Source organism: Musa acuminata, chromosome BXJ2-5, assembly GCF_036884655.1.
Source record: "Musa acuminata AAA Group cultivar baxijiao chromosome BXJ2-5, Cavendish_Baxijiao_AAA, whole genome shotgun sequence".
NCBI lineage: Eukaryota > Viridiplantae > Streptophyta > Magnoliopsida > Zingiberales > Musaceae > Musa > Musa acuminata.
In genome coordinates, this window is record NC_088342.1 from 43,852,131 (window position 1) to 43,908,985 (window position 56,855).

A 56,855-nucleotide genomic window follows, 5' to 3' on the forward strand; every position below is an offset into this window, starting at 1 on the left:
AACCCAAATGACTAATCAAAATATTTAAACTAAAGTTGATAATAATATACTTATTAGATCTTTATAGATGAATATTAATCTTACTTACTTTCAATATAAGATTAATTTGAATATTACATTAAAATATTTTAAAATTTATATATTTATTTTAATGATTTAACTCAAACAAACTAATAAGGGGAATTTAACCATATTTATTTTAAAATAAGGGTTTTCTATATGAATATTAACACAATGAGGGAAATTTAATACATATAAGAATATATATATATATATATATATATATATATATACATAATTTACAATGATAAAATATATTATTTTAAACTCTGCAAGTTATATGTTTGTCAAGAATCCCTTTTATTCATGATGCATTCAATATAGATGAATCAGAATAACAAAGTCTGATTGCCTCTATTTGTCACAAATAAGTGTAGATGTGATAATCTTTAGGTGAAGTGGATCTCACTTAGTGCTTATCCTGTGCTACTGTTCTCTATTAATCTGAACTTGGATGAGGAAAATTATACATATACATCCACATGTATGTACATATGAAGTCCAAAATGCCTTGCAACACCATATGCACAATTTAATGGCCTTTGCCAGATTGGATCTCATGATGTGTTTGATTAGGACTAAATAGACACATTTTCACAAAGGGAGATCCCAAAAGAGGCAAACAAAGCTGCAGGGAGTCATTCTCCTCTGCAAATACAGCTATGATCTTTACATCAGGCACTGAAACTTCCAAGTCTACCAGCAGTCCTACACACATCTAATTAACATTGGATTCTCTGCTCCTTGAAGATTTTGTATGTTGCCTTCCCAATACTTCCACTGACAGGGGCTCTTCTCTTGTGCCATGGGAGGATGAGCAAATTCCAGAGTCAAAGCAGACAACCAATCGACCAAATAGTAGGATGGCAGGCATTAGAAATACAACAAAACTTTTTGAGCAAATCCACTTCTATGTTTTTCTCAATTTCTGTTCTTTTTTTTTTGTTTTTGTTTTTTTTGAATGCTAAAATTCTGATCCTGAAAGAAGTTTATTTCCTGATTTCTTCACTTTGAGAAGAATAACCAATGCCTAGCAGCACCTTCCTCCTAAATAGATTCACCATCTCCTTCCATTTCTCTTTAATTTTTCTTAATCTAAAAGATGGTGGATGACACTTTGCTCACTTGCTTGTATCTGTTCCTTTTTTTCTTAATTTTTTTTTTGGGTGGAAGAACTCCTCAGTACACCAAAATTCTCCCTGAATAAACCAAAATATTTGTTTGAAAGTAGCAAAGCCTGCCAAGAGAGCAAGGAGTACACACATTCACAGCTACTTGGTGACATTGATCATCTGCTTACTTTCCTCCTCTTGCTAGCTGGAGAAGTATGGAGACATGTTGCATGTGACACAACAGTTGCATCATCACTGTGATAGGTCAAGCAAGCAGCATCCAACACCCCTACTGGGCTTTGCGGCACAGAGGACACTGATGAGCTACTACCATCTTTAAGTGACTGCTTCCACATGAACACCTTGTCTTGAATCACTTCAAAGCATGCCGACACCCTCTCCTGCAACAACCAAAGTAATGATGATTGAAATTTGAAGCCCATCAAACATCTCCTCGGAGATGAGACTCAAAAGCATTAAACATCTGGTGATAATCTTCAAATTGCAAAACTAGTAGCACCCATGCAAGAAGATTTTGGTCCAAGAAAGATATCAATAGTAATAATGATAGAATCGTTTTTACCTTTGCTACATGAGTGCAAAAGGACAGACTCTTCTCAGCATCCACAACCTGGGTATCTCTCAGAACCAGCAGCGCAATGGCCGCAGCAATCACTGAAGGTCTGAATGCTAGGCAATCTATCCCTGCATCCAATTACACTTGATTCTTAGGCATTCGATTCGATTACCAATGCTAATGATAAATCAGATTCTAAAGTTTATCGCTTTCATAAAGAAATCTACCTTTAACTGTGCCCAAGATGAGTTCTGTAGATCGAGAAACCAACAACTTGGTGGGTGCATTGCCACCACTGAACTTGTGAAGGAAGAAATCTATGTACGAGAAAGGTGTCACAGCTTGCATCCTCCATTTGAGGGTGTTCAGCACCAGAAGCTCCATTCTCTGAATAGTCCTATCTTCAAACACATATTTTGTTTCACCAACCTAGCCAACAAGATACAGATAGGGTAGCAACAGAGATATTTTGCAAAGATTATATCGAGATAATTGTGTTCTTGGTGTCATCTCACCTGTAAATCCAGGGACAGAAGGACTTCAGTTTCCTCCATCTTGGCAGCCAAAGTTAGGCAGGCCACAACCAACAGCTGTGTCATCCAAGTCTTGCCTTGCTACAATTACAAACAACAAAAAGATGGGAGTTAGTTGGTGAATTATTGGATTGACAGAAAGGCATATGAGCAATGTGTGCATGAAATATCAGATTATAGACGATGAGAGTGCTCTTACTGGAAACTCATAGGCAGAGAGGAACCGATCCAAGTAATTGACAGATAAATAAGCACTTAATGGTCCAAAATTGTAATGGGCATGAACCTGTTAGACAAACCACAAATGCCATCAGTCTACAACTGAGAAGAAAAAATCTGGAAGCAAGGAGGAGGAAAAGAAGAAATCATTTTCATTGTTTAGATATAAGACATGAAAGACAAATAATTTAGAACAATGTGATCTTCGGAATCACATTTCAGCCAGTTCTCACACAAAATTCTAGTTTTTTTCTTATCTTACCGATCCAATAATTCATACAAACCTATGGACAAAAAATAAAGGTAAATCGGAATGTCTAATTAGGAATACCAATATAACAGAGGTATAATTGAACATAAAATGGAAAAAAAAGCACCAAAAAAAAGGAAAAAAAAGGAAGAAGAAGAAGAAGAAGAAGAAGAGGGCACATCAAGTAGCAAGAAATGTAGTTAGCAATGGCAGCAGTCTTATAATTATCCACATTACTCTTTTTTGCTTTGTTTTGAGCAAATCAACTTAAATCGAAAGACTATTCAATGAGTTCAACTAAAGCGACAAGGAACAACAAAGAAGAAGAGAGGAGAAGAGAAGAGAGAACCCTCCTTCCACATCCAATCGATGGCATCTCCCCTGAGGGAAAGGTCCAAAGCCCCGGAACGCAGCCTCTGGCCGTAGTCCTCCCTCGGCAGATGCCCCTGTTCCCTCTCGACCAACCAACCCAAGCGCTCATCCGACTGCAGGGTAGAATCCACCGGGAGATCCCCGTAAAAATCGAACCTTTTCGGTTCAGAACCCCAACTAGGCCTGTGCCCACGCTGCTCCTCCACATCATCAAAGCCCAGGACGCTGTCACCATCCTCAGCACAAAGGAGGATGGAGGAAGCAGAGTCATAGCTTGGACTCATTGCTCACCAAGAGAGAGAGAGAGAGGAGATGTAGAAAAGGCAAACGTGAAACCTTCAGTTACCAGAAAGGGTCCTTTTTCTCCCCCCTCCCCTCCCTCCCTCCCTCTTCTTCCCTCAAAGGTGACTCCTTGTCACATTGAAACTGAGTTCCATGGAAGCAGAGGATAAGAGGAGGCCTCACTGTTGTATAGAGAGAAAAGTGATAGTTTTGTAGGGGAGGAAGAGAAGAGAATAGCAAAGGAAAATAAAGGAGGAAATAATTAAAATATGTACTCTTTTTTCTTTAGAGATGATGATGAGAGTGCCTAAAAAAATGATGATGTGATAATTTATTGGTGGGAACAGTTTGAGAGGATTAGATTGTGTGTGATATTTCTGTATCATAATCCCTACAAAATATGAATTAAGGGAAGGTTTCTTGGGACTTCAAAAGCTTGGATATGTTTTCTTAATTAACATATAATAATTGCCCAATGATAATGACATTATCTACATAAGTATACTTCATTAGAATTATTGTTCATAAGATTGATTGCAAAGATGAAATATGTGAGGAGTGCTAATTACTGACATTGTTATATTATTAGAAGAATTGTTAAAGTAGGAACAAAAGATAAATTTTCAGTTGTCAATTATTATCAAATTATTAGTAGAAAGACAATTGCCATTGTTGTTTGATATTCCTTCATTCCTTTTTGTGGTCTTCATGTTCTGTATAAAGAAAATAATGATACCTTCTGTTCTATATGGTGTGAAATGAGATGGCATGATTCCAAAAGGTGAATGCATTGCCAAATTAGATTCACAAGAAATGGGTGATATGTTCTCTACTCCTTTAATTTTGGCCTTAGATTTTGACGTTAGGAATCTGATATGTTGCATTAAAGAATGTAAAACCATAATATATGGACTTTTATGTATGTTAGGGCTTGGAAGGCAAACAGCTCAATATGTGTCTGCTCTACATGTCTTCTTTCTTTCCTTTATTTCCAATATATATATATATATATACATATATAATTCAACATATGAATTGGATCGGTATTTACTTATTCGATTAAGTATTGATAAAAAAATTAATAAAAAATCATAAGATTAAGGTTATAGTTCAATTATCATTTGTTATCTTTTAATATCTCCAAATGATATAAAACAATAAATCTTTTTATTGTGGTTTCATACCACTCTTTGAATTTTTTTTACTAAATAAAACTAAAAAAAATTTTATGGAGAAAACATTTTGTTCGACCTTAATAGTTATGATATAAATAATTATTATTTTTTTCTCACTTGACATAATTACTAGTCGAATCAAATATATCTTATATTATGATACAAGGTTCATTTTATCGATCGATACCAATACACTAATCGATTGATAGTACGATATGTATCATCCCATATAGATGTATCATGTGTGGGATGGACTGACGACATGAAAAATCGATCGAAAATAACTTTAATTTTTTAAAAATAGAATAAAAAATAGATTAGGGTTCTTTAATTAAAAAATATAAATTTAGTATAATTTAGTAAAAAATTAATTAGGAAATAATAGTGGTACAAATCTTTTTTTTTTACTTTAAAAAGTAGTTTTGTGATACATTTTGGACCATCTTTCTATTGATATTAAATTATCTATAAAAAATTGAGTTGAATTGTTAGATTATTTATTAAATAATTTAAACTTTAAGATTTAAATGAACCAAGTAATTAATCGATAGATATATCTAGTTCTATCATAAAACAGAATAATGGAACTCTACGAGCGATGGATTGGGATCATCAATCCTATGTTTTTGTATATTAATTTGATATATTTATTAGACTCCATCTTGAAATTAATCTCATGATAAAGTATATCAATACATCATATATCATTAGTGTACCAACGTAGCTCATGAGGTAAGTACAATTATGGAGTGGAGGTTAAGGAATATCGAAACTTCTATTTTCACCACTAATTCGTTGTTTTGTATTATAAGATCGATTACTATACCATTACTTAGAGAAGAATGACCAGCTATCACTATATTACCGTTGGTTATAAGATTCTTCATAATATGATGATTATGAATACGATGAGTTCTACTTTATGTCTATGCCGTGTAGGTTCTATTGCATCTGCTCAAAATCATTTATTGTATTTTCTTTCTCCTTTTATGTATAAACTTAATCAATACCTCGTCGAGCTCTAAGATTTGAATATTGGGTGACATATATAAAATATTGCTCTTTGATCAATGCACTACTCTCAAACTATGTAGACAAGACCATTAACTCCCTAGTGTTGCCACCATCATTAGTCAAGGCATTGTTGTCTACATTACTGTCATGTCTCCGGCCCGAGCGAGTTGCTGAATGCAATTGAGAATGTGTCTTATTATCCGATTCAATTCTTTTCAATGGTGCGACTGATGCTACTACATTCCCTTTTACCTTTAGCTTTGTATGTAGAGTAGACGACTATAATTATTGAGTGTCTCTAGTTCCTCGAGTAATCTTATTCGATGTTGTCCGGCTCCTTCCTCCATGTTTTGATATAGGGCGATCTTCCTCGTACTGAAGATGTGCTTCCTCTTCTTCTATTGTCTTGGTGATAAAATATTAAGGACATGGAGGATCTCTAACCTCATCAATTACATAGAACATCTTGGTTATTCGCTACTTTGACTTACTCTAACATTGATTATGAATTTTCATTATAGTTTGAAGGTTAATAAAATCATTCTCTGGTTCCTTATCTGGTTTGGCACACCACAACTTTAGCCGGTGGACAAATATCAATTTCTCTAATTATCTATATAATAGTTTGTTGAAGCCTTTATATGAATCAATATAAACATTGATTAGTTATGTTCATAACTTTTCAGTGTCGTTATTTACGAAAGTATATGAACAACAACCTATCTTAAATTTGGTATGTCCCCTCTAAATTATAGTTAGAGTCACCACTCGACTGTAAAAAATAATAATAATAATATCGTTAGTATAACTAATAGTTAATGTCAAATATAATTTATAATAAATGTGTGTAACTATTTGTATCAAGATCCATATTGTAATAATATGATACAACTATGCTATTGGAGAATGAACGGATTATTTTTCAAAATAATCGATCCTCCATAATAGTATTGGCGGCTGCATTAGTAGTATATGGTAAGAATCAATATATAATATTTCTTAGTGTCAATAATAAATCTGATTTCATTCTAAGACTATACCGAAATCAAATGATCGAATTTTAATAATATGCTACAAGATAAATAATTTTATTACTAATTTTTTAAAATATTAAAAATTATGAATTAAATTATATTGAATATAAATTTACTTGTATTATAGATGGCTTGGTCTATATGAACTTTGGTCCTGCGATCAATGACATATAAATATTGCTCGATCTTAAAATCACTTGTGGATGCTTTCTTAATCTTCTATTTATTGTAATCAACATATGTCTAACATAAGATATTTGGGAATGCTTCTCTATATCAATCTTACAAAGGACAACGTAGAGTAGTTCTACTCCTATTATAATTTCATTCCTGGTATCCCAAAATCTAGAAAAAATAATTTTTTTTCTCTTTTTTTTCATTGCTCGATCTTGAATACTTGGAATCAGACTATTCTTGTAAGGTGACCATTGCCTTGAGACCTTATCTCTTTTGCTATATTGACTTTAAGGTAATGAAATTTATAGTAAATCAAGTGATTGCGGATCGGAGTATCTCACCATTTGTATACTTTTACATTAAAAAATAAACCAAATGATGATTATATATAAACTTTATTATCGATTATACCTGAGCTATACATTTGCTAATTAATAGTAGCTTACAAATATTTTTTAGCATTAGATTCGAGCTATGTATAGAGCCCAAAGTAATACTTTTTTTTCTCTATCAATTATAAATCGACCTTCTTAAAATTGGCTCGATTGTGAATGATTATTTAGTCAATATACCATGATTTGATCTCCTCTATTATGATATCCATTAGGTTTTCAATATAGCTTGTATCTTGAATCTTGTTGAAAGAATTAACTAACTTATGAAAAAATATCCATCTATTGTAATATACTATAAAATTGATGAGACTCAATCTTGTTGGCCTTATCCAACTATCACATATTAGTGTCACTCTAAATTCATCTCATTACTTTTTGAAGGATTTGATCTAATAATTTAGTTCTTCTACCTCTTCATCTAGATATACACGGTAGATCTCCTTTGGTATTAGAAATTGGATCCATATGATAACCTTTTAAATAGATAAGATCATGCTCTAATAATATATACTTTAGGTTATATTTGTTGAAATCGTATAGAAGTCGAACTATTTAGTTATTGCCTTCTCAATATTTCATGTTTTTTCTTTTGTATGTACATCATCAATCTATATTTACTTTGTTCTTTGTGAACGATAGGCTTATGGATTAATATCAATAATATATGATACTAACATCATACTAAGTTCTCTAATAAAATCATAAATTCTATCTTGCCTTATGCTACCAATCTGGCTCAACTTAAGAGGAGGGGCAGTTGGCTATCTCATACTAGTTGACATCTAGAATTTCTATAGCACAAATTCACTATCGCCACCATGCTCCCATCATGAGTTAGGTTGTAGTGTCTCATTGCTTCCTGGTACATGCACTGATGCTTATTAATGCATGAATATCAACTATAAGATTTGTCGACATTATTATTGTGACCCTTATATTTATCATAAATCAATTCATTCGTAGCCCTATAATATTCTTCTTCGGCTCTTTCCTTCTTTTTAATTATTTCATATTAAATACATAAAATTGATCTAGGTTAAATTATGATAAATCATTATTAAATGTAATAGTTTTACCATTAATATAATTAATTACTTCTTAATTATTCCTTATTCACCATTATAAACATGTCAACACTTTAAAAAGAATTAAAGATATTTAATTGACCTAATATGATTTAAATTTTGATTAAGTAAATATTAAATATATTAATCATAGTATTAACATAGTTAATTAATCTATAATTAGTCCTCTTTTACTACTATAAATATGTCAATTACCCTAATATGTATTAAAGATATTAAATTGATCTAATATGGATCAATTTTTAATTAAACCATCATTAAAACTACTAATCATAATATTAAAATTTTAATTAAAACTTAATTAAACATATTATATCATCACAAATATGTAAATCACCATGTATGAAATACAAAGATTTAACCCATTAAGTATCTAATTTCAAAAAAATAACATTAAATATACTAATCATAACATTAAAGGTATTAATTATTCCTTAATTAATAATATTCTATCACCATAAAGACCTCAAATAACATATTAGATATTGAGAATATAGAATATGATTAATCATTTTATAGATCTAAAAAATTAAGAAAAAATATACCTTTAATTATATAGTTCTTCCTCTAACTTAGGTGCTAAGCCTCCGTAATCAACCTTACAAGTTTGATCCAATCAATAAATAATAACTTTATAAAGTTTAAGAGAATACAAATATGAGAATGAAAAAAATATATAAGTGGAAAAGTGTTTGAAAGAGTAATAAGTTAGAGTAATAAATTGATTGGTTCAAACAGTCAAATAGATCGTTTGAATCAAATCAATCTATTATTTTGATTGGTACAAACTCTGATTTGATAATATAGGATCATATAGCATAAATTATCCGGTATTGAAAGGTTCATATCGCCCATATTGAATAGTATACTGCAATACGATATATTTTGCTATGATATGTGAAAATGGTTTTATTTTTCTCTATCACTTTAATTATTTCACATTACTTAATTTGGGTCCTTTGCTCTAAGTTCGACCTAATCATTGTTGTGTTGATGTTGATGCAACATAACAATCAAATAGATCTTAATGACCTTCACAAAGGTTGACATATGTGATGGCTTCACATAAGCAAAAGAATTGATGTCTCATTTATGCCAACACACATTGTGTGGCCTATCTTTTATGTGAACCATTTGTAAACCTAATGTCATATATGATGGATTGTTGATTCAATGTTTTGCCAAATAGTTCCAAACAATATGGTAGTTGAAATAATTATTGATCTTTCTCAGATCGGCCATAGTGAATTGCTTGATTAAGTTATAAGGCAAAGGAGACAATATCTTACATCAATAATGCATGGCCTTAATGATCTGAGCTATCAAATTGCAGCAAATATTGGTGGTGTCCACATCATCTAATGGTGAACTTTGTATAGGAATCTCTCAGCCATTTCTGGCTCCCACAGAACCAGAAGCCAGAATCCTAAAAGGATTTGATATTTAATTCTCTCTCTCTCTCTCTCTCTCTCTCTCTCTCTATGTCAGTGCTCCCATATGAAGAAGCCCACAGAATTCTCATTGCTCTTTTTGCTCACCCTTCATTAAATTGAAACTTACTTCCAAGAAGAAAGGATATGATATCAGAAGTTTACTTGCATCATAAGGGAACAGAAAGCAAAGGAACACAGAAAGGAACAATATGCTTGTTCTAAGATTGAGATAATTAGGCCAAAATAACTTGAATTAATTTCATAAACTATTTTAGCTATTTTAGCTATTGCTGTCCCAATTCATCTCTTAGAGAGCTGAACACAACCATACTATGGTAGCTTTTGCAGAAAGATCAACTTGCAGGTTTGACTTGGTGGATTAACTTGACTCCACAGAACTATTTTGAGACAATGTAGGCAACTGAGAAACTTAATCACCAAAAGTCTTAGCAAAAGTTGGGACAGTATATCACCTGTTCTTCTCTTTCATATCTTGTAGACATTGCTGTTCTGATATCATGCAGAAATGACATGGAAGGTACTCAAAGCTCTGTTAGGATCCTTGCAGGCATCTGCTTTTTAGAATTCTTCCAAAGAGATGAGCCTCACCTGTCTGCACCCTTAAAAATGCTTCTTTCTTGCAAAACAATTTTCACAGATGAGGAGGCTTTAACCATATACTATTGTCAAATGCCCTATAAATGAACCATCCTTTCTTTCAGTGTTCCTGCTGAATGATAAATGATTCCATCATATAAGCAGTAGACAATCATATAAATAATTAGGCATCTACTTGTGCCATAATTCATGCTCGATTGCATCAATAAGAGGGCTTGCACTCAGATATATAGTTCAAAGTTCTGAAATTATAAGAGGATTCTGAAGGGAGGTAAAACCAGTTCAACTTTCAGAATTAAAATGTTGAAACTCACATTTCCAATGCACCATGCATGCTAAAGATGATCACTGCTCTCTCTTTAAGATTTTGCCACAACCAATCAAAACATAGCCAAGTTCAGTACAACTACTGACAACAAGACAGCATTCGAGCAATTTATTTTCCTCAGATAACCCACCCAAGCAAGGAAGTTGGCAAGAGTGTGTGGCAATCAGCAGATGCAAACTAATGGAAGCCATTACTTATTTCCCAAACAAATTAAACAGCTCATGCATTTTTCTTCCATCATCAAGAAAGTTAGCCAGATTGAGATTTCCTCCTAAGTAAGCTATTGTTATTCTTCATGCAGTCAAGAGGAAATGTTCCTTCTTAAGCCACAAATGCATAATAAGAAAAAGAGTAATCTGCTAATTCTAAAATGGGGCATAAATGATTGAATGTTTGGCTGCTGAAGGAAATACATGGTGCTAATTATCAGTTTGGAGCTGAAAGCAAACATTACTTGATCAAATACATGGTGCTAGGATTTGGCAACCCACCGGCGGAGGCCGACGGAGGGCGGGAGCTATACGCGGAGGCCGACGAGGGCATTGGCGACGCCATCTCCGGCTGGGCGGAGTTTGTCGTAATTAGGTGGCCCGTGTTGAGATCCGTGCAAACACTTGATTAATGTGCTTAACACTAAATATGGCGCGTGAACAACGACGTTCAAGACGCATCGAGATCCGTGCAGACACTTGATTGAAGTGTTTGTTTAAGATAAGGCGGCTGAAACCGTTATGAGTGGTTAAGTGATGAGTTAAACTAAATATGAAGCCTGATCAACGTTCATCCCTTCTTGAGATTCGTGCAGGCACTTGAAATAGGGCGGCTAAAACTGTTAATAACCGTTAGGTAATGAGGTGAAATGAAATAGGGCGTTTAGCCAACGTTCATTCTGCTTTGAGATCCGCGCTGCAACTTGATTAATAGTGTTTACTGTTCAAGATAAGGTGGCTTAAACTAAATATGGCGCTTGATCACACCTTGAGATCCGTGCAGATATTTGATTGGCGCCTTTGAGATTTGCATCGAATTTGGGGATTTCATTTTTGTTTCGTGGACGTTATTTATCCAATTAATAATTTGGATATGATCCAAAAATTTTTTTAATCATTTTAGTACTATATGCATTCTTAAATTTTTCAAAAAAATAATTAGTCAATTCATTGGATATTGTGACTTGATTATATTAGACAAATATTCAAAGATTAGTCTCGTGAATCCGAATTATATTCAAAGATTAGTGAATTATTTTTTTTAAATCTCTCACTTGATTTTAAAATTTTTATTTTTTATAAATTAATAGTTGCTCGAATTGCTTAGATTGTCTTTTAACCAAATTTGTTAATATATTAATTATTATATCTTATTAATCTTCAAGGTGATTGTCTGTCGTTACAATCTCATAAAAATTTGATTAATATCCTTTCTTTCTTATAAGATAAGATTATATAATCTAAATTATTCTAGATGATTAATATATTAATTATCATATCTCATTAATTTTGAATGATCATATCTTCCTCTTAAATGACTCGTATGATAATCTCATAAAAATCTAATTAATACTCATTTCTTTCGTAGACGTCTTTCACGTTCTCGAAAGATTATATAATCTTCCATCATCTAAGAGTAAAAAATCATAACCATACGATAAATTATAGTTAACGAATGTCGACTTCATCCATACTTCAATTTATATTTTATCATAAAAATAAAAATATATATTAATATGTCATTTTCTCTACAAAGACTAGTAAGAAAGAATCATCCGATTACAAGCTTTTATCTTAAAAAAAAAACCGCAAGTTGGGGAAAGTATATTTAGGTGATCACATCAGCCTTGAAACACATGACACATGACACAACATGTCCAATAAGTTCTCAATCTAAAATTGGCTCATAGTCATATACAAATGACAAAACATGATACAAGTTGTCATCAAAGGCCAAGTTTGAAGCAACCCAACAAGCATCCAAAGGAGACTTTCCAACCCTTGTTATCCTAATTTCTTTGGCATGGTTGGTGGTTTCAAAATGCTACCCAAGTCGGGACCCACCTTGGTGAATTCCCCCAAGTGGGGCTCTTGAAGTTTTGTTGATCTATCCAAATCAATTTCGATAGCAAAGTTGTCCTTTACCCTTTCATGGTGGGTAGGATGGATTTCTTTGATCTACTTGACTCAAAAGCTCTTCATGTCATCGTTGACTATGATCTATCCATCTCTCTTTAAGATGCTAATATGATAATGATGTATTAGGTTAATTTATCGAAACTTTGGGCCATTAACAATGTGCTATTGCTTGTTTTGGTATTTGTATAACATCATCTCATTGTGTCCTCTTATCACATCCTCCTCTCTTTCTTTAATTTTAGGTCATTTTCATGAATCACATTAAATATGTAAAGCCATGCAAGATCACATTAATTAATTATGCATCACATTATCTACAAAGCTAAGTGGAATTGGGACATGAATGAAAGTGTATGTTAACTTATTTGATAAAAGTCTTAATATTTTATCATTAGATCTCTATAATGAGATTATATTTTTCTTGAAAAGAAACCCTCTAATATTATAGGATAAAATAATGGATGAATTTTTCCAAAAAAAAAATCTATCCAAAATTTGCCCCTATTAGTCATGATTCCTAAAATACTCAATAATAAACATCAGTAGCAAATATATGAATTGATCTATAGAGTGAAATTGATTATTACTATGCTAGAGGTTAGTCTAATTCTCATGTATAAAGTTTATGGTGTTATTTTTGATATTTTAATATTGTAAGTTTTTTTATTAAAAAAAATAAGATAAATGAACTCGAAACCCAATATAAATCATCTCATATAAAAAATATGATTTCAAATAAATATTTTTATTTTATATCAACTATAGTAATATTTTTCTAAAACACTATCATTTATAGACAGGGTATACCGATGTATTATTCGAGTCCTATTATCAAGAAATATTTCAAGGATTATGATAAATAGGGGTATCATTTGAGAAATATAGATAAAGAACACATAAGGTGAAAAAAAAACCTTAAAAAAATATTTTTTACAAAAAAATTCATCCCAAATTAATAGACAATTCATAAGTCAATTATTCAATTTAGAGATTTACTAAAATTGGCTAACAAGTTAACTATCTCATTGGATTCTTGCAATGTGAGCACTGACCACAGTTTTTGTTTTCAGAAACAAGAAAAAAATGTTGTGAGAAAATAAGAAGCATTTTTTTTATTTTTGCAATAACTATTTTAATTACCTTTTTATTTGTAATAATTGATGATTTGGGAGCAGGATTGCTTGTACAAAGTCGTGAAGACCACCACATCTCTTTTCCTGCCATTTTTGTCCATCCAAATTATTCGTTAGTATCAAAACATTCGTCTCCTCTTTCTCTCTCTGCCGTCCTTTTTCGGGTTGGCTGTCTCGTTTACATCGGCGGCAACGGGGAGAGCTCTTATCGTGCACCAGCAGCGCTGGGGGAGGAGGGGCATCGGTTTTGGGAGGTTTGGCGGGTGAAACCGAAGGCTGTAGGTTGCGTGGTGGCCGCCTCCGGCGGATCTATGATTGGCGTTCGACGCGGCTTGGGAGGTCGGAGAACGGGAGCTGCTGGCTGGCGTGCGGCCGCCGATAAATGCCCCTCCGCGGAGATCTAGGCCCCTCCGCGGCGGCGCTTTTGGTCCTCCTCTTTGCCCCCGTGCTTGCTTTCGTGGTGCGCCGGAGATGGCGGCTCGCGATGGCGAGGCGGGAGGAGGTCCGGAGGCTGGCGCTCCTCGCTGCACAGGAGGCGTCCCGGGCGGAGGTGGAGGCGATGGAAGCCTACGCGGCCGCGTGGACTTCTGCTGCTGTCGCTGCCAAAGGCGTCACGAAGGATCCCTCGGCACGGCCAGAGTGCCCCGTGTGCTTTTGCCCCGCTATCGCGAGGTGCGCCCGGTGCAAGGCTGTCAGATACTGGTTGGTAGACGCAAATTCTTTCCTTTGTCTTCGTTCTGCCTTGCAATTCCGTTGATTTGTCTCAGTATTAGGCTTACGGTGTGATTTAGCTACTGATCTGAAGTTGGATTTTGTGAATTTAGGGTATTCACTGTTGGTTTGAGAAAATTGCAGCTTGTGAATTTTGGACTTCATATTATTCCTGAAAGAACCTTCTTTTTCCCTAATATTGCCTTGATCTCTATATATTATAGCTAGATTAATGATAATTGGAATTGATGTTGTCATCACTACTTATTAGGGGATTTTGTAGAACCTATTAACGAAGAAAATTTCACAAGTTGTTAACTTGAGGTTGAAAAAGAATACTGCTCTATCTATAAGTGATAGAAAAGATTTCATGGTGGTGATCGGTGAGCCTCGACGAAACCAACTCAATAGTCTGTTGGAGATGCTGGACGACTAGATCACAATATATTTATGTGTTGACAGGAGAAGAATATCAAAATCACTTTTTTTCAACCTGACTTCTCATGTACTTGTTCATATGGAGAGGAAATCATCTTGTGCGCTTCAAGTGATTGGAGAAAGTTGGAGTATCGAGTTCGCCATTTTTTATACATGTAGTTGTTAAGATAAAACTAATTCTTAACTTGCAGGTGCCTATATAGTAGTGTTTGTTGTACATTCTTGTGAAACAAAATAAAAGAATACATATGTTGAGACAAAATACTCAAAATCTGTTACTGAAGCAACTAAAAATCTTTAACTAATAATAAATGTCAAGGATATAATGATATTATCTGGAGAAATGCAAATTTCAGTTCATGATGAATTAATTAAGACCTTTCTAATTTTTGTGAAGTATGACAGCAAAATATAACATCAAATTAGCAAGAAATAATTTCCTTGTCAGTGAAGCTTTAGGGATTTTAGTCCACTACCTAACCAGAGACTCAAGGATAACTAAGCATTGCAATAAGAAAATGATAGGCCACTAAAGATTTATGGACTTCTTGTCTGCTGATTAGTAGTTAACAATCGCTTGCCTTGCAGGGTTATAAGTTCCACCTATTTAATTATTTATTTACTGAAATTACTTGTTGGTTCTTAATCTGCTAGTTTTATGGGATACATTATAAATGTGGAAATTTTGGTTTATGTAGTATATTATGATTATCTGTTCTTCATAATGCAATATTGTGCTGGACTTTGTCTTTTGAAGAAAATTTGGACCGATATGCATTCTTAAATTTCAACCTTCCTTTCCTTATTCATTGCAGCTCTGGCAAATGCCAGATCGTTCATTGGAGACAAGGCCACAAAGATGAATGTCATCCTCCACCTGTTAATGATAATTATAATGGTGCGACAAGTGTATCTTGTTCAAAGGTAGTGCAAGCTGAACAGCCTGGTTTGGAGCATAAAGAGGATCTAAACATGAAAGCAGTCGAGATGTCTTTCGAGAGGGCTGCTGCATCTGAATCCCGTTTCTCTCCTGATGATCTCAATGAGGATGACGTGTATATTCCTGGAAAGGAAAAAACTTCTGATTCTTTTGCTTTACCATCGATACCAATTTATTCAACAGTTTCTTATGGTATTGGGACCCCTGATTATGCTTTGGCTAGTGGCAAACCACATCTCCTCCATAATGCTAGGCTAGAAAAATCTTCATCTTCTGAAATACCTACTACTAGCGTCAGAAAAGCAGTCAATAATAATGATGCAAATCTTACTAGCTTTTCAACTTCTAAGCTTTCTACATCAAGTCCTTTGGTAAATGGCACTTTCTCTAGTAACATAAAAGAGATGGCGTTTACATCTAAAACCGAGGTGGATGAATCTGTGTTGACTGGCCCATCTGGTTTAAAAGCAACTGCATCTCTGGATCATACAAGTAACAAGCACTCTGAGATCACTGGTGAGGATCAGATTGCTTCTCCTTGGACGGTTCATGATGAGACCTATATAGGTGTGGGCTCAACAAGTGAAATTTCTTCTCATGTATCTGCTTCATCAAAAGCTAAATCTCAGTCAGAGAACAAGAAGATGCAAGCTTCAAACAAAGAAGAATCAGGATCTGTTGCTAATGGGATGAAGACTGAAGTGCAGTCACTGAAGTCCAAGGCTTGTAGACCTTTATCATCTGCTTCTGATCAATTATCATCTAATGGTGGTGCTCACCCTGTAGCAATTCATAAAACCTCAAAAATTGGTAATGCTTCTCGAGAACCCATCAGATTATCTGATTCTTCTGGTGCTATAGCAAATGGTCTATCCAAATATGCAAAAAGACTTGTTAAGCAGTCTACATCTCCCAAAGTTTCTAGGCATTACCCCTCAGAGCCGGTGAGCAATCTTTTTCTTATGTGAATGTAAAGTAGGCAGATTTGCATTTGCTTAGGGGCACGTGAGTCTGCAGTAGTTCTGTTGCTTAATTTCCACAGCCCTGTCTGGCTTACTACTTTTTTATCTTGATTTTGCAGATGCTTTTTCCATATGATCTCTTTATCAAACTTTACAACTCTGACAACATTGAATTGCGCCCTTGTGGTCTCATTAACTGTGGCAACAGGTATTAAACAATTGCTGCCTTACATAATTTGTAACTTTAGGATATGTATGCTGTTTCTTATTTGCTCATTCAAGATTGACACTGCTGGTTCTTATCCTTTCTAGCTCAATATAGTCTAGACTAATAGGACTGTGGAGCTTGCTTGTCAACCATGTGACTGAGTCTGGTAGGCAATGTACATATCATGTCACAGTGTGTTCATGCCAGACCATGGTAGTTAAATGTGCACGAATGTGCAAGGTACAAGGTACTGGATATGTGCCTTGTCAGTATCTTGCTGTTATGGCAATTCTTTGTCACAGGTGCTGGTCACAAGCCAGCTGGAGTTACAATGTTCTTCTGTAGTTTTTTTTTTTCGTTACTAGTTGGATTGCTTGTTTTACTGTCACCCCATAATCAGTTTCCCCTTTGCTTGTTTTACTGTCGCACCATAGCTTCCAAAGCATCAACTGTCTGAATTCTTTTGGAGCTCCTATCATTTGCTGATTAATGTTCTGCAAGTCAACTGTTGTTGTTGTTATAAGATATACCAATATGGAGATTTAAAGCCCTTCTGCATCTCCTTTATTCAGCTATATGTTGTCATAGGCTTCTGGACTGATGAGATAAAAGAAATTGATTGTTTATATGATGAATATGGTTAGTGCAATATGTAGTAAACATTTAGGACAATTAAGTTTCCTTATGATATGATGGGTCTATCCTTTTGGTGGCACATAAGGGCTTGAATCATCAATCTATGAACAATCAATTGACTTTCCTCTTTAAACATGTTTATTTTTATTGCAGCTGTTATGCTAATGCTGTTCTCCAGTGCCTGGCATTTACTCGGCCATTGACCGCATATCTTCTTGAAGGTCTTCATTCGAAAAGATGTATGTCTATTCTCTGTATGGCATGGTTGTTGCAATTTTTTATTGTTACATGCAGAAAACTCAGTTCTTTTTTATTTATACCATCATTACTAGGTCCAAAGAAAGACTGGTGCTTTACATGTGAATTTGAAAGTCTTGTGATGAATACAAAGCAAGGGAAATCACCTTTATCCCCTATAGGGATACTCTCTCATTTACACAATATTGGGAGTAATTTTGGCCATGGGAAAGAAGAAGATGCCCATGAATTTTTAAGGTGAGTTTGACATCAGACATTTAACTTTGCAAATCCTTATCATTAATTTGACATAGACACCGTACTAAAGACCATTAGATGAATGTTGATATAAACAAATAAAAGATCATATAAAGGTGAACCTCTAGTGACACGGTTATGTTTCTATTTGTGACCTAGATTACCAGAGTTCAAGTCTTAGAGGTCAAACTGCATACATTGATCATCCTGTCACATTGCACTGATGGGGTCCTTTTTATAAACAATGAAATGGTGAAGAAGAGACTTGATATAGTCTACATTTAGCTTAAATTAATTATATTAAATTAGTCAAGGATTTAGGCATTGCATATTTTATTCATTCTAGTCGTAAATGCATTGGACATGTATCACACTGTGCCATGCCATGGCACACAAAGACATGAAGCAAATGCTACCTGCACAGAGGAGACAAACTTTTATCTTATTTTCCTCCCACCTATTGTTGTTCTCTGGGACTAGCAGTTCTGTGTTAGATTCGGCTAATTAAGTTTGTTGTCAAACATCTAGCTATGGAGACTAATTTGTGTTGCAAATTCGATTCTAGCAAAATAGAATTAGAAGGTCATTTTATGTAACATACAACTAATAATTAAATTGGAGCATTCATGTGCTATCGGAAAAATGATTAGATTTTTTTCTAATAGGAGAATGTTATTTGTTTTTCAAATTTGTCTGGTTTTCCAATGTTGGTAGCATCTCTGAGCATGCATTTTATTCATATATATTGGCAGGTATGCAATTGATATTATGCAGTCTGTTTGCTTAAAGGAAGCTGGAGCAAAACCAGATGATGTATTAGCAGAAGAAACAACACTGATACAACAAACTTTTGGTGGCTACTTGCAATCCAGGGTATTTCAGTTCATAAACTTTCTTATTTCTATTATCAAAGCAGTTCTCACTAGAGATGCCTAATAATGACGTATAGCTAGTTAGGATCTAACTGATGGTTGATGATTTTGAATGCAGATAAGGTGCTATAGGTGTAAGAGCAACTCAGAGCGATGTGAAAGAATGATGGATCTTACTGTCGAGATACATGGTGACATTGCTACCCTTGATGAAGCACTTTCCTGTTTTACATCTCCAGAAATTTTGGATGGGAAGAACAAGTATGAGTGTGACAGGTTGGTCTATTCATGTTATTTAACTGATTGACATGAACATTCTCCTTTCTTTGTCACCAATCTTCAAATGTTGGGTTTATAATCCCTGAACCCTTAATTCCAGGTTACCCTGACCATAAGGACTTGATTAATAATCTGGATGACCTAAATTGTATTTATGGTATTATGAACAGAAAAGATAAGACAGATACCTGAGTAATGAAATAGCTTGGAATGACGGAATGTAACTTTAATGCATACTTCAGCTAATCCTAGATCCATCCCAGATCAAGTTTCTAATCTCAAGTGGAGGAACATTTAGAGAGAGTACTAATGACAATAGAACAGATGAAGTAGGAGGGGATTTCCCAATTCATAGGCATCTCACACTCCTGAAGTTCCTGTCTAGCAATTGTGGGTCTGAATCACCTTCTCTGTGAACTCAACATTGCAATGGAAACAAAAACAACCCCATAATGTGGACACATTATAAATATAAGAGGCTCCATCTGTTACCATAATTTATCTACAATAAGGAATTTATTGGATGAATCACATTGAACCACATCTTGCACTCCTAATGTTCCTCCCTAGTCATTGCAGGACTGAATCACCTTCTCATGTTGGACCATGGAACTCAATATTCAGCTTTTCAATATTTTAGATAAATCATTGTTATGTGCATTTGTGATTATGGTCTGTTCACAAAATTAAAAACACCATGTTGGCTTCTTACTTCACAACCTAATATTGGATTAGGATGGTTTCCTGGAGGAACAATGCTACATAATTTAGGACATACATTCTAGGGTAAAAGACATTGTCAAGTATTTATGACATTCAAACTTGTTTGGTTGTGATCATAGAACAAACCATTTTCCTTTTGGAGGTTAAGTTTGGAAGAATGGTTTCTGTCTGAGTCTGACTGGTTAGAATTTATGTTTTGTGTACTAAATAACAACTTTTTTCTTAAAAATAATGAATGGTATAGTGACTTAAAAGGGTTGGAGTCTACTTGACAAGCCCCACCTAAAACGGGAATAACCCTAGCACATTGATTGTGAGGAAACATAATAAGTTGAATGGTCAATTAATAGAATCAGCCCAAGTTTAAAGATCAACATGATACTGGTGTATTTTAAGCTAACTAATTCTTGTATATTTTGTCTTGTGTTGAGGACAATGAAACAATCGGTAAGGGACAATTTGACCTTTAAGTTGGAATACTGAGCTTTCTTAAAATATTGATATAGGATAATGTAAACTCAGTAACCTCTTCTCCTTTGTGTTCCATGAGCAGTGGAGTGAAACGCTTCAAGGACTTAGGGTACCTAAGGGTGTATTTTTACAAAGGACATATACTGGGGAAACTGAAAATTAAAAGATGTAACATTTAATTGTCAACTCATAGACTAAATTGATCCTTAATAATCATATGTAGGATGCCACTTGTCACAGCCTTGACTATAGCAAGGTCAAGTTGTGCATCATCCAAAATTGAGGATTTTCTAGGTTCACTAATATTTCTATGTTGACTATTAATCTTGTTGGCCAAATTATGGTACCCGGATGACATTACAAATCCAGAAGTCTTGCTTACATTATATTTTACCAGAGTTCTATCATTTCTTTAAAGTGGATGTAGTAGCCATTACAACTTTTATTCTGTTTGGTCATGCAAGTCAGATAGGACGGTGACCTTATTATGTCAGAAGTAGCTTCTCACACTTCTCACTGGTGTGGTTCTTCTGAGTTCTGACTACAATGATAGTCTCCACTTGCTTGCTCAACTTTTCCACAAAACTTCTTCTGATATAACTCAGCCCAACGCTGTGGTGAATTCTGCATGTGTCTATTGTAAGGCAGTCTTTTTGTTAATGCCTCTGTGCATATAGTTTTACTACATATTTTCCCATGCTGATAATGGAACTCATGCACCGCTTGCTTTTTCTTATTAGATGCAAGTCTCGTGAGCGAGCAAGGAAAAGATTGTCAATATTGGAGGCTCCCAATGTCCTGACAATTGTATTGAAGCGATTTCAGGTAATTACTTATAGGGATGGCAGCAGGTGGGTCTTTTGAGCCACTTGGATCTAGTCAACTTTCTTAAACTGTATATGGTACCCTTTTTAATCAAGTTTGGAATGGGTTCACATTGGAAAATAGGCAGAAAGAATTTGGGCCATGGGCTCAGGTACCTAGATCATTAATCAAATTGGTTTCAAGTACTCTTCCTGTTGTTATTCTTAATATGAGGTTGGATGGCAACAGGTAACTTCTTTTGTGTACCCTTTAATTGGGTTTGGGTTGAGTTCAGGTTGAAAAATACGTATCTGAGTTGGGTTTGGGTACCTAAAGAGCTGGTTGGTTTCATATTTGGGTGAAATTCGTAGGTACTACACCCGCTGCTATCTCTAAAACTCATAAACAAAGCACTCACTACTTTTTAACATTCAGCTTTTTGTTGAATTAGAAGTGATGTTTGCTTGTAACCATTTTAGATCATAGCACTATTTGGAATATTTTCTGTCTGACAATTCAAATCAATTTCTTCTGTATGTCTTTGATTCTTTGTACAGTCTGGTAAATATGGCAAGCTCAACAAAGCTGTCCGATTTCCTGAGTACCTCAATTTAGCTCATTATATGAGCAGAGATGATGCATCCTCTATGTACCAGCTGTATGCAGTGATCGTTCACAAAGATGTGATGAATGCTTCCTTTTCTGGTCACTATGTTTGTTATGTGAAGGATACACAGGGCAAGTGGTACAAGATTGATGATAGCGAGGTATCCTACTTGTTACTTTCTTTTACTGATTGTGAGGCCTTTATGATGAACTTATTGTGGTTTTTTGATCGAGAATATGACTTCTGTTAGAATTGTCTAAATTATTTCAAAGTAACGTTACATATTTGATTTGCTACAGGGCTTTAATTTGCTTATCTCTCAGATTCAATCAGTCATTTTACCTAAAATGTTGAAGATGTGCTTATCACATTATTCAAGAGTGATTTATGCAATAAATAAACACCTTTTTAGTATTCTCATAAACCTACATTTGGATCAGTCACTTTGTGGTATAATGACAGAGTTCAAATTCCATATCTCGTTGCATCTGTTTCATTTGGTCTCCCCAGTGATCATATCCTCTTTACTGGATTTTTAACACCAACAAAAAATCTAGATCGACAAGTTTATCAAGTGTTACTGAGGTGTATATGTTCATTCGACGATGAAATCACCTTTTATATTCTGCACAGGTAAAACCTGTGGAGCTCAAGAAGGTTCTGTCAAAAAGTGCATACATGCTTCTTTATGCCAGGTAAAGTTAAAGGTTCTGGAGCCGCTTTCTTATTTCATTTATGTTTCTTAAATTTCTTAGTGAATTGGCATTTCAAATTAGGTGCTCACCTCATGCCCCAAGCTTAGTAAGGAAAGCAATCTCCCATGATCCTGTACAAGCAAGGAAGATCAGGAGCAAGGAAGCCAGTGGAAAGTCAGGTGGTTCATCAATTACAGAACAAAGGAGCCACTTCTACCCACAACCAATGATGGGTGATCGTGCCAATTTTCAGTCATCAGATCTGTTCCGTCCTCCCGTGAATGATTCTTCCAGCGACAATTCCTCTCTTTTCGATGAAGGCTCCTCCTGTAGCACCGAGAGCACAAGGGACTCAGCAAGCACTGAAGAGAACTGGGAATGCATGTCTGGAGAGTCAGACTGTATCAACTCAAATAGCCTCAGAGGCTCCAAGGAATCTAATGGACTCACTCATTCACCCCTGTTCTCCAGGCATTCATCGAAAAAAGTCTTACATGATGATTCTGGACGGAATGCTAGCTCTTCAGGCAGGGAAATTGATCATGTGGAGGTTGGGAGGCTTGCGCCGATGAAGCATCAGGGGGGCCGAACGACATGCTCCGAAGGCAGTAAGAGCTCATCCTTTTTGTATCATGATAAAAGCCAAACATGTAGAGTAACAGAACATTGTAGCACTGTAGAGACCGACTGGATTAACCCAAGTGAGGTGAAGTCTGGTGTTGTATTGAGAAGACCGAGTAGGGAAATAACTGCCCAAACATTTTATTGATCCGTTTGGGTTGTAGAGAAAAATAATGTAGGTTGTATTATGCCCAGCGAAACCTAGATGGACAGAAAAAGAGTAATTTTTGTTGACCTTTTATGTCTTTTTTGTGTTGAACTCTTGTCTAGAATGCCATGATAAAGTATGCTGCGTAAATATTCGGCAATTCAAGCATTTGAGAAGCAGTAACATGCAAGATATGAGGTAACGAGTGTTTGTAGGTGAGTGAATCGCTCTCTTTGTTTCTTCGTTTTTGCCTGTTAATTGTAGTAGTTGAACTCCTGACTAGGGTTGCAGATGACTGTGACCATTCTTGAACAGCATGGCATTTTTCTCTTCAAAGATTCATTCAAATTATTCCCCAAGGTTAGTGAAATCAAACTTGAAATGGGTTTCAAAGCTCGATCTCCAAGCAAGTCAGAGGTAAACCATGCAAAATCCTCTTTCAGATTCAATTAAAAATGAAATGAATCCAATACACAATACTTCAGCCAATACTATATTTGAAAGATCAATGTAATATAACTTTATCTTTATATTATCATCTATATGACTCAAACCCTCCTACTCACAGACTGCAAAGGAGCAATTTTAATGCGATTATGAGAATATCATTACTCGAATTAACTAACAATGGATTTAACTAAACCATGAGAATATCATACAACTTCTGCAAATGTTGGTGTGGAATTAGAATATTTTGCAATATTGTATTTAATCCAGAGACAATATTGATTGATGCTTGAAGCAGAAGCACTTCGATTGAATCTGCTGCTTAATTATCATTGGAACTTCATCCTTTTGGCTGGGCCTTGATCAATTATAGGGTCTACAGATGGTTGCTGCTCCGAGGCTTGTTGGCCGTCTGGTCCTTTCTCTGCGTCTGAGGCTGATGGAGCATAACCCTCCGGAAATGATGGTGGTGGAGGAGCTGGGGGCAGCTGCATCATTGAAGAATGGAAAAAAGTATCAAACTTGATGTATAACCCAAAAAATGTATCTAGTGCAACGCAAAAGAAAATACATATATATTCTCAGATGGGTAGAGAATTGAGGCTTGAACAAGTTTGACAGGAATTAGAGGGCATTGCTAACAAATATCTAGCTTGATGTACAACTCAAACAATGTAACTAGTGCAAGACAAGCAAAAAACGGTTGTCCTCCGAATGGAAGAGATACCATGAAACCCATTACCCATAAACTACTTGCATTTGGCTGAGGCTCAAACAAATTTGACAAAATTTAAAGGGTAATGCAACCACAGATTCAAACATCATGTTTTTGGTTGAGATAAGAAAACAATGTACAACTCCTAAATTTTTTTTTTCACTAAAAGCAAATAGATTAGGATGGAAAATATGTTGATTGCACAAACACATCTGTGAGGTTTTGAGCATAAGATGGGAAGAAACATATCCTTCTACATCTTTACATAATTGGTGGTTCATTGAGAATACAGAAGAAAGGCACTTTGAATTGTTGGTTCATCACCAAAGATTTTATCTTTTTTCAGCTAAATGTTCTTATGTTAGCAATATCATAATATCTGCAGATTCTTATATAATATTCAAGATTCCAGACTAATTAGGTTCAATAGTCCCTCAAAAGTTCTCGGAAATATATGTGAGACCTTATACATAAACGTATATCTACATGCAAAAGTGTTTCTTCCATTCTTAACATGCATGGCCATTTTTATTCTATGGGCATGAATCTAAGAATCCCAAACTCATTTCATTCCTTTCGAACATGGAGTTTTTGGTGGTATTTACACCATTTAAAACAAGATATACCAAGTGTAAAAAAAACCAGTTACCTTGCGTTGCAAGGAGGCAAGAATATGATCAACTCGTTTTAGTTCCTTGAGATCAATTGTCTCCTTCGCACTTTTCAATTCAGCGCTAGATTCTTCATTTTCAGCATCAGCTGCAACACAACAGAAGATCAAGACTTTCAATGAAAATGAAAACAATATAATGATTTCTGTACCACGATAAGAAATGGTTTTTCATGCAACAATTTTAGGAACATGCTTTGAAAGATGCAGTATAAGCACAATGCCTTGAGGAATAATTAGGTTCACGTTTCCAGTATAATGTATCTTAGATAATAGTTAAATCAAACTAAAAAACATAGAATAGAAAGGAGACCAACATATGGTGAATAACAAGCATATCATTCCTACATTTCTTCTTACAAGGATGATGTCTTGTAGTACTTCCACAATTTGGAGGTGTTTCATAGTGCTTCACAAATGCATCATCTTCTTATATATAGAAGACAGAAAACAGAATGGTGCATACTAATGAGTTATTTCATATTGTGAACCAATACGTAGTGATCAAATTTCTTTCCATCAAGGATTCACTCAACATAACTCTCTTTTGTCTTTTAATTTGTGTAGCCTCCCCACCACAAAGGCTGTCCGCTATCCAAGCTGTTGAAGCAAAATATCACTTGAGAATAGTATGTCATTCCATTAGAAGTATGAAACTTCTTAAGCAGATGTATTATGCACATCATTACCCTTTTTTCTTCCATCTTTTCTCATGTAGAACCTAATTACATGAGACCAACTATTTCGGATGGATTGCTGACCACAAAATTTCTTCAGAGTAACTTGTTATCTTGTTCAGAAATCGTCATCAATCTCAGCACCACCACCCAAGGCTAAACCTATCAATGTAGAATCAAACTAATAGCACAATTCAAATTGAGAAGGTTTTACAAAGGATTCAATGGTGCTAACAAGTCCATAGCTGCATCAGTGTGGAATATAATCTCAAGGTAAGGAAGATATTCATTACATCCCTTCTTTTGGCAATCTTCAGTAATAGACACAATTTAAAGGCAATCACTAGCCAGGTTGGAAGCATAATCTCTGATCAGATGCTATGATGACATACAACCTTGTGTCAGATCTCTCAAGATAGTCTCAAATTCCTAGTTAGACAACATAAGATTGCATCGAATGTCAACAAGTATGATTAGCTAGTAATGTTATTTATCTTTCTTCGTGCAGTTTAAAGTCATTAATCCAAGAAGCAAAATCAAAATTTTTCATAGACATGAATGAAAGTTGTGAAGAAGGGAAGGCCAGTGTTACGACAAGGAGCAACATTCATCTGAAAACAAACCAACTGAAGACAAAGTTGATTCTTTCTTCCACACCTTCAATATCGACAAAGCATATTAATCTACTAGAGTGTTTTTTATGTGCATGATCATAGGTCATAAATGCAGCAGTCATTCACACAAACAGAAGTGTAAACAGGCCTACTTGATTTTATGTATTGCAAAGGGATGTAAAAACCACGCAATTGAAATGAATGTGAATCTTGCAACAAGAGTAGCAAGAACAGTCTATAGTTCTTTGGAGAACAAATACCATATCCAATCTTCTCCAACTTCGAGGCTGCAGTATTGAAAGCCTTTGATATATGATACAGAGCCCTCCCCTGCAGCCAGAGCAACGACTTCAATTCCAGTTTGCCGCGTTGAAGCAGATCAAACTTATGTGAATCAGAAAAAGGCAAAATGAAAGAAGAACTCACGATCCGCGCCGCAAAGACACTGGAGAGCTGCGGCGCCTGGTAGACGGACCCGTCGAGGATGTAGTACGTGAGCATGGGGTTAACCTTATCCGGGCCGTCTCGCTTCTGCTTCCTGATAACAAACAGGTTCGGCTCCATCACCTCACTCAGCGCGTACTCCGTCCCCGTCATCTTCCTACACTCACGCATATACACAAACAGCTCAAAGACGAAATCTTTAGGCCACAGAAAAGGCAACCCAAGGGAGGCGCGACGCACGAGAGGTGGGAGATATCGAGTGGGTGGATGGATCGGGCGCGGAGCTGCTCGTTGTTGCAGGACCAATCATAGAAGGGGGACAGAGCGAAGTAGTCGAAGATGAGATTGCGGTCGAGGGGGTAGGTGTTGAGCCACAGCTGATCGCGGAAGCAGATCCCGGTCATGTCCGTGCCCGGCGGCGGGGGCATACCCTCAGAGGCGCCTCCGCCGGGGTTCCCGACCGCCGGAAGGGCCACCTGGCCTGCGGGAGGGAGCGGCGTCGTAGCCATCGCCGGCCTCTACCTGGAGCACGCACGATGGACTCGCCGATTCGGTCCAATAAATGGGCCGCACTGCGTCGAGCCCATTTCTGAGGTATATATATATATATATATATATATATATTGTAAATATTATATTTTGTAAATATATATTATATATTTTAAATATTTTGTAATTTAATATATTTATATACCAAATTAATTTTTGTTATTCATAGTTATAAGTTATCAATAAGATGAACATTAATAGAAGGGATATGCACAAAGGATCCTAATGTTCAAACTCTTCATTTTTTTCCCTTAAAAACGATGCAAAGAATTTAAAATCACATACTGAGATAATATTATAAATATCATATATCAATATATTATCAATGATATATGTTGATTTATAGAATGTTATTTCACTCTTGTTTTACCTTTTTCTAATAAATTTAAGTATTTTTCACATTACGTATGATATGTAAGTCTAATAATTAATATTTTTTTATCTTTTTTATTATTAATAATTCCTTTCTATGTCTTTCCATCCTCCATTCTAAATCGTCAATAGGAGATCATCTCAGCCTCTTCCATTGTTCTGCAGATAGAAGAAGTCTGTACTGTAGAATAGCAGGGAAGTAGAGGGAAGAAATAGAATAGGTATCATCTCGGTGGCCCTTCTCCAGAACTCATCAGCATTTGCATGCAGAGAGGTGTTGTAGAGGGAAACTTCAGTTCATAGCATGGAGAAGTATACAACTTTGAGGGATTCTAATGGCGACATCTTATTTGCATGAGGAGGTTTGTCATCCACTTCTGCTGCAATCCACCTCTCGAAGGAGAGAGAACTTATGCAGGTTTGTAGGATTAGCCATTCACGTGCATATACGTATATGTATGTGTATGTTTCTGTGCAGGAATTCAACGTCTTTAATGTAGGTTGTCATGGTGGATGTGGACTTGACTTCTTCTTCTTCTTCTTCTTCTTCTTCTGGTTCCGTGGATAAGAAGCAGCCGACGCAATTAAAGAAAGCCGCCAGTTTCTTCTGTGCAGCGGCCTCCACACCATGGCGTTGACTGGGTTTCATCCCGCCCATCAAAGTCAACCATGAAGCAAATGTCTATTTGCTGCGACCAGCTCATCGACTATTCCCTCCTCTCTCTCTTCTTCTTCTTCTTCTGCTGCTGCTGTTGTTTTCTTCTTCTATTCCTTCTCTCTCTCTCTCTCTCTCTCTCTCCGGATAATAACTTCACCTTGAAGTCATCCATGAATACGGGCCATCCAGAAACACAATCCATCTCTTTCATCGATGTGAGATATACTGTAATAGAGTCATGGAGAGAGAGAAGAGAGAAGGTAGAATTGCTGAGTAATTAATTAATGATCATCCATCATGAACAATGATTGAGGCTGCTAAGCCACACAATCCAATTTCAACGTGTAAAAAATACCTCGTGCAATCCATATATTGAGCCCCCCGAATTATCAGAAGGTTGATAATCCAATAATATTATAATCCATCATATCTTAAATAGTTAATATTATAATTTATCAACAATCTAATCTAAAATCTAAATTAACATTTAAGGATACTGAGAAACTAAATCAAAATTCATATCCATAAAATCTGTATAATTTATAATCATATATCACATCATTCAAATTTTTATGAAAATCTAAATCAATCAATAAAACATTAATCGTACTTATAAATCCACAATCCAATTTCAACGTGTAAATAATACCTCGTGCACTCGATATATTGAGCCCCCCGAATTATCAGAAGGTTGATAATTTGATAATATTATAATTCATCGTATCTTAAATCGATAATATTATAATTCATCAACAATCTAATCTAAAATCTAAATTAACATTTAAGGATACTGACAAATTAAGTCAAAATTTATATTCATAAAATCTGTATAGTTTATAATCATATATCACGTCACTCAAATTTTTATGAAAATCTAAATCAATCAATAAAATATTAATCGTACTTATAAATCCACAAGCAATATGCTAAGCTTGTATATCTCGACTGTTATGTTGCCTCCATATATTTTCTTAGCCTATCAAATATGATCGCACGCCTCTCGAAGAAGATTCGACGGTCATGCGACGAGGAATTTTTCTCCATTCTTATCTAATTCAGTAAGAAAAAAAAAATAGTAATAAAAAATTGAATCATAGTCCACTTGAAAGCCTCAATCATGAATCAATGTCAACATCTACTTACATGGGCAATTGGTGGCGCCACCTGAGAGGAGGCATTTAGATCATTCCGTGAAGGATTGTGGTCAAAATTGACGAAAGCTAGTTTGAATTGGGTGTTGAAGGATTGAATCGACTATTTCTCATTTCCGGTCAACATCTCCAAGGAAAAAAAAAATCTCACAAAATTCGAATTGAGTGTTCGCCGTCGTCACCACATGTAATTGATTTTTTCTCCTTTTTCGAGCAGCATTATTGTTTTCTTGAATTTTATTATGTAGTGAAGATATTTATTGAAAATTGAAGCTTCTCCATCACTTATATATATTTGTGTATAGAATTTAAAATTGATATAAATTAATTTATTAAGATAAAAAATTGGAGGATTTTGAGACTTTTTATGAATTTTTCTTATAAAAAATTCCGCTAAACATTCCTTTTTAAGATTTATTTTTCTATAATTTTTATTATTCTTTTTCTGTTGAAATATATTTTTATATAATTAAAAATAATGTTTTATAGAAATTTAGAATAAATAAATATTTATGACATTTTTGATATTATAAGAAAATAGGAGAGAGAAAATACATATAATTTCATGTTTTCAACATACTAAAATATTACTAAATTAAAATATGAAGAAATGCTCCAACTAACCCTAATTTTTTTACTAATATTTTGAAACATAAAGGAATAAAAAAAAGACAAAATCCAAAACTTATTCGTGTTAATTTGTTGTGCGGGCGACGCCGCCTCTTTGACCGCGCGCAACACGGAACGAGAACGCATCCCAAGACCTTCTCGATCGCTCTGTCCTCGTCGTGGCCAACTGCGCTGGATTCGATCAGCGATGCGCTCCGCAGTCGTCGTCGTCGTCCCGCTCACACCTGTCCTTCCCCTTACTTGAGTGCCGTTTGCGCTCCCATTCCCTCGACGCAACCGCTTTGCTTCTCGCTCTTCGCTTTCTTCTCCTCTACTCTTTGTCTGCTACATCGCTTTTGAGCGTCCCGATCGGTCTATGTTCGTTCGATGGAGGTGCCGTCTCCCTCGCGTCCGTCGCAGCTGGAGTCGCTGGTGCTCTGGGTGCAGACCAACTACGCAGAGCCGCTGGATTCACTGAAGCAATCGCTCCGGATCGCCTACGTCGTCTTCGCCTTCTGCTCCGCACTCTTCCTCGGAGCCCTCAAAGGTCCCGTCTTGATGGCTTTTCTTGGCTCCTCCTCCATCGAATCCTGCTAAAGTTTGCTCCTTTCTGAGGGCGGGTTGGATGTTTGGGTGTGATTGTTGGTTGCAGCTCTGGTGGTGGGTCCTGTGGCAGCGCTGCTGCTGATTCTTGGGAACGTTGGGGTGATACTTGGACTGTTTCCAGCTCATGTGGCCTGGACTGTCTACTCTATTGTCAAGTAAGTCATCATGACCTTCCTTTGATTTGAGCTTTCTTGTGCGAAAATTTTGATTTTGTTTGTTTTTGCGTTGGTAAGTTCCTGTTGTTTAATAGTGGTGTTCATCAAGATTGGATCATGATAACTTTTTTGCCCCTTGCTGCGTTTAAGCATGATTTCTAGCCGGGAATTCAGTGACATCCCAGCAATTGACTCGAAATGGAAGAGTTAGATTTAGAAGAGAAAAAAATGATGGTGCTTCTAATGTTACCGAGAGAGAAGTTTGAGGAATCTGTGCTCTACCGGATATTACTTCTTAGTTGAAGTAACAATAGTGATTTTGAGATGGAGATAACGTTTATTCTTTGTGTATACGATCTATTGATGAGAAATCATGAAGCTGAATCTCAAAACTAATGAAGTAAAACAAAATAAATGAAGTTGAACGTTGAACTGAAATGATAGTTTGCTTCCCAGATCTCTTTTTCCATGTGAATAAGGAAACAAAAAAACTTTTTCCAAATGTTTTACTTCTGGAGATCATCATTGTAATTAGATAATTGTCATTTTAAAGTCTGGCCCAGGTCTTTGACGTTGATATTTTCAGAATATTTGATTCTTTTGAATTCTTAAACACAATACGTAAACAATTTTCTTTGCCTGTTTATATGTGATTGTATATCAGAATTTCACACTTGCTTCTCCAAAAAGAAAAAGGAACTAATAGGTAATCAATGCATAGATACAGAAGCCATTTCTTTAGTTTTGGATTCTTGACCACAACAACAAACATGATTCTTCAGTCAATCCTCCAACAACCAGCTTTAGGCATTCAAACAGAAGTCTGGATTTCAGGCATATTATCATTTCTGCTGGTAAAAGTCAATAAAAGAAGCAGACATAAACCTCTTGTATACATTTTCAATCAGACATGGTCTTAACATTTAGTTTTAGTCTATGTAGTCTGAAGATAACACTATTACAGGAAGCAATATTTTTATTTTTATTTTTTTTTGAAAATTTTCAAATGGAGCATTTCTTCCATGACTAAGGTGGCATTGTCCCACATGAACACTAAAAAAATCTGTTGAAACAACAAAATTAAGCAGGCAGAGTCCAAAGGCAACTCACATCCTGAAAGATATTCATGTACTATGTTCTTTCTTGCTCTTGCTACATTTCATTGGATGATTCCATTATTAGAAAAGAAAGTTTGATGCATGATGTATTGTTAAATGGGACAAGATCACATGTACAGAACCTTTTGAAGGAGTTTGATATAAGAAGTTGCTCTATGTCGACATAGTACTGGTATTTTCTTGTGGATAGCTAATTATATCTCAATCCTCAATTGGTATATTGGTCGAACATGTCACCACCACTTTTCTCTATTCCTAGCCGCAAAGGTTATGGAATTCATGGTTACATATACCATATTGTCCCTAAAATTTTAAACTATATTTTGTCAAAGTTTTTTAAATACAAGTTATCATTTAGATCTTTTACAATGCAAGAAAATATTTATTTGGTAAGTTCCAACTCTGTTCATCCTAACAAAAGTTTCAAATTTGAAGTTCAATTAAATTCTTGCTGTTACAAATCTCATCTCATACTAATACAAGCCTAATCTGCTACCTTTCATGTATAATTATAGAGACTCTTTCAGAAATTATACAACACATATCTTGTAAGTTGATTAACCTCTCATATCTCTAAGTATCATCAGTTCCATGAAAACAGGAGACAAAAGTTGGTATCAGAAGAGAATAATCATTGAATGGAAGTGCTTTCGATGGACATTTATATAGTTCTATTTAGTTTGAGAAGTTTATGACAATCCTAAAAAAATTAAGAAATTTAATTTGAATGGAGGAGAATGTCATTATAGCAATAAAATCCTTACATCTGAGTTTTACCTAACTGAAGTCTGAGGTCGACAGAGCAGCAAAGATTCTTAGACACAATTTGCAAATGATTAAGGGGCATTTGATTTTTTGATTCACACAAATGGAAGAGGAAACAAGAACACTGAGAACAAGAATAAAAGAAAAGGACAAGAAGAAAAAAAAATCCAAATTTGAAGAATGCAAATATGTGCATTTATAAATTAGAAATTTGTGCAAGCATACTGGTTACCGTATTTGGAAAAATACACATGTCGCCAAGGGGGCTTCAGTTACTAACTGGCATCGTATTGGTCAATTGCAGGACGGATTCCATAAATGCAGCACTTAAACTTGCCTTTCTTTTTGCTCTTCCCATATTTGTTGGGCTGTGGTTGGCCCTTGGCATCTTTGGGAGTGTCCTGGTTGGACTTGGTTATGGGTTTGTTACACCCTGGGTGTCAACCTTTGAGGCTTTCCGAAAGGATGGTGAAACAAATAAATTTCTTCACTCCATTGTGGTAAAAAGACTACTTAAACTCAAATTTTGTGAACTATTCTCAATGTTATTATGGGCTACAAACTGCTTAGCAATAACTTGACTTAATATCTGACATTAAACAGGATGGAACATGGAGTACTATCAAAGGGAGTTGCACTGTGGTTAGAGACTTTGCAGATATCTGTTACCACTCATATCCACTTTACTTAAAGGAGTTAAGAGAAAGTTCACATGATCATCAACCATATTCAATTAGGTATGTGTATTTATGTCCTTTGCTTTTTTGGGTATTAGTATAGATTGTCTCAAAAAGGTTATATATGGTATTCCATATTTTGAATGTTCTGTAGAAAGAGTTTCTAAATTTCTTGATTATTTTTTCAATAATCATTTTTTAATATGTATATAAGAAGGAGAATATGCCATATTTTCTGAATTGGCTCATTAATCATGTTAGTTCTCCATGTACATGACAAGGATTTTATTTCCTCCATAATTTCTTACTTGATTTGGTGCTGAAAGACAAGTCTCTTTATGATTTTTTCTGAGTGTCAAGGAAAGTCAGCGTTAGATATGGTAAAAACTTCTGAAAGTCTTTATTTGAATTTCAATAAATGTATCACCTTTGGTTATTTTACGTGTTTAACCCTGAAGTGTCACAATAAAACAGTGATTTTACCTGTTTCACATTGAAGTATCACAATAAAATGGTATCCACTTGGAATAGAAAATCTCATGTTATGTGGATTGTCCATTTTACTTGATCCTTCTGTTTATTATATGGAGTGCACTATGATTATCATTTAACAACTGTTGATGGCAATTTAAGTGATTATTCAAGTTAGCAGTCCAATTTATAAGGATAACATCTTACTAATAAATTCAAGTTGATATTCTTTGGTTGATACAATTTATTGTTATTGATCTTCTCAAATTTTATGTAGGTTGATAGAGGTTCCTGCTTGTGTTGTTGTTGCGCTGATGGGCTTAATTGTTGATATCCCACTTTACACTGTCATTGCATTGATAAAAAGCCCCTATATGCTATTTAAAGGCTGGCAGAGGCTTCTACAGGACCTGATAAGTCGAGAGGGACCATTTCTTGAGACAGCTTGTGTGCCTGTTGCTGGTCTCGCCATTCTGTTCTGGCCTCTAGTTGTTGTTGGGAGTGTCCTGTTGGCGATAGTCTCAAGTATCTTCATTGGATTGTACGGATCGGTGGTTGTGTATCAGGTCCTTTGTGTGGTTACTCTCTCTTGGTTTATTCTTTACGCTTATGAAATGTACTGCAGCTGCAGCATTTGTTTATTTTGAAACCTAATCACATACGAATTCTATTTTTTAATACAGGAGAGATCTTTCAAACGAGGAGTTGCCTTTGTGGTTGCCATGGTTGCGGAGTTTGATGAATACACTAATGATTGGCTATATCTACGGGAGGGGTCCATTCTTCCAAAGTAATGGTGATTTCACTTTTGCGTTTCCTGTTTACTTTTAGTCATCTAAATAGCACATTTACTGTTGTTATTATCTAATGGCTCCTTTTTCTGAAAAAAAACATTATATGTATCATTTACTTCTTAATATAGCACTCTTGTTGCCCAGCCAGGCCTCGGTACCGAAAGAGGAAGATATCTCACTCAGCAGAATTTTCTGTTGGAGCCAGTTCTGTTAGAGGGGTTAAAGCTGGTTATGGTTCTTCAGGGGCTCCTGCAATGTTGGTCCCTAGCTTGGCTCCTTCAAGATCCGTTAGAGAGACAATACAAGAGGTGAAAATGGTGCAGGTAAATGCTCTACTTTCCATTTCTATGTTGAAAATATTTTCATCATCAAACTTCAGTTCTTATTGTAATTAACTAATCTGATATCATTTCCTTGAGCATGACATTCTCATCATGATAAAAGAAAAGTTTGTCTCCACTGAATTAATTTGCACGAATGACCATACTCCATATCAGTTGGTATGAAGCAGTATTTATGGTTTGACCAAGCATTAATATTTAAAAATATATGTCAATAATAGTAAAGTACCATTTATTTTAAATTTTTATTATTAAATTTAATTGTATTGGGTGGTATACTGGTACCATACTGATATGGTAGGTCACCAAAATCAATACTAGACCAAGATTTAAATTCTTGATTTAAAGATGCATTTAATTGTTAATGATGATAGTTTATTATTTAACTTGTGAATATATGAGTAACTGAGGCTGGAAATAACAATCTGGTAAATATTCGACAATTGCTTGAGCACCAACATATATGCCATTCCTTGATTGTCTCTAAACTTGTGAGAACCCAAAAAAAAAAGTGTCTTACAAGTATTCAACACTGAAGCTAGTTGGTATTATTGATTTAAGCAATAAAAATCCTGTATTTCAAGGATTTATTGATAAAAATTAGTATTAATATGTTATTATTCAACTTTGTAGAGTAACTCCAAGGACTACAAAACTTGCAGGACTCTCAAATGCTAGTTGTTCCAGGCTTTCGTTTTTTCAGTTTTTGAGAAAAAAATGGGCATGCTATTGAGCTATTCTTACACTGCATCTTAAGCTGGCTCTCTAAAAATGATTTTTTTTCAGTTTCATGTCTGTGATGTAATTTCAAGCCTTGATTCTGAAAATCTTGATGCTAATCTCATCATTGACTTCTGTGCAAAAGAATTGTAGAGTGCAAGCATCATTTCTATGTGGCCACAGTCACTAATGCTATGTTTTAGAAGCAGCAGGTTTTAGTTAAGCTGTCCACCATGGAGATGTTCTAATTTTTGCCGCAATGTTTTTAGTTAGGATCTCATGTACACTCACATTGATATATGAGAGCTACCTTTATACAAGTTCTTCACAGACCACTAGAGAAAATTTTCATCATCGATCATTAATCTATCCTTCCAATTATATTGGCTTAATTTAGAAACTTATTATTTGTAGAGCAGACCTTGTAGAATGTGGACATACCAAGTAGTTAAAGTAGTTTGCTATCCATGTGCAATCTGATGTTTACAAAAGTGCCTACTGTTATCATCCTTTTCATTCATATGCTTATGGACATGGTAATATCTTTCAGATTCTTATAAATGCACATTGACATTTAACACCCACTTGCTTGCCTTACTTTCCTTGTTAATCGACATAATTGGAAGTTGGCATTTTAGTTGCTTTGGTAATATGGTCCTGTTTTCCCTCCCCATTCCATGCTTCTGCATTTTACCATATAAATTTAGCATAATAGTTTAAGGAGTACCATATTTCTCTCCAGGATCACATTCAGGTTTTCATTTATCCTGTGGTTCACCATTGATTTTCAAGTTAAGATATTTTTTCCTTGACTTTCATAGAACTAAATGGAACATTGATGCAACAGATATGGGGTGAGATTATGAAATCCTGTGAAATGAGGGGCAAGGAACTTGTGGATACAAATATAATCACAATGTTTCATCTGAGTGATTGGTTACAAACCAAAGGAGCCAACCAGGAAATAGTTGGTGTTGGTCTACCTTCGTATGCTTTTCTGCACACTCTTCTCGACTCTATCAAGTGTGGATCAGGTGGATTGTTATTGAGCAATGGTATTGAAGTTACTCACATGAACCGACCACAAGATAGATTGTTGGATTGGTTCTTCCATCCTGTGACAGTACTCATGGAGCAAATCAAGGTCATAAAGTTGAAAGAAGATGAAGTCAGGTTCTTGGAGAAACTAGTTCTTTTCGTGGGTGACAACTCAACAATGGGAGCCTTGGACAATGTCTTTATGGTTCCTCAAGATGTTATTAGGACTGCACAGATTCAGGCGATTAGCAGAAGGTAAGATATTTGCCGTTGTCAGACTAAGTATATTGTCTGTGCATCATTATAAATATCGATATTCTGTTTCATGATATAGTTCTCACAAATTAAATAATATAATTTATAAAAGAAAACAGCTTTCTTATATATGTAGAATTTATGACAGCTATCCATATGTGCATTAATTATGGTAAAGAAAGAAATTGTGTTCAATCTTTGTGCATAATTATGGTAAGGCATACAAAACAATGTAGTTGATGGTAAACTTTAATGTCGAGTGAGATGGGTGTAAAATATTTATCCCAAAGCTTAGAACAGTATATATTCTTATCTTGTTTGTTATACCTGTGGACATGAAACAAATTGGTAATTGAAACATTTTCCCACTTGGAACACTAAGGTAACTGCATTTTCAGTTCATCCCCTGCGGCTACATTTCCTTTTCTATGTTTCACCAGATAAAAGGAGCATAACCAAATATTTCAATAACCCTCTCTAATTGTTTAGAAATTTGAGCTTGCTTGGTGATCTTGCAGTAACATCGTAGCACATGCATCAGTTTTCTTCCTTTAACCATCAAGTGAAAAGTTCTGCAATAAGTAAGTACAAATCAAGATGCTTCTAGATATATGGAAATGGTTAAATAGGAACTCAGTGGTGGGGATTGGTATAAAATAATATAATGTGGTTGATTCTTTTCCTTTGGACTTAGTAAAATAATGTTTGATGAAACCATCTTGATATTTTATGGTGATTGTCAATGCCTTATTAATGGGAGAAGGCTTGAATAATCCAATATAAAGAAATTGCTGTCTTTTTCTGTTCTTATCAACACCAGTGTCTACCTTTGATATTTACAACAATAAAAGGTTACTGACCCAACTTGATCTTGGATCCATATCAACCGATTGTTTAAGCTATACTATGTGTGATGTAACATAAATTATATTGCCATGTTTCTTTGTGAACCAGAAGTTTTTGTCTTCTCCATGCCTACCGTCATAGCTGTGCCAAAATTTCTGCTTATAGCTTAGCATGGTTTCTCTCTCCTGCACTTTCTCCTGCACTTCATAGATTAACTTGTTGTAACAAGGATTAAAGCATTCAACTGGCAGGTTGGTTGGCATGACGAGGAGCGTTTCAAAGTTTCCGACCTACAGAAGGAGATACAGGCAAGTCGTAAAGGTTCTTATGTCTTACTTGCTTGAGAGTGAAGGGTCTCTTGAGAGAGGAAGGTCTTGCCGAACGCATTCAACTAGATCGATTTCTTCTGCCGAGATTGTACCAGCTGAAGTCTAGTGATGTTTTTTTTAATTTTTAATTTTTTACCTTTCTTATTGTTGGTTTTATGTTGGGCAATGTCCATAGTATATTGAGTGCTTAGATCAGTGAGTGAAGGTAGTTGATATCTACTATACAAACTTCAGCCTAAAGATTTGAAATGGATGTGCATGATAGGGTTTTTTATTGTGTCATGTCACTTGTAAATTCTGTACTTGGTAGACAGCAAAAATTCAGTGAAGATAGGAAGTCATGGTGAAGTTTGTCTTTTGTTATCAAATTGGTATTCATTTGATCTCATGGTTTATCTCTTACACAATCTGAGTGAAGCACCAGTGAAGAGCTGTGTTTGCCATGAAAATTAGCAATTATTTTTCCCAAGAAAACAAGAATCTATTAATGGAAGGAAAGGGAAAATGAATGGATGGAGGGATGATGTTGTCCAGTAAACCCTTATCCTAAACCTTTTTCCCCATGTCAAAGAAGAGAGGCAAAGAGACTCCAACACAGATTTATGAGCCATGGATGATGGACCCATCACTGTTGACAATAAATGGACCAACCATTTGGAGAACAAGATCATTAAGAGAACAAGCTGTTTCTGAAATAAATGCTCAAGTCCTATTAGAGAGAGATAAAGAGAGAGAAGAAGAAGAAGAAGATGAAGATTCAGTGTAGATCTCACAACATTGGAGATAAATGTTTAGTATGATGGAAAACAATTGCTTCAGTGTCATGTTTGATTCATAAAAGAACACAACATCTGAAAAGTAAGGAGATGTGTAGAGAGATTGGGTTAGGAGAAGAACTAAATATCCTTTATTGAGAACTTCTCTCCTCTCTATAATTGTAACTCTGTACATATATAAAATAAAACTTATGGACTCACCTACTCATACCAACTCAAAGTAAAACACAGACTTTAAAATGTTTTCGCGCACTACAAAAAATTTCTCGTTATAAACAAACCTAATAATATTGCCATAAAAATTTTAATTTATTTTTTAAAAAATATTCTAGTGATTAAGACGAGTCCATCGGATGACCTACAATGGTATCAAATTCTTTTATTACCATCTCGTTACGAATAAACCTAATAATATTCTCGCATTTCATATTTTCGATCAATTGAGACTTGACACATGAAGTATAGAATTAATTCGGAATTGATATATTCACCAATTGAACTTATCATGTTAGCATGATTGTTGTAAGATAAAGCTCTTTATAAGATTTTTTTGTCCTCGTGAATTTTATCCAATGCGGCCGTAGTTCTTGTAGGAACATATTAAACAGAATATAAATTTTTTTAATTATGAAAAAAATTCTCCCTCGATTGAATCAGAATTTTCCTCTTTTAAATGTGAAAACACTCACAACAGTTTGATCACCAAAATAACCAACCATATTAGCATTCATTAAATCAAATTTGTAAGATAACAGGGAAATTACTAATGCAAAAGATCAAAATTGGCTTCCATTCGAATCAGGATTAGAAGACCACGACGTGGATCGAGTTTGAAATTGTCATCCCTAATCACAAGAGAGAGAGAGAGACAGAGAGAGAGAGAGAGAGAGAGAGAGAGAGAGAGTTTGGGAGGACAAAAACACTCCAAACGTGCATTTACCGACTTCTTCTCCGACTACCGAAATCGGCAGTCACCGATTCATAATTCCTCGGCCGCAATTTTGGGTGAAGCGACCGGTAATTGGAGCCGAGATCGACGCGTTTGCGTCGCCAAGTCAAAGCCTCTTGTCCATAGTCGTGGCCCACAGCACTCACCCCACAACCCCCTCCTCTCGAGTTCGGATCTCATCGACCACGGGTCTCGGATCCGTACTCAATAGCAGACGTGTATTCCTTTATCGGGTTTGGATTCGAGTTCACCCGATAAATCCGACTATTTGGATTGCGTCCTCCATATAGGGATTGAGCTGTTACTACTACTACTACTACTACTACTACTACTACTATATATATATATATATATATATATATATATAATATCCTTTTAATATTAGTCAAAACAAAGTTAGGTTGATTACTAATAATCATGGTTATTTATTATTATTTTGAATTTTAAATTTTTACATAATATTCTTAAAATCATTACTATTATATCCAAGCTTTTAAATATATCAGTATCAATTAAACTTTAAAAATCATAATAAATTAATCTCAGCTATCATTTAATGGTCATATAAGATCAACTTCACATAGACAGAAGCAAGATTTTTGGTTTTTCTAAGAATATATTAGCTAAATTTAGATATAAATAAATAATAATCAAAATCATTGATTTTGAAGGAATATAAATAATATATATTTATGTGTGATTTTATCAAAAATTAATGCGCACCACATGAGAACAAACCCACGTCAGGCCACGCTGTCACCACCCCCGTCTCCGTTACGCGCTGATCCCTCTTAACTAAAACCCCATCCGCGGGACATGTTACCCGACGAATCGCGGATAAGAAGAGGAAACCAAGTTTTACGTTTAGCCGCCCGCGCAATTCTAGATTTGCACAGACGCCCCTAATAGAGAAAGGTCTTGTGGCTCGAGATTTGTGCGATGTTGTGATCTCTCGCTGAATCTACGTTAATTTCGCTTTGAGGTTCGTGCATTTGTTTGATTGAATGCTTAGGGATAATATTGTGATTTTAAATATTTATAGGAATAAGAACGAAATTAGTGATTGGGAGAGGGAGGCTTATGCAAAACCTGCCAAAGAAAGACCAGTGACTTCCGACCCACATCTGGCTTACCAACTTTTATACCTGAGTGATGACTGGTGTCCATGATGCCAAAGAGCGGGTCCCGCATGGCATCTGTCGACCGTGTAGCTAAGTAACAGGGAGGGTGCAGAAACGTGTAAGAATAGTGTGGTATGAGTTATGGGTTTGGCTAAAAAGGGAACAAGGACGACCTCGTCTTCCCCCCTCCCTCTCTCTCTCTCTCTCTCACGCGCCCAACACGTACAATTCTTGACATTTCCCAGAAATCAAGGGAGGAAGAAAAGGCTCAACATCAATTTCATCCTTCTGATTCTACTTTTCCTTCAATTTCTCCAACAGTTCTTCTTGATTTGCTTCCCCTCCCTTCCGTCTCTCGATGGAATCCGCGTGGTTGCTTCCTGTTGCCAGATTTGTTGGAATCAGGGAGCACAGGGGAATGTGATTCGGCTTGGCAGTAGCTAGCTGCGATTTGGAGCAGGAGGAATCGTGCTCGTGATGGCGGCCTCGGTGGCGCGAGAGCGGCCGATGGTGCCGCTGGCGGTGCTGCTGAGGCGGGAGATAACGAGCGAGAAGATGGAGAGGCCGGACGTGCTGCACGGGCAGGCCAGCCAGAGCAAGAAAGGCGAGGACTTTACCCTCCTCAAGACAGACTGTCGGCGCGTCCCAGGCGACCGCGACCCCGACGCAACATTCTCCGTCTTTGCGGTATAGTACCTTCCGTCCTTTCTCTCTTTCCAAGCCTCGAGTGTTGAACGATTGCAGTGGTTGGATGGGAATTATTTGTGTGCGCGTTTTCTCATAATTTCTCTTTGAAATTGTTACAAGAGTTTGTGGCTGTCAAACATGAAATTTCGTAGTGTCGGTGTTGTTTACATCGAGCGAAGATAATATTGTGTCCTTTTTGCTGCGATTGCGGGGAAGGTTAAGGTTTTGTTTTTAGTTGAAATGAGAACCTGTCCGTGCCTTGATTATGCAGCTTGACTTTTTCTTTGGGTGCATTTCAATTATTTATGCTGTACCGTTTCTTCTCCTTTTTCTGATCGAAAAGCTGTTTACTTCTTGAGATAATTCGAGTTATTTCACTTCTTTTCTGATCTTTTCTTGATTGAAGATCTAAGTGTTTCTCTCTCCACCACCCAGGTGTATATACCTATTTAAAGATTTTTTTTGTTACTTAAATTGAATATTCTCATGTTACATGCTAAATGGATAATAATGCAAAAAAAGGAGAGGAAGAGATCAAAGAAGCCTTTACATTAGAAAAATTGTAGCTAAAACAGATCTAGTGGGCTCTCTTTAAGCAGATACATGGTAATTATGTTTAATTTACTCTAGGAGCAATGATATTGCTGCTAATTGATGTTCTCATAATGAAAAGTTAACCCCCAAGCAAAATTCTGCATGAACATCTTTGGTTAACAATCTACTAAATCTTTTAGTGTAGGAGGGAGTGTTGACACATATGTGGCAAAGTCGCATTGTGACAATCCACCAAATGATAACCCAAAATCAGCCAAAAGAACCCTAAACTAGTGAAAGATTCACATGAAACACATCATTATTTATGAGCATAAAATTGATTTGGTGAAAGGAATGTTTTTATGTTAGATGCAAAGAATAGACAGTTCACATAAGAAATAGAATATCAACTAGCTAACAAGATATATTAATTAATTGGCTAATTGTTTGTTAAGGCACATATAAGACTTGAATTTGTTGAATTTCTTGTAACAACTTGTTATGTGACTCAGGCTCAATTTTCTGCTTTACGGTCCCTTGAAAAACTCATTGTCTTTCATGCATCGTTACATTCCAATTGATTCCGATGACTCTGATCAACTTTTTTCTAATGATTCTGATCAACATTTGTATTTATGTTAACAAATTTTCGATATAAGAATCATAATTCCATTTTACCTTTATCTATCTGTTTCTGAAATATGCATTTAGAAATACACACCAATATTATTGTGAGAGTTGTAAACAAGGAAATACTGAGAAGATGCCCACAGAAAGAAAGAAGGAAATCAGAATGTAACATGATGCACAGAGCCATGGCTCTAGATGGAACCATCGGAACGACTTGATACCAGATTTCCATCAGGTCTAAAGTTAGTAAATAACAAAGTTCCATAATACTACATTCTGTTTCTCTCGCATAATAATATTTTTAATTTGAAAAGTAGCCACTAAGTCTATCATTAATATAGTCATAATTATCAATGTGCTAACAATGTAGTTCTGGGATTTCATCCAAATCATCATATCTGACACCAAATTAATGCAACATCTTTGTATTCTCTTTTTTTAATATAGTATATTTGCCAACTCCGGTATTTTTGTGATCCTCAAATGTATTAAATGCTGAAAAAAAGCCTTTATTTTCTTCCTGCAGTTATTTGATGGGCATAATGGTTCTGGGGCTGCTACTTACGCAAAGGAAAATCTCTTGGATAATGTTTTAAGTGCCATTCCTTCAGATCTCACTAGAGAAGAGTGGTTAGCAGCACCACCAAGAGCTTTAGTTGCAGGATTTGTAAAAACAGATAAAGAATTTCAAACTAAAGGTATGTTTGGACTGTTGAATTGCAACTTTTGCCCCCTTGGTTTTGAACGACCATTATTAGATTCCTTGCGTGCTCTGAATATTGCCTTTTCACTTAACCTCAAACCTGTAAAACTCCTTTTCCTCCCATCCCAGATTTAATTCTTTTACTGACTCTTGCTCTGATGCATCTGATTAAACCAAATAATGAATTTGTAACTGATGACAAGGTCCTTCACTTTTGAATATTTAGTTACAACTTTGCTGCTTATTTATCATGGTTGGTTCATCTTCAGTTTGCTGTAATCTTCCAATCTATTTGAGAAAGCAGTTAGCATTAGAAGATTATTGTCTAGTATGTCGTTTTTCTAACAAAGGTTTGATTGTTGGAAGAGGTCTAATAATGGATGAATATTCTGAATTTTGTATTTGTAGTTCCATGAATATCCAAATGACTTTGAATTTTAAAGCAGGCAAAATTTCTTGATATTTGGTTCACTAAATTTCTTGCATACAAATGCTGTGTTCATATCACATTAAGAAGTCTGTGATACTTGGTGCATGTCTGAATTTAAACTTTAGTTCATGGTGTTCACATAATTTTTGCTACTTGTATTTGTAGCTTGAATAGATCTTTCCTGTAGAATTTAGCTATCCTCTATATTTCAAATTGCATATTAGCACTTTCTGCCTTCTTTATATCAAGTCTATTGTCTTGAATATGAGATTCATCTAATTTTTGTTCTGGTTGCTTTTCAGCGCATTCTTCAGGAACCACTGTCACATTTGTCATTATAGATGGATGGGTAGTTACTGTAGCATCAGTTGGTGATTCAAGATGCATTCTAGAATCAGCTGAAGGTTCTGTTTATTATCTATCAGCAGATCATCGGTTGGATAGTGATGAAGAGGAGTACGTTTGTATTTTCAGTGGCCCTGTTGCTAATGTTTTTGTGTAGTATCTGCTGCTTTATGGTTCGTTCTTCAACAGGGTTGAGCGCATAACTGTGAGTGGAGGTGAGGTTGGGAGATTAAATATCGTTGGAGGCACAGAGGTTTGTATACTTCCAACCATCTTAGGAAGAGAATTTTTCCTCTTTTATTTTCAGTTTTGAAACTTACATCAGTTATTTTTCTATTTCTATTTTTCAGTTAAACATTAACTTTACCCTACACCAGCAGTGTATACCAAAATTTAACTTTCAAATCAAGGATTACTTCACTGGCAGACACCCTGTATGGTCCCTAGTTAGACCTGCAATGTACTCTGGCATGATCTGCATACCAGCTGGTACCAACCACTCCAATGCCAAGAAAAAAGAAAAATAAAAAATAAAGGTGAAAAGGAAAAAACGAAGAGGACTGAGACTTTTCTGGCTGCTTGTGGTTTGCCTTTAAAAGTTTTGAGAGTTCAGAATCGGGCTTTAATTTTTGTAGAAGAACCACATGGACTTGCTTTCAATTGAAAGCTGTCTGGATTCAATGGTCAGGTTTTGACCAAAACTGGTCAAAACAACTCTTTATCTTTTCTCACTCAATGCAGACTCTAGTGCTTTGGAACTTGTTCACAAGATAATGGTGGAGTCTGTCATATAGGACAAACAACAAACTGTAATGTCCCAACTATATATCCGTGCCATATATTCTTCCAAAATATTGTTGTCCTACAGGAAATGTTGTATTGCTTGTTAGGCTCTGGATTTAACACTCCATGAGAATCTATAGTTCAAGTGTGTATTGTTCCTCAAAAGTAATAGTTATACTTAACTCTCAAGAAACAATTGAACTTAACTTCTCTTGTCATATTAAAGCGGGCAACAATAAGAGAGCAGTTTAACACTTTAACTATCCTCTTTGGTAAATGAATTATAATATTTTTGTTGATGAACTTTTACTTGCATTATTAAATCCTTGTACATAGTCCTATACTAGATAGACCTCCATGATATACATCATATGTTGATAATATTATTTTGATTTATGAGATTTTAAGAAACTAAAAGTTTTAAATTAAGTTAAACTAAAATCGAATAATGTAGTTAGAATGGAAAGACACTAAGGACTTATATGTAGAGTTATCTTGGATCTATTATTTAACAGAAGAGATTGATAAAAAATATTATTCATAAAGTAAAAAATTAGTGGGTTGAGTAGAAAGGAGCAGAAGGAATTTTGTGTGATCATCAAACATCTTTTAAATTAAAAAAATAATTTACAAGATAGTTGGTAGGATAATCATATCTCTATGGATTTTAATGATGGATGGTTAAGAATTAACATGTACAGAAAATTTATATCGGCAAGATGAAAATGTCAAAATAGATGGCTCAAATTATTAGCAAAGATAAAAAAATCATTTTTAGACAATTAAGTGTAGCTCCGATGGAGCATAAAATGAGTAAAAAATCATCTAAGATGATACACAAATGTTCCAATGAGATCTATAGATATTGTGGTTAAATGAGGTGAAATAATTAATACTAATAGTGGAATGAGAGGTTGGGAGAGACACCTAAGCAAACTTTATTAGAAACTATAGTTAGCTAAGAATATTATCTTCTGCAAAATTCAATGGTGAAAAAAACAGATTTATGTAGTTGATCACATATAGTTGGGACATGGTTTGTTGTATTTGTTGTATAATATGATAGTCATATTTTCTTTCTGACTTTTGTCTTATGATTCTTTGGAAATTTTGTTTTTATTGTTTCCAATTTGTAGTTTTATATATTTTGCCTTTGCATTCTCAGATTGGCCCTCTCAGGTGTTGGCCAGGTGGCTTATGCTTATCAAGATCAATAGGTGATATGGATGTTGGTGAATTTATTGTTCCTGTACCACATGTTAAGCAAGTGAAGGTTTGTGGATGATTAATGTATACAATCTGCATGCTAGTATGATTTTCCTAGGAAGTTAGTTAAACAATTTTTTTCATCCTTTTTCCCATTGTTGCTAATAGTGCACAATTTTTTTTTCTTAATGTTTATTTCTTGTTTATTCTATAAAATTTGTTTCTGAATGATATTCATTTCCCAGATCTATGCTTGTATGCCATCCTATGTACATGTAATATATTTATTGTGAATCTTTCAAATTAGTTTCGGAGGAGGTAGAAAATGTAAATAGCAATTAGGTGGGTTGCTTTTCTTATGTTACGAATCAAGGAGTACAATCATTAAACTAATGTTATACTCTTGCCAAGGCTTTTGGAATTATCACAAACCCGGCTCATTGCTCAACACTAGGGAAGTTTGGGTAGGAATGATAGATCAGTATGTCACATACCCAACTGTCTTTCACCACAAAAAGTATGTAGTTTTTTTATGTGTACCAGTTGCTATCAATCCATGCCACTGCTACAAATTACAGTTTAAGAAACCACCTGGACTGGCACGAGTTGGGCAGTAAATACCAGTCCAACAAAGAACTGGTTGGTTAAGGCCAGTTAAAGTTTTTGAGCAAAAACCCTTTATGAACCCCCCCCATCCCTCCTCTCTCTCACTCAATCACTGTCAAACCCTCAGCCCTGCGTTCTAAGCCATCCGCGGCTCTTCACCCACTGCTTGGTACTCTCATCCTCCTCCGTTGCCTCTTCTTCCTCCTGCTTCTCCTCCTCCTCCTCTTTTCCTTCTTCTTTCCTTCTCCTCTCCCCTTCTTGGCACTGCAGAATGTACCAGCATACTGTGTATTGGTACGCTGGACTTATACCAGTTTAGTCGGGGACTGGTACCCGTCACTTCGAACTGTGGTACATACTAGTTTATTCTGAACAGGTATTTTAAACCTTGATTATCAAATTTGTTGGTTCACACTTTGGCAACATCAGGATAATTTGGAGGCAGAGAACATAAGTTTTCTGGGTGTGTGACCTACCCAAAGATCGAATCTATGTGTAATGTGTGGCTACTTCAGAGCCTCACTATTCATTACTTCAGTGTTCTCTCAACATTTTAATTGAAAGGATCAATCCTTGAAGTTTCTGCTTGTTGAATCTCCAATGCCAGCATGTCATTTCTGTGCTAATGTATGTCGAGATATGCCAAATTTGACAATGGACTATGAAATGCTTGAACCTGTTTTACACCATTTTGTGTCAAGTAGATTTCAGTTTATTTTTTGGTAATTTGTGCCTGATAATGACATTTAAATCCCTCTACTTCTTGCTCTCATGTTTATTTTAAGTTTGGAAAGGACAAATGCTTTTCAACTTGTTAGTTGTGAATATTGTTTTTAATTATCACTTTTGAAAAACTCCATTATAAACAATTGGCTTGCACAATGGCTGCAGCTTTCCAATGCTGGAGGTCGACTTATTATCTCAAGTGATGGCGTCTGGGATGCCTTGGCTTCCGAAGTGGCTCTGAATTGCTCACGTGGCCTGCCAGCATATGTCGCAGCCCATCAGATCGTTAAAGTACTTAATTGCTTGCTTAAAATTTGAGTTCCAGCCACAACGTTAGTTTCATTAAATCATATTGTATGATTTCATTTTGCAGGAAGCTGTGCAAGTGAAAGGACTTAGAGATGATACTACTTGCATTGTGATTGATATATTACCACCAGAAAAGATGACTCCTGCACCACCACCCAAGAAAGCAGGAATTGGTGTATTTAAAAATATGTTTCGCCGAAAGTCTTCTGAGTCATCATCTCATTCAGATAGGGATTTTATTGAGCCTGATGTCGTGGAGGAAATATTTGAGGAAGGATCTGCATTGCTGGGCCAAAGGTCAAAGTCTTGGTCAAATCTTTACTTGATTTATTGATCTCGATCTATTGTGAATTATGATGCTTGTATTTTGATAGTGTATAAAATCAAATTTGCTTTCCAGTTTTTTTTTCAGAAGTTTAAGCACCAAGAACTCCTTCCTAGATCTTTACCTCTGGTAGCCAGATTTTGGTGTTCATGTTTAAAAATTAAGTTTACGGCAGGAGTATGTGCAGTGATATCTAGAAGGACTTTGACCTGTAAATGTTCCTATCGTAGTAGCTGACTGAACTTGGACAACCATTAAGTGAATGGTTTAGGTTATTCTGAATTATGGAAGAGTAGAGGTGAAGTTCGAAAATTTTGAGACTGAATGTATGTCTGTCGCATACAGTTGTTCATCGGACCAGTTAAAATTTCTGTCTAGTTGTCATTTTATGATATGGACAAACCCTGATCTTGTTATATTTTTCTATTTTGCAAAGGTGCGTGGAATGTTTTAGCTATACAAAAGACATGTAAAAACGGATCCAACTATAAATATTTATCTTTTTGATCAACTAGTATTATCGTTGCTCATTGAACCCTAGCAATAGCTCAAATAAACAGTTATGTTAGCCGTAATGAATCATTACTTGAGATTTTAATATATCTTGTGACACATGATCAATGGACCACAGATGAATTGCAGGTTAAACACAGCCTATCCGATTCGCAGCCTGTTCAAGCTTTTCATATGTGCAATTTGCCAGATTGAGTTGAAACCTGATGAGGGCATTTCTATTCATGGAATCCCATCTGTACCTAGAAAACAGCACCCGTGGGATGGTCCATTTCTTTGCATAAGTTGTCAAGAGAAGAGGGAAGCTATGGAAGGCAAAAGACTTTCAAGAGGTAAAACCAATCGGTAAAGTGGTAGCTTTCAAGTTCTCACTGTGCTAACATCAACGTTTTCTTTTTATCATCTCTCCAGGTTCTTCGTTTAGAAAGAGTTTTGGAAGTGAGTAGGCTTCCCATTTGTTAGTGTCAATGGTATTGAACTGTTGCATGGCTCAAGCATTAGCGCATGCTCAGAGACATACGAAGCTACTTTCAGGACAATTTTCCTTTCTCCTTTTGAGCAGAATGGCTATCAAGTGAATTGCAGCTACAGGGGCTTTCATTTGAATGTTTATATTAACATTCTTTCCTTGATGAAAGGTTGACATAAGCTCTCCATTAATTGTAAAGCTGCATTTGGTTGGGTGATTTATACGTCGGTCTTTGAAGATGGGAGGCACTTACGCACTCAGCATTTCATCGCCTGGCTTAGGAAGAGCCTGAGAATTTTTCTTCTAGATTTGTACATCAGTCATGAGAGATGGAACATTGGAAGTATCCAAAGCAGTCTTTTAGGATAAAACTAGAGTAAATTACTCCTAGTTTTCTCAACTTTACACCGGGCAAGATCTAGAGCTTACCTGTTAGTTGATTGATGTCATAGATGAACTTGTGTTACCTACCATTAGATATTACAAGATCTCTGGGGATTCTTTTTCTCGACCGAAATTAACAAATTGATTCGTTGGATTTTTTTTTTCCCATGTTTCATACTTATTGCGCATCACATGCTCATTGTGCTTGATCTTGTTATGTGAAGAATTGGGTTACATCATTAGTTTGACTTGGGCATTGACAGTGCTGCCCCATGGACTGCTTGAGATTGGTTAGAAGATATGAAATTAATTGTTGATTTCCCAGATTGACAGTCCCTCATGGTTTTATGGTAACCTTTTTTGTGATGTAATTATTTTCTTCTGTTCAATAATTTCTCCAATACATCGACATTTTAATTTTATTTTTCAGTTACTCTGAAATCTGAGCAATTGAGCTTATTTTTGTTTCTTAATTGAATAAACTGCTTGTTAGATGAGTTTTATGTTACAATCGACGCTACAGTGCTAAAATATCATGTGCTTATTTGGCATCATATGCTTTATGACAATTCAAAAATAAAATTGAACTGGTTTTACGTAGTGCTAATGGAGGTTGCTTTGACAAAAAAAACAAAAAAATTCAGTGATCTTATTGGTGTATATAAAAATAAATCTACGGGATGACATATATAAAACACATGAAATTTGTGTTCTATAAATAAATCTATATCATACTCTCACGACTAAGTGATGTCTCTCATTATTCAAAGTAATATATTTTTTTCAAAAGTGGATGGAAAAATTATCTAACCATCACATCTAACAGTTTATTAATCCAAAATGATAGAAAAATAAAATCATCTTATATTGATCATATCTAAAATAATATATTAAAATATTTTAATTAATCTTTTAAATATCATTAACGTTGAAGTAGTATCCATTAGCTTTTAATTGACTTAAACCCTTATTTAATCGATTCAATTAAAATTAATTTAATTAGAACCTAATTAAAATGATCTCTAATCCTCATTTATAGATTTAATTTAAATTAAACTGATTCAAATAAGTCATATTAATTTGAAATAAATCACCCTGATCTAAATTGATCAAATTTGATTTACCTCAATGGGTATAGATCAAACAAAACAAAGGTAATAGGCTAAACTGCATCATGCACCCTACTAGGTTAGATTAGCCCATAACTTTAATCAATAAATGGCAATACAAGAATCCAATTTAGATTGCCAATCTTTCCTGCCACTCCACAAGGAAGTCAATAAACAATGACACTATTTCTTGTGTGCATTCTCCACATGAGAGAAAGAAAAAGGACTAGTAGTAATTGGCTTCCAGTATCTGACTTGAATGCCTATTTGTCCTACATAACATTTTCTTGGACAGATAGTGAATCTTCACCTATCATTCAACATGTGAAACAGTTAATATTGAATTCAATTGTCACCAACCATGTTTTTGGTCTCTCATGTCAACACCAAAAATTGGTGCCTTGCTAATAGTCTTTGGCACCATATATAACACTCATACAAGCACTGTTTCTTACTGATTTGACTCAACTTGTTACAGTTGACCACCTCTCTCTCTCTCTCTCTCTCTTTATCATGGCAGAAGACGAAACAAAGGACAGCTCAAGGCCCTCAGACCCATGGACACACAAGAACCACAAAGGTTGAGAGAGAAGGAAGAAGAAGACAAGGCTCCTCCTCCTCCATCTTCATCGGCTTCCCTTTCTGATGAGTTCTCATTCGCAACCTCACTCCACCCTCCTCTCAACACAGCACCGAACACCCTTAAGAGCCACAGAAGCACGCCAACTGTGGCACTCGACATGGCTGCGGCCGACGACCTCTTCTTTCATGGGCACCTCCTTCCCCTCCACCTGGTGGCTCCCCGCCCCTCCGACTTCTCAGCCGAGAGCTTCAGCCTTCCCAAACTAAATTACCAGCGAGATGATACCCACAAGAATTCCGGCGAGAACAAGGAGAGGGTTAAGGCGTCGTCGATGACCTTGTCTTCCTTCTTTGGTCTCGGGAAGCCACGCAAAGGAGGCGACGATAGAGAAAGAGAGGAAGACACGAGGAGAAGGAGAAAGCGAGGATTCGACATGAGCCGGTTGCTGAAGAAGTACACGAGAGTGATGGAGCATCTCTTCTTCTCCAAGGGGGAGAAGAAGAAGCGCGACCAGCGTCGGAGTCTGTGCACCTTCTCCGGTCACTCGAACCACAGGGAGAGAGAGTGGTGGAGGAAGAAGGGACAGCTGTCGGCGCCGGCCTCCACGATGGCGTCTCCCAGGAACAGCGGCCTCCTCTCGGCTTCAGCGATAGCCTTCTCTTCCCCAAACGACAGTAGCATGGAGGAGCTTCAGAGTGCAATCCAGGCAGCCATTGCGCACTGCAAGAAGTCTGTGGCAATGGAGGAGGAGAGATGCAAATCCTGATAAGATAAGAAACACCATCATATATCATGTAAGTGTGATAGAATGGAGAATAAGATTCCAATTTAAATTGCTGTTTCTTTTTCTTCAACATCTATATTGGCAAAGATTCATTTTACTTCTTCTATGGTTGCTTGAAGGAAGATTATAGACTAAAAATATATATATTGTTTTGCACCTAAAATATTGATGATTCGAAATCTCATCCGATATATTTTATAGAATATTAATCGGACGATAATATATATAACTCGTGTTATAAATTTAGTGAAGTATTAATGTACCTAACTCACTTATCTTAGATTAAGAGTTCAAAACTCTATCCTACAAATTATTTAAAGAAATATTCTAACAAATAAAAAAAAGAATTTTTTTTAATGTTTATTCTTATTTTTAAACCATGTATAATTATTCTTCTTCAGATTTCACACATGAAACTGATTTCATTATTTTCAGGATAGGACAAAGAAGATATCTTGACATGATTAAGGTAGGACCCAAGTGGTACAAAGATATAGACAAGATCCAGCCAATATCCAACACACCATGGACCCAAACCTTTTCCTAGAAAAGTTTCAAATGCCTTGAATCAAGATGTGCTTTGGAAGAAGTAAAACATTATGACTCCTCCTTCACTGACATTTGATCCAATCATCATTTGCAAAATTAAGCTTCATCAATTGGATCTATCATCCAATAAAATTTCATACCCACCTTCAACTGTTTTCCTTAAACCACCACCAACAATGCATGGATCCTATGAACTCCACCTTCTGTGGTGAGAGTAATTTCATTTGGTACATGGATATTATGTTGAGTTAATAATTATCCTCTCTCTCTCTCTCTCTCTCTCTCTCTCTCTCTCTCTCTCTCTCTATTGGTTCCAAATGTTCACCTTATTATCAACAGTAAAGATCTCTAGAAGTTAGCCTAATGGACAAGTCTATTAACTGTCCATGTTTGATCTACTTGTTCCTTGGTGATGATGCCAAGGTATCAAGAAAAGGAGAGGAAGATTTGAATGTTACTTGGTCTAATCTTTTACTACAAATGCTATGAATGCTATGGATAGTGTTCTATAAAACTTTCTTAGCTTAATATATTGGTCGAAAACAATCTCTTGATGCATAATAATAAGACGATATGCATTGAACATCTCCATATTGAATTGAGAGGTGGAGTAAACTTTTCCAGGCCCTGAAATGGTTTAGGAATCAACTCTTGCAAGCTCTCAGCAGGATCCAATTATGCATCTCCATTATTGGATTGAAATAACTGGCACCTATCACACTCATGAACAGGAACATTCACAGATCATCTGGATGTGCTACATCTTAGTTACATGGACAAAAGGTTGCTGGAAAGCACTTACAATTCTTACCTCATAAGGCAAACTATGGACTTCGAGACTGATTCGATGCTTTCTTGCAAGTAGAGAAACCCTAGTTTGCATGCAGACTCGGTTGATTACCAGTCCACATGGGAGGTTGATCTTGTTGGAATTAAACTTGTTCAAGTGTCATAAAAAGGTTCATTGCATCAAGTGGGAGAATCATTACATCAAGAAGAAAAGATGGATTAGAAGTCTATAGAAGGATAAGTCAAATTGGTTATTGGTTCTTGAAAGGGTTTCTTGAAAGAGAATGATTCATCTTGAATACAATTAATATAATGTATCTTTGGGGACTATATAAACCCCATATGTTGGGTCATGAGGAGAATAGAGTTTCTGAAATTGTAAAAGTGTTTTTCTTAAGAGAAATATAGAAGATAGAAAGCTTGTCCTACTCTTCCTCTGTTTGATATCTCTATCCCCTCTTCCTATCAACATCAACATTTGGTATCAGAGCATAGGTTAAGCTATGACTTCTTCCTCAAGTGCCATCTAACTCCAGATCCCCAGATTGATAAAAGAAAATTATGACATATGGTGCATCCAAATGAAGGTTCTTCTAGGCTCCCAAGATGTATGGGAGTTTGTAGAAGATGGATTTGCTGAACCAAGTCCAGCAGAAGAAGGAGCAATGAATGCAGAAGGAAGAAAACAACTCAAAGAAAGAAGGAAGAAGGAGAAAAAGGCTTTGTTCACAATCTACCAAGGCCTTGATGATACAATGTTCGAGATCATCACTCCAGCAAATACTTCAAAGGAGGCTTGGGAAATGCTTCAAAAAGCATTCGGTGGTGTTGATAAGGTAAAGAAACTTCGTCTACAAGTTTTACGAGCCGAGTTTGAAAAACTACAACAAGGTACTTCTGAAACTATTTCTGATTACTTCTCAAAAGTCATTTCTATTGTTCATCAAATGAGACGAAATGGTGAACAAGTAAATGATCAGAGAGTAATAGAAAAAATATTGAGATCTCTAGATCCGAAATTTGATTTTATTGCTGTTGCGATTGAAGAATCTAAAGATTTGGAAAAAATGTCTTTAGAAGAACTTATGGGTTCCCTTCAAGTTCATGAACAAAGGATTACAAAAAGAGGAGAAGAGAAAACTATGGAGCAAGCACTACAAGCTAAGTTTGCTCTTGAAAATAAAAGAGAATCAAATTCTCAAAGAAGAAGAGGACGAGGACAAAGAGGAAGAGGAGGCAGAAATCAGACCAATCAAGAATCTCCAAACAGTGAAGATGTTGGAGAAAATTATAGCCAAAGAGGCCGAGGTTATGGTCGAGGACGTGACCGAGGCCGTGGACGTGGCAGAAACTCTAAAAGGTCTGAAATACAATGTTATGTTTGCAAAAGGTATGGTCATTACTCTTATGAATGTTATTATAATCCTAACAATCAAGGTGATAAGGCAAATTTTGTTGAGGAAGAAAAGAAGGAAAATCAAGTTTTGCTAATGAGTTATGAAAATTTGAAAAATGATCAGTCTATGACATGGTATCTAGATACAGGAGCCTCAAATCACATGTGTGGCATCAAAGAGCTATTTTCAGAAATGGATACAAGTTATTCCGGGAATATTACATTTGGTGATTTGTCTCAAAGACCAGTAAGAGGCAAAGGTAAAATTCTCCTTGAACTTAATAATGGTAAGGAAGTATGCATTTCAAATGTTTATTATGTTCCTGATATGAAAAATAATATTCTAAGCTTGGGACAATTACTTGAAAAAGGTTATGAAATTGAGATGAAAGATATGGCTCTCTCAATTCGTGATAAGAATAAAACACTGATATCACATGTGAAAATGGCAAGGAATAGAATGTTTCCTCTGCATTTAAGTATTTTTGATCAATCAAATTGTTTTAAAGCTGATATTGAGGATATTTCTACACTTTGGCATCTTAGATATGCTCATTTAAATTTTGAGGCTTTGAAACTTCTAGAAAAGTATAATATGGTGATAGGAATGCCAAAAATTGATCGCCCAGCAAAATTGTGTGAAGTATGTGTCATGGGTAAGCAAGAAAGAAAGCCTTTCAAAGTGAGAAGGACAAAAAGAGTATGGAATCGACTTGATCTGGTACACTCAGATGTTTGTGGCCCTATCAATCCAGTATCACTTGGAGGAAGCAGGTATTTTCTTACATTTACTGATGATCATAGTGGCAAAACTTGGGTTTACATGTTAAAAGAAAAGAAAGAAGTTTTAAGTAAATTCAAAGAATTTAAGGATTTGGTTGAAAGACAAAGTTGTTGTAAGATTAAATGTTTAAGAACAGATAGAGGTGGTGAATATATATCAAATGAATTTGAAAGTTTTTGTAGAAATAATGGAATTCTACATCAATTCACCATGCCATACACACCTCAACAAAATGGTGTCTCGGAAAGAAAAAATAGGACTATCCTTAATATGGTACGATGCATGTTAAAGGAAAGAAAAATTCCGAAAGAATTTTGGGGTGATGCTATTGCTTGTGCAGTTTATTTGCTTAACAGGTTTCCGACAAAGCGAATTGGTAATGTTACACCAGAAGAAGCATGGAGCTTACAGAAACCAAGAGTTGATCATTTAAGGATTTTTGGAAGTGTTGCATTTGCCAAGATACCAGAAGAGAAGAGAACAAAATTGGAGGATAAAAGTCAAAAATGCATTTTGCTAGGTTATCCAGAGAATTCCAGTGGTTACAAACTCTACAATCCTATCACAAATAAAGTTGTGATGTCAAGAGATGTTGAGTTTGATGAACAACAGATTTGGAACTGGAAAAGTGATGAACAGCATAAGAAAGCTGTAGTTTCAGAAGAAGATGATATAATACAAGCAAGCACCGAAGTTGCTGTGCCGGAATCATCACCTAGATCAGCTAGGTTACATGATTCAAGAAGTCCAATTATTAGAAGGACAAGACCTATTCAGGACCTATATGATGTGACTCGAAGGATTGATA

The 56,855-nt window shown here is 35.6% G+C and overlaps 6 protein-coding genes across 7 annotated transcripts; 4 read left to right on the forward strand and 2 right to left on the reverse strand.

Moving 5' to 3' along the window:
* Positions 1 to 691: 691 nt before the first annotated feature.
* On the reverse strand, positions 692 to 3,546 carry LOC135611851 (cyclin-D4-1-like). Its single transcript, XM_065107499.1, has 6 exons — positions 3,104 to 3,546; positions 2,482 to 2,567; positions 2,265 to 2,363; positions 1,977 to 2,178; positions 1,756 to 1,877; positions 692 to 1,573 (listed from the first exon to the last, which is right to left on the reverse strand). Exons 1-6 carry the CDS (start codon positions 3,405 to 3,407, stop codon positions 1,349 to 1,351), a joined length of 1,038 nt encoding a protein of 345 aa, XP_064963571.1. The 5' UTR covers positions 3,408 to 3,546; the 3' UTR covers positions 692 to 1,348.
* A 10,480-nt stretch (positions 3,547 to 14,026) lies between these two features.
* LOC135612904 (ubiquitin carboxyl-terminal hydrolase 15-like) lies at positions 14,027 to 23,629 on the forward strand. The gene is made up of 11 exons (XM_065109699.1): positions 14,027 to 14,628; positions 15,891 to 16,959; positions 17,097 to 17,185; positions 17,975 to 18,060; positions 18,154 to 18,316; positions 19,069 to 19,189; positions 19,307 to 19,464; positions 21,402 to 21,486; positions 22,023 to 22,232; positions 22,706 to 22,767; positions 22,849 to 23,629. The coding sequence occupies exons 1-11, from the start codon at positions 14,309 to 14,311 to the stop codon at positions 23,534 to 23,536; spliced, it is 3,051 nt and encodes a 1,016-aa protein (XP_064965771.1). The 5' UTR covers positions 14,027 to 14,308; the 3' UTR covers positions 23,537 to 23,629.
* A 515-nt stretch (positions 23,630 to 24,144) lies between these two features.
* Positions 24,145 to 27,677, reverse strand: LOC103985465 (mediator of RNA polymerase II transcription subunit 6). Its single transcript, XM_009403166.3, has 5 exons — positions 27,344 to 27,677; positions 27,086 to 27,260; positions 26,920 to 26,989; positions 25,348 to 25,457; positions 24,145 to 24,471 (listed from the first exon to the last, which is right to left on the reverse strand). The coding sequence occupies exons 1-5, from the start codon at positions 27,610 to 27,612 to the stop codon at positions 24,313 to 24,315; spliced, it is 783 nt and encodes a 260-aa protein (XP_009401441.2). The 5' UTR covers positions 27,613 to 27,677; the 3' UTR covers positions 24,145 to 24,312.
* Positions 27,678 to 30,546: 2,869 nt separating this feature from the next.
* LOC135612905 (uncharacterized membrane protein At3g27390-like) lies at positions 30,547 to 38,925 on the forward strand. Its single transcript, XM_065109700.1, has 9 exons — positions 30,547 to 30,989; positions 31,095 to 31,203; positions 33,391 to 33,586; positions 33,690 to 33,823; positions 34,512 to 34,800; positions 34,918 to 35,024; positions 35,177 to 35,351; positions 36,937 to 37,382; positions 38,480 to 38,925. Exons 1-9 carry the CDS (start codon positions 30,830 to 30,832, stop codon positions 38,661 to 38,663), a joined length of 1,800 nt encoding a protein of 599 aa, XP_064965772.1. The 5' UTR covers positions 30,547 to 30,829; the 3' UTR covers positions 38,664 to 38,925.
* A 2,656-nt stretch (positions 38,926 to 41,581) lies between these two features.
* LOC135612906 (probable protein phosphatase 2C 12) lies at positions 41,582 to 50,217 on the forward strand. Of its 2 annotated transcripts, XM_065109701.1 has the most exons (9): positions 41,582 to 42,090; positions 43,781 to 43,952; positions 44,690 to 44,843; positions 44,922 to 44,985; positions 46,681 to 46,788; positions 48,219 to 48,344; positions 48,427 to 48,659; positions 49,330 to 49,532; positions 49,612 to 50,217. In XM_065109701.1, exons 1-9 carry the CDS (start codon positions 41,881 to 41,883, stop codon positions 49,644 to 49,646), a joined length of 1,305 nt encoding a protein of 434 aa, XP_064965773.1. In that variant the 5' UTR covers positions 41,582 to 41,880; the 3' UTR covers positions 49,647 to 50,217. The 2 variants fall into 2 exon arrangements, with proteins under 2 accessions (XP_064965773.1, XP_064965774.1); XM_065109702.1 differs by lacking the exon at positions 49,612 to 50,217 and having other exon boundaries at positions 49,319 to 49,520.
* A 1,392-nt stretch (positions 50,218 to 51,609) lies between these two features.
* On the forward strand, positions 51,610 to 52,599 carry LOC135611852 (BRI1 kinase inhibitor 1-like). The gene has a single exon (XM_065107500.1). It carries the CDS (start codon positions 51,720 to 51,722, stop codon positions 52,509 to 52,511), a length of 792 nt encoding a protein of 263 aa, XP_064963572.1. The 5' UTR covers positions 51,610 to 51,719; the 3' UTR covers positions 52,512 to 52,599.
* Positions 52,600 to 56,855: the final 4,256 nt, after the last annotated feature.

What these genes read in the sequence shown, in the direction of transcription:
- LOC103985465 (XM_009403166.3), bottom strand. Translation starts at nt 27,612, where the DNA reads ATGGCTACGACGCCGCTCCCTCCCGCAGGCCAGGTGGCCCTTCCGGCG. An exon ending in GTTGGAGAAGATTGGATATG is followed by an intron (nt 25,458 to 26,919) that starts GTATTTGTTCTC and finishes GTTGTGTTGCAG; the next exon opens with CTGATGCTGAAAATGAAGAA. An exon ending in TTGCCTCCTTGCAACGCAAG is followed by an intron (nt 24,472 to 25,347) that starts GTAACTGGTTTT and finishes TCAATGATGCAG; the next exon opens with CTGCCCCCAGCTCCTCCACC.
- LOC135611852 (XM_065107500.1), top strand. Translation starts at nt 51,720, where the DNA reads ATGGACACACAAGAACCACAAAGGTTGAGAGAGAAGGAAGAAGAAGAC.
- LOC135611851 (XM_065107499.1), bottom strand. Translation starts at nt 3,407, where the DNA reads ATGAGTCCAAGCTATGACTCTGCTTCCTCCATCCTCCTTTGTGCTGAG. An exon ending in CATCTTGGGCACAGTTAAAG is followed by an intron (nt 1,878 to 1,976) that starts GTAGATTTCTTT and finishes AATTGGATGCAG; the next exon opens with GGATAGATTGCCTAGCATTC. An exon ending in TTTGCACTCATGTAGCAAAG is followed by an intron (nt 1,574 to 1,755) that starts GTAAAAACGATT and finishes TGGTTGTTGCAG; the next exon opens with GAGAGGGTGTCGGCATGCTT.
- LOC135612904 (XM_065109699.1), top strand. Translation starts at nt 14,309, where the DNA reads ATGCCCCTCCGCGGAGATCTAGGCCCCTCCGCGGCGGCGCTTTTGGTC. An exon ending in GTGGCTACTTGCAATCCAGG is followed by an intron (nt 19,190 to 19,306) that starts GTATTTCAGTTC and finishes TTTTGAATGCAG; the next exon opens with ATAAGGTGCTATAGGTGTAA. An exon ending in TTGTATTGAAGCGATTTCAG is followed by an intron (nt 21,487 to 22,022) that starts GTAATTACTTAT and finishes TTCTTTGTACAG; the next exon opens with TCTGGTAAATATGGCAAGCT.
- LOC135612906 (XM_065109701.1), top strand. Translation starts at nt 41,881, where the DNA reads ATGGCGGCCTCGGTGGCGCGAGAGCGGCCGATGGTGCCGCTGGCGGTG. An exon ending in TAAAGAATTTCAAACTAAAG is followed by an intron (nt 43,953 to 44,689) that starts GTATGTTTGGAC and finishes GTTGCTTTTCAG; the next exon opens with CGCATTCTTCAGGAACCACT. An exon ending in ATATCGTTGGAGGCACAGAG is followed by an intron (nt 44,986 to 46,680) that starts GTTTGTATACTT and finishes TTGCATTCTCAG; the next exon opens with ATTGGCCCTCTCAGGTGTTG.
- LOC135612905 (XM_065109700.1), top strand. Translation starts at nt 30,830, where the DNA reads ATGGAGGTGCCGTCTCCCTCGCGTCCGTCGCAGCTGGAGTCGCTGGTG. An exon ending in CTTCCTCGGAGCCCTCAAAG is followed by an intron (nt 30,990 to 31,094) that starts GTCCCGTCTTGA and finishes TGTTGGTTGCAG; the next exon opens with CTCTGGTGGTGGGTCCTGTG. An exon ending in ACTGTCTACTCTATTGTCAA is followed by an intron (nt 31,204 to 33,390) that starts GTAAGTCATCAT and finishes GGTCAATTGCAG; the next exon opens with GACGGATTCCATAAATGCAG.